The sequence below is a fragment of the Ammospiza caudacuta genome, chromosome 13 (assembly GCF_027887145.1).
Source record: "Ammospiza caudacuta isolate bAmmCau1 chromosome 13, bAmmCau1.pri, whole genome shotgun sequence".
Taxonomy (NCBI): Eukaryota; Metazoa; Chordata; class Aves; order Passeriformes; family Passerellidae; genus Ammospiza; species Ammospiza caudacuta.
Genome location: NC_080605.1, coordinates 22,335,438 through 22,407,526, shown reverse-complemented (window position 1 = coordinate 22,407,526; position 72,089 = coordinate 22,335,438). Strand labels below are relative to the sequence as shown.

The 72,089-nt window shown below is 48.5% G+C and overlaps 1 pseudogene; it reads right to left on the bottom strand.

Moving 5' to 3' along the window:
* Positions 1–44,364: 44,364 nt before the first annotated feature.
* On the bottom strand, positions 44,365–71,693 carry LOC131563706 (ras GTPase-activating-like protein IQGAP1; annotated as a pseudogene).
* Positions 71,694–72,089: the final 396 nt, after the last annotated feature.

The following is a 72,089-nucleotide window of genomic DNA, read 5'->3' as shown; positions in this document are numbered from 1 at the left end:
CCAATGAGCACCACCAAAGCACCATCTGAGCAACCAATCAACACCCACTCATAACAATCTCAGCAACCAATCAGGACCCACTCATAACAATCTCAGCAACCAATCTGCACCATCTCAGGACCTTCGCACCACCCACTCAGCACCATCTCAGCAACCAATCTACACCTACTCAGCACCATCTCACCACCAATCAGACACATCTCAGCACCATCTCAGCAACCAATCTGCACCATTGCAGCAACCAATCAGCACCCACTTAGCACCATCTCAGCAACCTATCAGCACCCCCAAAGAATCATCTGAGCAACCAATCAGCACCCACTCATAACAATCTCAGCAACCAATCAGGACCCACTCATAACAATTTCCATAACCAATCAGGACCCACTCAGCACCATCACAGCAACCAATCAGCAACCACTCAGGACCATTGCAGCAACCAATCTGCACCTACTCAGCACCATCTCACCAACAATCAGCACCATCTCAGCACCATCTCAGCACCATCTCAGCAACCAATCAGCACACCCTCAGCACCATCGGAGCAACAAATCAGCACCCACTCATAACAATCTCAGCAACCAATCAGGACCCACTCAGCATCATCGCAGCAACCAATCAGCACCCACTCAGGACCATCGCTGCAACCAATCAGCACCATTTCAGCACCCACTCAGGGCCATCTTAGCAACCAATCTGCACCATCTCAGGACCTTCACACCACCCACTCAGCACCATCTCAGCACCATGTCGGCAACCAATCAGCATCCGCTCAGCACCGACTCAGCACCATCTCAGCACCCATTCAGCACCATTTCAGCAACCAATAAGCACCATCTGAGCAACGACTCACGACCATCTCTGCAACCAATCAAAACCCAATCAGTACCATCGCAGCATCTACTCAGCACCATCTCAGGACCATCTCAGCACCCACTCAGCATCATCCCAGAAACCAATCAGCACCAATTCAGCACCCACTCAAACAATCTCAACGACCAATCAGCACCATCTCAGCACCATCTCAGCAACCAATCTGAACCCACTCAGCACCATCGCAGCAACCAATCCGCCCCCAATCAGGACCATCTCAGCAACCAATCAGCACCCACTAAGGACCATTTCAGCAACCAATCCGCACCATCTCAGCACCCATTCAGCACCATCTCAGCAAACAATCAACACAGACTCAGGACCATCTCAGCACTCACTCAGCACAATCTCAGCGCTGACTCAGGACCACCTCAGAAACCTAGAACTGTACCTAGAACTATACCTAGAACGTACCTGGGATATACTGGATCCACAGTGTGCCCCAAGAGGTGCCATCACAGGCGCAGACAATATTCTGCCATCGACGGGGTTTTCAGGCGCAAGCTTCCAGCCTCCCTTTCGCCACCCCGCACATCTGGTTCTACTATTAGCGGCAATACCCAGCCCCTGCACCCATGTCACGGGCCTACAGTGATCTCGGCGCAAGAACGCTACAGTCTCAGGTACCAGCCCTAAGGTTGCTGCGATGTGTTAAGCCGCAATTCCAGTCGCACAATGACAAGACCAGGCCCAGTGATCTCAGCCCTTTTAGCTCTTCCCCACAAGCTTTATTTTACTGCCAGCTCTCTTCTTGCAGCTCCAGCTCTGTATTTTTCCAGCTTCAAATGCCAGCATCTGGCTCTTGGCTCCAGCTTGGAAACAATTCAGCTCCCGCACCAGCCTCCGAAAGCCCACCCCACCATCCATATGCTAGCCCTGCAGTGATTTTAGCCCCCAGCGAGCAGTCCCCAGTCACTTTGCCACCCCCTGCGTAAGTTCTCCTGGATGCCCACAGCCCCGTTCACAGGTCTAGTGCCTTTGCCATTTCCATTGACGTTGCCAGCCCCGCAGTCCACTTCCCAGCCCCACAGTGCGCCCCAAGAGGTGCCATCACAGGCGCAGACAATATTCTGCCATCGACGGGGTTTTCAGGCGCAAGCTTCCAGCCTCCCTTTCGCCACCCCGCACATCCGGTTCTACTATTAGCGGCAATACCCAGCCCCTGCACCCATGTCACGGGCCTACAGTGATCTCGGCGCAAGAACGCTACAGTCTCAGGTACCAGCCCTAAGGTTGCTGCGATGTGTTAAGCCGCAATTCCAGTCGCACAATGACAAGACCAGGCCCAGTGATCTCAGCCCTTTTAGCTCTTCCCCACAAGCTTTATTTTACTGCCAGCTCTCTTCTTGCAGCTCCAGCTCTGTGTTTTTCCAGCTTCAAATGCCAGCATCTGGCTCTTGGCTCCAGCTTGGAAACAATTCAGCTCCCGCACCAGCCTCTGAAAGCCCACCCCACCATCCATATGCTAGCCCTGCAGTGATTTTAGCCCCCACCGAGCAGTCCCCAGTCACTTTGCCACCCCCTGCGTAAGTTCTCCTGGATGCCCACAGCCCCGTTCACAGGTCTAGTGCCTTTGCCATTTCCATTGACGTTGCCAGCCCCGCAGTCCACTTCCCAGCCCCACAGTGCGCCCCAAGAGGTGCCATCACAGGCGCAGACAATATTCTGCCATCGACGGGGTTTTCAGGCGCAAGCTTCCAGCCTCCCTTTCGCCACCCCGCACATTCGGTTCTACTATTAGCGGCAATACCCAGCCCCTGCACCCATGTCACGGGCCTACAGTGATCTCGGCGCAAGAACGCTACAGTTTCAGGTACCAGCCCTAAGGTTGCTGCGATGTGTTAAGCCGCAATTCCAGTCGCACAATGACAAGACCAGGCCCAGTGATCTCAGCCCTTTTAGCTCTTTCCCCACAAGCTTTATTTTACTGCCAGCTCTCTTCTTGCAGCTCCAGCTCTGTATTTTTCCAGCTTCAAATGCCAGCATCTGGCTCTTGGCTCCAGCTTGGAAACAATTCAGCTCCCGCACCAGCCTCCGAAAGCCCACCCCACCATCCATATGCTAGCCCTGCAGTGATTTTAGCCCCCACCGAGCAGTCCCCAGTCACTTTGCCACCCCCTGCGTAAGTTCTCCTGGATGCCCACAGCCCCGTTCACAGGTCTAGTGCCTTTGCCATTTCCATTGACGTTGCCAGCCCCGCAGTCCACTTCCCAGCCCCACAGTGCGCCCCAAGAGGTGCCATCACAGGCGCAGACAATATTCTGCCATCGACGGGGTTTTCAGGCGCAAGCTTCCAGCCTCCCTTTCGCCACCCCGCACATCCGGTTCTACTATTAGCGGCAATACCCAGCCCCTGCACCCATGTCACGGGCCTACAGTGATCTCGGCGCAAGAACGCTACAGTTTCAGGTACCAGCCCTAAGGTTGCTGCGATGTGTTAAGCCGCAATTCCAGTCGCACAATGACAAGACCAGGCCCAGTGATCTCAGCCCTTTTAGCTCTTCCCCACAAGCTTTATTTTACTGCCAGCTCTCTTCTTGCAGCTCCAGCTCTGTGTTTTTCCAGCTTCAAATGCCAGCATCTGGCTCTTGGCTCCAGCTTGGAAACAATTCAGCTCCCGCACCAGCCTCCGAAAGCCCACCCCACCATCCATATGCTAGCCCTGCAGTGATTTTAGCCCCCACCGAGCAGTCCCCAGTCACTTTGCCACCCCCTGCGTAAGTTCTCCTGGATGCCCACAGCCCCGTTCACAGGTCTAGTGCCTTTGCCATTTCCATTGACGCTGCCAGCCCCGCAGTCCACTTCCCAGCCCCACAGTGCGCCCCAAGAGGTGCCATCACAGGCGCAGACAATATTCTGCCATCGACGGGGTTTTCAGGCGCAAGCTTCCAGCCTCCCTTTCGCCACCCCGCACATCCGGTTCTACTATTAGCGGCAATACCCAGCCCCTGCACCCATGTCACGGGCCTACAGTGATCTCGGCGCAAGAACGCTACAGTCTCAGGTACCAGCCCTAAGGTTGCTGCGATGTGTTAAGCCGCAATTCCAGTCGCACAATGACAAGACCAGGCCCAGTGATCTCAGCCCTTTTAGCTCTTCCCCACAAGCTTTATTTTACTGCCAGCTCTCTTCTTGCAGCTCCAGCTCTGTGTTTTTCCAGCTTCAAATGCCAGCATCTGGCTCTTGGCTCCAGCTTGGAAACAATTCAGCTCCCGCACCAGCCTCCGAAAGCCCACCCCACCATCCATATGCTAGCCCTGCAGTGATTTTAGCCCCCACCGAGCAGTCCCCAGTCACTTTGCCACCCCCTGCGTAAGTTCTCCTGGATGCCCACAGCCCCGTTCACAGGTCTAGTGCCTTTGCCATTTCCATTGACGTTGCCAGCCCCGCAGTCCACTTCCCAGCCCCACAGTGCGCCCCAAGAGGTGCCATCACAGGCGCAGACAATATTCTGCCATCGACGGGGTTTTCAGGCTCAAGCTTCCAGCCTCCCTTTCGCCACCCCGCACATCCGGTTCTACTATTAGCGGCAATACCCAGCCCCTGCACCCATGTCACGGGCCTACAGTGATCTCGGCGCAAGAACGCTACAGTCTCAGGTACCAGCCCTAAGGTTGCTGCGATGTGTTAAGCCGCAATTCCAGTCGCACAATGACAAGACCAGGCCCAGTGATCTCAGCCCTTTTAGCTCTTCCCCACAAGCTTTATTTTACTGCCAGCTCTCTTCTTGCAGCTCCAGCTCTGTGTTTTTCCAGCTTCAAATGCCAGCATCTGGCTCTTGGCTCCAGCTTGGAAACAATTCAGCTCCCGCACCAGCCTCCGAAAGCCCACCCCACCATCCATATGCTAGCCCTGCAGTGATTTTAGCCCCCACCGAGCAGTCCCCAGTCACTTTGCCACCCCCTGCGTAAGTTCTCCTGGATGCCCACAGCCCCGTTCACAGGTCTAGTGCCTTTGCCATTTCCATTGACGTTGCCAGCCCCGCAGTCCACTTCCCAGCCCCACAGTGCACCCCAAGAGGTGCCATCACAGGCGCAGACAATATTCTGCCATCGACGGGGTTTTCAGGCGCAAGCTTCCAGCCTCCCTTTCGCCACCCCGCACATTCGGTTCTACTATTAGCGGCAATACCCAGCCCCTGCACCCATGTCACGGGCCTACAGTGATCTCGGCGCAAGAACGCTACAGTTTCAGGTACCAGCCCTAAGGTTGCTGCGATGTGTTAAGCCGCAATTCCAGTCGCACAATGACAAGACCAGGCCCAGTGATCTCAGCCCTTTTAGCTCTTCCCCACAAGCTTTATTTTACTGCCAGCTCTCTTCTTGCAGCTCCAGCTCTGTGTTTTTCCAGCTTCAAATGCCAGCATCTGGCTCTTGGCTCCAGCTTGGAAACAATTCAGCTCCCGCACCAGCCTCCGAAAGCCCACCCCACCATCCATATGCTAGCCCTGCAGTGATTTTAGCCCCCACCGAGCAGTCCCCAGTCACTTTGCCACCCCCTGCGTAAGTTCTCCTGGATGCCCACAGCCCCGTTCACAGGTCTAGTGCCTTTGCCATTTCCATTGACGTTGCCAGCCCCGCAGTCCACTTCCCAGCCCCACAGTGCGCCCCAAGAGGTGCCATCACAGGCGCAGACAATATTCTGCCATCGACGGGGTTTTCAGGCGCAAGCTTCCAGCCTCCCTTTCGCCACCCCGCACATCCGGTTCTACTATTAGCGGCAATACCCAGCCCCTGCACCCATGTCACGGGCCTACAGTGATCTCGGCGCAAGAACGCTACAGTTTCAGTTACCAGCCCTAAGGTTGCTGCGATGTGTTAAGCCGCAATTCCAGTCGCACAATGACAAGACCAGGCCCAGTGATCTCAGCCCTTTTAGCTCTTCCCCACAAGCTTTATTTTACTGCCAGCTCTCTTCTTGCAGCTCCAGCTCTGTGTTTTTCCAGCTTCAAATGCCAGCATCTGGCTCTTGGCTCCAGCTTGGAAACAATTCAGCTCCCGCACCAGCCTCCGAAAGCCCACCCCACCATCCATATGCTAGCCCTGCAGTGATTTTAGCCCCCACCGAGCAGTCCCCAGTCACTTTGCCACCCCCTGCGTAAGTTCTCCTGGATGCCCACAGCCCCGTTCACAGGTCTAGTGCCTTTGCCATTTCCATTGACGCTGCCAGCCCCGCAGTCCACTTCCCAGCCCCACAGTGCGCCCCAAGAGGTGCCATCACAGGCGCAGACAATATTCTGCCATCGACGGGGTTTTCAGGCGCAAGCTTCCAGCCTCCCTTTCGCCACCCCGCACATCCGGTTCTACTATTAGCGGCAATACCCAGCCCCTGCACCCATGTCACGGGCCTACAGTGATCTCGGCGCAAGAACGCTACAGTCTCAGGTACCAGCCCTAAGGTTGCTGCGATGTGTTAAGCCGCAATTCCAGTCGCACAATGACAAGACCAGGCCCAGTGATCTCAGCCCTTTTAGCTCTTCCCCACAAGCTTTATTTTACTGCCAGCTCTCTTCTTGCAGCTCCAGCTCTGTGTTTTTCCAGCTTCAAATGCCAGCATCTGGCTCTTGGCTCCAGCTTGGAAACAATTCAGCTCCCGCACCAGCCTCCGAAAGCCCACCCCACCATCCATATGCTAGCCCTGCAGTGATTTTAGCCCCCACCGAGCAGTCCCCAGTCACTTTGCCACCCCCTGCGTAAGTTCTCCTGGATGCCCACAGCCCCGTTCACAGGTCTAGTGCCTTTGCCATTTCCATTGACGCTGCCAGCCCCGCAGTCCACTTCCCAGCCCCACAGTGCGCCCCAAGAGGTGCCATCACAGGCGCAGACAATATTCTGCCATCGACGGGGTTTTCAGGCGCAAGCTTCCAGCCTCCCTTTCGCCACCCCGCACATCCGGTTCTACTATTAGCGGCAATACCCAGCCCCTGCACCCATGTCACGGGCCTACAGTGATCTCGGCGCAAGAACGCTACAGTCTCAGGTACCAGCCCTAAGGTTGCTGCGATGTGTTAAGCCGCAATTCCAGTCGCACAATGACAAGACCAGGCCCAGTGATCTCAGCCCTTTTAGCTCTTCCCCACAAGCTTTATTTTACTGCCAGCTCTCTTCTTCCAGCTGTGTCCCATTCTGCGATTAGTCCTCAGATCCACAGTGAGTATCTCTTGTAGCAGTGACTCTTTCTGCAGCACTGCAGTCCCCACCCCGGCCCCAGTGATTTCAGCTCCAGTCCCACAAGCTTTATTTAACTGCCAGCTCTTCTTTTGCACTTTCTGCTCTAAATCTTCACAGTAGTGCCACACAATACTACTTGTGCTTCTCAGGACAGGATCTTTCTTTTAGCTCTCATTCTTGAGCTCTGATCACAGCCCTTACAGCAATTTCAATTCCAACCATGCAGTTCACCTCCCCGCTCCGCAATCCCTATCCCAGCCCCACGGGGGTTTTACACCAAACCCTACCATATTTCTGTCTCCTCCAGGTCTGCTGCCTCAGCTCCAACTCCTCAGCTTCCTACTGGCTGCAGCTAAAAGCTGCTCATGCTTCTCACTGCACCTTGGGGCTGTTGATAAGGCCACAAATCAGTTACTGCCATCATTACAATTTCAGTATCTCTAGAAGCTGTCCCATCCACCCACCCAGCCCTAAGTGGCAACCCTAAGTGGCATCCCAACTCTGGGGACACTGGAGGCCTGAAGCTCAACATCCACCCTCCCCCTCACCCTGGCTCTCAGCCCAGCACCTGCACAAAGGCCTCCTCACCTCCCCTCAGGCAGCTCCAGGGGCTGGCAATAGCCACTGGACTCCTGCCCCCCCCCATCCCAAAAGGCACTCTTGGGCTGGTTCTTGGGCCCTAGAACCCTCTGAGCCCCCACACCCTCAGCCCCTTGTTGGTACCACAGGGCAGGGGCTGGGATCCCCCAGGCATAACCTGCAGGCCCTGTGCTGCAGCTCCATGCCTTCCTCCCATGGCATTTATCTAGCCTCAGCATTTCCACCACTCCACGTTGTTTTGGGCCTGGCTCATGCCAAAATCATTATTCCACACCCTGGGGTTTTATGTCCCCACTGCTCTCACAACTGGTGCTTCAGCCCCAGTCCCACAACCCTTACCGAATTAACATGAGATATCTAGTAAAGAAAACAAATCAAACCAAAAAGATGTATTAAAACGGGCAATAATAAAATAACACAATTAAGAAAAAAAACATAACAAGTAAAAACAAAATAAAGTAATAAAAATACAAAAAGCAAGCTTTATTCTTTGTATTCTGAACATTTCTTTAAATCCAGAAAACGCAAAACGGCTACTTTCCAGCCCCCAGTGACAGCAGGCAGTGCCCCCCCCCCGCACCGCGCCACTCCAGGCCCCACACTAGCCGCCGTCTACCCGAGCCACGCAGGGCGCGGCAGAAAGAACTGGACACGGCCGGCCCCAGATACGGCCGCAGGCGTCGCGTCCGTGCTCACCAGCGCTCCCCGGATCAGCTGCCGCGGGGGTCCCGTCCTGGCGCAGCGCCGCTCCTCGGACCGCGCATCCGCAGCTCCCGTCGCTCCCAGCTTCACCGCCGAACTGACGCCATCGCGCTCCAACGCCCGCTATTTATGCCCCACGGGCGGACAGCCAGCCAATCACAACCCGAGGCGGCGCCTGCCGGCTCCACCAATCCCAGCCCGCAAATTCCCGCCGCGCTCGGCTCCGTGACTCCCCGCGGTCCCCTCAAGCGCTGCTCCCGCCGCCGCCATTGCTGTGGCCGCGTCCGCCCGCTGCCCGCCGCCTGCCCGCTTCCCTGGACCAGAACCTGATCCCGACCAGGACCTGAACTGGAAGCTCCCGGCCGCCCTTCCCGTCCGCAACAGCGCCTGCCGAGGCAGCGGCAGCGGGGACGCTGCTCCGCCGGCTCCCAAAGCGGCGGTGGCGGGAGCGGCGCCTCAGACGTACGGGCGAGCGGGGCCAGTCTGAGGCGGCGAGCCGCGACTGAGCGGGCTGAGATCGGCGAGACCGCTTCCGGTTTGAAAGGGCGGCTGTGATTGGACAGGGCGGACGGAGAAAGGCGGGCCGTGATTGGCAGGCTTAGGAGCCGTCAGGCTGAGGCCCGTGGGAGCGTGGGGCGGAGCTCGGGCTGCCCGAAGGGCTCGCAGGCGGCGGCGGCGGCGGCGGCGGCGGCGGCGGCGGCGGCGGCGGCGGCGGCGGCGGCGGCGGCGGCGGCGGCGGCGGCGGCGGCGGCGGCGGCGGCGCTCGCCAAACCCCCGTCCCCTTCTCCGGCCTTCTCTCGTGCCCAGGTCCCGGCGAAAAGACCCCCGCAGAGCCCCTACCGGAGCGCCCCATCGGCACTCGGGGCAGGAGGCGGAGAGGAGTGTAGCCCGGGAGGGGTTCCGGGTCGTCTTTGCGGCAGCAGGGCGGACTAGGGAGCGGCGGCGATTTGGTGAGGAGAGGGCTCGGGAGCGGGGAGGGCGTGCAGCGCCCGCTGCGGGCTCTGGGTGCCTCTTCTACCGCAGTGCTTCCGCTTCTGCGGGGACTTGGCCTGCCCCGACTGGCCGAGATCAGCACCCTGGCCAAAGTTAAGTGCCCGCGTCCCCCTGCCCGCCCTCCGCCTGCTGCGGGCCCGCTGCTCACCCTCGTCGTCGGATGTTATAGATGATAAAACAATATTGGCTTTCACATTCATAGATTAGCTTTTTGCATTACAAGTATTTTGATATGGTAAAACTTATACTTACTTTTAACTGCTTTGTATAGTGTAATATGCCAGTTTATGTATGCACTGTATATTTCATATGAATAGTAGCCTGATAAATATATCGTAGGCTTTAGCAAAATGTTGAAATAGAAACTAAAGTACTTCTATGTAACTAACTCAGAAAATGGTGTAAAGCAATTATTCTGTTTCTTATAACTGCAGACTGCCCCTACCAAGTGATAATAGTGACAAAAAGAGCTTAAGCATCCAGGAAGCATTTATCGACTCTTATCGGTATTATCAGGGAGTGCGAAGCAACAGGATAAAACTACAGGAAGAAATAAAATGTGTAGACCTCATTTACAGAACGTTCTGCAGACAAGTCAGAGGTTAAAACCAAACAAGAGAGTTCCTGGAACATCAAAAAGTCAAAGGAATGTTTGAATAATGTGTAAGTTAATGAATATGCATGTAACCTCAGCAATGTAACAGTATATAGTGAACATGTTTTTAAGCTACCTCTGTGCTCTTTGGCTGTGTGCTAAAAGCATCCCAGTGCTGGATTATTTTGTCCTTTTATCCTTTAATAAACTTTTAAAAATTTTAAAGAATGAACTCTGTTTATCACATCAGTGAAGCTTAAGCTGATCTGCATCCAGGTGTTTTGGGACCTGCTGGGGCAGGCCATCGAGGTAAGTGTGGGGCTACTGCAGTGGAGGCCAAGTATTTCAACACAATAGCATAATCAGCAACGTTAATTAATTTTGTGTTCCTCATGCAAGCCTCAGCCTTAAGAACTCTACCAGCCTCTAATAGGATTAATAATACGCATAGTAAGTGTTACTAGTATTAATATTTAGGTAAGGATTGTTAGTGTTAACACTGGTACTAAGTATGTTAGCTGGTATTTACTGTGAAGCTCTGCTCTCCCACAGTATGACAAGGTCCTGAAGCTGTTCTCAGGTGCACAGTTAGGTGAGCACTGCTGTCCTTACCACGGTCCCCCGATGGAGCCATGCTCCAGAGACGGGCAGCAATGAATCTGCAGGTGCCTTCCCAAGGTGACAGAGCTCGCCCTCCTTCCCATCTGCAGTCAGGGGATGTGAAGGCAACCATTGCTGTCCTCGGCTTCATCATCTGCAGTGCAGCCAAGCACAGCATAGACAATGAGTCTCTGTCAAGTGAGCTGCAGCAGCTGGGACTGCCCAAAGGCAGGGGAAGCCCTCAGGGTGGCACCATCAGCCAGACCTGCTGGGATGTTGCTTACAGTTCCCAGCCCTGCCTTCTTCACACCCAGATGGAGGGCAGGCTGCCTGCTGTGCTGTCCTCCATCACCTCCCTTCTGTACCATCCGTCCCTGGGGGCTCCTCAGGTGCTTTGGTGAGGTTTGGCAGCTGCAGGTCTGGTGTGAGCAGAGGGATTCTTCTCTTGTCTCCCCTCATAAGCAAAGCATGCCAGCCAGCTGTGCTGTTTTACATGTCACTGACCCACAAAATTGCAGGAGACTGAGGACTCGTAACAGGTGCAGGACAGGTTCAAAAGGAACTTGGGACAAAACCTCTGTCTTTGTCAGTCCAAAGGGACAGCAGAGCTCACATCTGCTCACAATAATCCTCTGGAGAGCGGAGCAATGTTTGTATGGAAAGATGACTGGGGGTAAAATCAGTGGAAACCGAGTTACATTTGTATCCTAACAGGATACAAATGTAGGATACAAATATCCTACATTTGTCCCCTATAATGGGACAGAAATTTTAGGGTAAAATACAGGAAAACAGTAGTCTTTTGCATCTGCATATCAGCTGTTGAAATTTTGGGTTCAATTTCTTGAATCACAAATGTCATAGGATTCCTCCCAGATGGCAGCTGCCATGAAGTATGGCTCTTCTTGGTCTTGAGTTTCAGGGGCTGTTTCCAAAGTGACCTACAGACATTGGAATGAAATCATTATTTACTGTGTAAAGGAATCGCTCTCCAAAGCATCAGCCAGGGTCTAAATGTGCCATTCTGCCTTTTAAAAGTACCAACATCACAGGATTTTTCTCAGATTAAAGCTTCCATGGAGTCGGATCTCTCAAGCCTGGCCCTTGAGAATTGTGGGCCTCCTGTGAACTGGTCTTGCCAGAAGGGCTTGCTGAGTTTTCCACTGTGTGGAAAAGAGATCCCATTTGGAGCCTGAAGCCTCGTGTTTCCTGTAGGATTTCCACTCCTAGAATTGCACACTTTGAAGGATTTCTTATAGCTGAAGTTTTCTGGGAGCTAGGACTCTGGCTGGATTTGGGTCTCTGGACTCTCAGGTGAAGTGACCTTGAGACACTAGGGCATGCAGATTTCCTTGCTGTTGAAGAGCTATTGTTCGCACCCAGGAGCCATGGTCTGAATGGGGGTGTCACCTCTTAAATTTGCAAATGTAACAGGATTTCTTCTAAATGAATGGTGCTAAGAACATAAGGTCTGGCTGGCTTTCGACTTAGAGGCGCCTCCTCTAAATTGGTCTTCAGATGCTAGGTTGGAAAGTGTTCCTACATATGCCAAATAGCCCTTGCTATGCAGTTAATAAGCTTCAAAGTACCATGGAGTAGCTGCCCCTGCAAAGATTTTGGCAGAGCCTGGTTGTGGTGCCCCATTCCACTCCACCCCCCTTAGCAGGTCCTTATGGTTGTATGGGGAATCATTGTGGAGCATGCCAACCCAGCTCCATCCTGGGAACAGCACCTGTATTTTACCCTAAAATTTCTGTCCCATTATAGCTCCTGTTAGGATACAAATGTAACTCGGTTCCCACTGATTTTACCCCCGGTCATCTTTCCATACAAACATTGCTCCGCTCTCCAGAGGATTATTGTGAGCAGATGTGAGCTCTGCTGTCCCTTTGGACTGACAAAGACAGAGGTTTTGTCCCAAGTTCCTTTTGAACCTGTCCTGCACCTGTTACGAGTCCTCAGTCTCCTGCAATTTTGTGGGTCAGTGACATGTAAAACAGCACAGCTGGCTGGCATGCTTTGTTTATGAGGGGAGACAAGAGAAGAATCCCTCTGCTCACACCAGACCTGCAGCTGCCAAACCTCACCAAAGCACCTGAGGAGCCCCCAGGGACGGATGGTACAGAAGGGAGGTGATGGAGGACAGCACAGCAGGCAGCCTGCCCTCCATCTGGGTGTGAAGAAGGCAGGGCTGGGAACTGTAAGCAACATCCCAGCAGGTCTGGCTGATGGTGCCACCCTGAGGGCTTCCCCTGCCTTTGGGCAGTCCCAGCTGCTGCAGCTCACTTGACAGAGACTCATTGTCTATGCTGTGCTTGGCTGCACTGCAGATGATGAAGCCGAGGACAGCAATGGTTGCCTTCACATCCCCTGACTGCAGATGGGAAGGAGGGCGAGCTCTGTCACCTTGGGAAGGCACCTGCAGATTCATTGCTGCCCGTCTCTGGAGCATGGCTCCATCGGGCGATCGTGGTAAGGACAGCAGTGCTCACCTAACTGTGCACCTGAGAACAGCTTCAGGACCTTGTCATACTGTGGGAGAGCAGAGCTTCACAGTAAATACCAGCTAACATACTTAGTACCAGTGTTAACACTAACAATCCTTACCTAAATATTAATACTAGTAACACTTACTATGCGTATTATTAATCCTATTAGAGGCTGGTAGAGTTCTTAAGGCTGAGGCTTGCATGAGGAACACAAAATTAATTAACGTTGCTGATTATGCTATTGTGTTGAAATACTTGGCCTCCACTGCAGTAGCCCCACACTTACCTCGATGGCCTGCCCCAGCAGGTCCCAAAACACCTGGATGCAGATCAGCTTAAGCTTCACTGATGTGATAAACAGAGTTCATTCTTTAAAATTTTTAAAAGTTTATTAAAGGATAAAAGGACAAAATAATCCAGCACTGGGATGCTTTTAGCACACAGCCAAAGAGCACAGAGGTAGCTTAAAAACATGTTCACTATATACTGTTACATTGCTGAGGTTACATGCATATTCATTAACTTACACATTATTCAAACATTCCTTTGACTTTTTGATGTTCCAGGAACTCTCTTGTTTGGTTTTAACCTCTGACTTGTCTGCAGAACGTTCTGTAAATGAGGTCTACACATTTTATTTCTTCCTGTAGTTTTATCCTGTTGCTTCGCACTCCCTGATAATACCGATAAGAGTCGATAAATGCTTCCTGGATGCTTAAGCTCTTTTTGTCACTATTATCACTTGGTAGGGGCAGTCTGCAGTTATAAGAAACAGAATAATTGCTTTACACCATTTTCTGAGTTAGTTACATAGAAGTACTTTAGTTTCTATTTCAACATTTTGCTAAAGCCTACGATATATTTATCAGGCTACTATTCATATGAAATATACAGTGCATACATAAACTGGCATATTACACTATACAAAGCAGTTAAAAGTAAGTATAAGTTTTACCATATCAAAATACTTGTAATGCAAAAAGCTAATCTATGAATGTGAAAGCCAATATTGTTTTATCATCTATAACATCCGACGACGAGGGTGAGCAGCGGGCCCGCAGCAGGCGGAGGGCGGGCAGGGGGACGCGGGCACTTAACTTTGGCCAGGGTGCTGATCTCGGCCAGTCGGGGCAGGCCAAGTCCCCGCAGAAGCGGAAGCACTGCGGTAGAAGAGGCACCCAGAGCCCGCAGCGGGCGCTGCACGCCCTCCCCGCTCCCGAGCCCTCTCCTCACCAAATCGCCGCCGCTCCCTAGTCCGCCCTGCTGCCGCAAAGACGACCCGGAACCCCTCCCGGGCTACACTCCTCTCCGCCTCCTGCCCCGAGTGCCGATGGGGCGCTCCGGTAGGGGCTCTGCGGGGGTCTTTTCGCCGGGACCTGGGCACGAGAGAAGGCCGGAGAAGGGGACGGGGGTTTGGCGAGCGCCGCCGCCGCCGCCGCCGCCGCCGCCGCCGCCGCCGCCGCCGCCGCCGCCGCCGCCGCCGCCGCCGCCGCCGCCGCCGCCGCCGCCGCCGCCGCCGCCGCCGCCTGCGAGCCCTTCGGGCAGCCCGAGCTCCGCCCCACGCTCCCACGGGCCTCAGCCTGACGGCTCCTAAGCCTGCCAATCACGGCCCGCCTTTCTCCGTCCGCCCTGTCCAATCACAGCCGCCCTTTCAAACCGGAAGCGGTCTCGCCGATCTCAGCCCGCTCAGTCGCGGCTCGCCGCCTCAGACTGGCCCCGCTCGCCCGTACGTCTGAGGCGCCGCTCCCGCCACCGCCGCTTTGGGAGCCGGCGGAGCAGCGTCCCCGCTGCCGCTGCCTCGGCAGGCGCTGTTGCGGACGGGAAGGGCGGCCGGGAGCTTCCAGTTCAGGTCCTGGTCGGGATCAGGTTCTGGTCCAGGGAAGCGGGCAGGCGGCGGGCAGCGGGCGGACGCGGCCACAGCAATGGCGGCGGCGGGAGCAGCGCTTGAGGGGACCGCGGGGAGTCACGGAGCCGAGCGCGGCGGGAATTTGCGGGCTGGGATTGGTGGAGCCGGCAGGCGCCGCCTCGGGTTGTGATTGGCTGGCTGTCCGCCCGTGGGGCATAAATAGCGGGCGTTGGAGCGCGATGGCGTCAGTTCGGCGGTGAAGCTGGGAGCGACGGGAGCTGCGGATGCGCGGTCCGAGGAGCGGCGCTGCGCCAGGACGGGACCCCCGCGGCAGCTGATCCGGGGAGCGCTGGTGAGCACGGACGCGACGCCTGCGGCCGTATCTGGGGCCGGCCGTGTCCAGTTCTTTCTGCCGCGCCCTGCGTGGCTCGGGTAGACGGCGGCTAGTGTGGGGCCTGGAGTGGCGCGGTGCGGGGGGGGGGCACTGCCTGCTGTCACTGGGGGCTGGAAAGTAGCCGTTTTGCGTTTTCTGGATTTAAAGAAATGTTCAGAATACAAAGAATAAAGCTTGCTTTTTGTATTTTTATTACTTTATTTTGTTTTTACTTGTTATGTTTTTTTTCTTAATTGTGTTATTTTATTATTGCCCGTTTTAATACATCTTTTTGGTTTGATTTGTTTTCTTTACTAGATATCTCATGTTAATTCGGTAAGGGTTGTGGGACTGGGGCTGAAGCACCAGTTGTGAGAGCAGTGGGGACATAAAACCCCAGGGTGTGGAATAATGATTTTGGCATGAGCCAGGCCCAAAACAACGTGGAGTGGTGGAAATGCTGAGGCTAGATAAATGCCATGGGAGGAAGGCATGGAGCTGCAGCACAGGGCCTGCAGGTTATGCCTGGGGGATCCCAGCCCCTGCCCTGTGGTACCAACAAGGGGCTGAGGGTGTGGGGGCTCAGAGGGTTCTAGGGCCCAAGAACCAGCCCAAGAGTGCCTTTTGGGATGGGGGGGGCAGGAGTCCAGTGGCTATTGCCAGCCCCTGGAGCTGCCTGAGGGGAGGTGAGGAGGCCTTTGTGCAGGTGCTGGGCTGAGAGCCAGGGTGAGGGGGAGGGTGGATGTTGAGCTTCAGGCCTCCAGTGTCCCCAGAGTTGGGATGCCACTTAGGGTTGCCACTTAGGGCTGGGTGGGTGGATGGGACAGCTTCTAGAGATACTGAAATTGTAATGATGGCAGTAACTGATTTGTGGCCTTATCAACAGCCCCAAGGTGCAGTGAGAAGCATGAGCAGCTTTTAGCTGCAGCCAGTAGGAAGCTGAGGAGTTGGAGCTGAGGCAGCAGACCTGGAGGAGACAGAAATATGGTAGGGTTTGGTGTAAAACCCCCGTGGGGCTGGGATAGGGATTGCGGAGCGGGGAGGTGAACTGCATGGTTGGAATTGAAATTGCTGTAAGGGCTGTGATCAGAGCTCAAGAATGAGAGCTAAAAGAAAGATCCTGTCCTGAGAAGCACAAGTAGTATTGTGTGGCACTACTGTGAAGATTTAGAGCAGAAAGTGCAAAAGAAGAGCTGGCAGTTAAATAAAGCTTGTGGGACTGGAGCTGAAATCACTGGGGCCGGGGTGGGGACTGCAGTGCTGCAGAAAGAGTCACTGCTACAAGAGATACTCACTGTGGATCTGAGGACTAATCGCAGAATGGGACACAGCTGGAAGAAGAGAGCTGGCAGTAAAATAAAGCTTGTGGGGAAGAGCTAAAAGGGCTGAGATCACTGGGCCTGGTCTTGTCATTGTGCGACTGGAATTGCGGCTTAACACATCGCAGCAACCTTAGGGCTGGTACCTGAGACTGTAGCGTTCTTGCGCCGAGATCACTGTAGGCCCGTGACATGGGTGCAGGGGCTGGGTATTGCCGCTAATAGTAGAACCGGATGTGCGGGGTGGCGAAAGGGAGGCTGGAAGCTTGCGCCTGAAAACCCCGTCGATGGCAGAATATTGTCTGCGCCTGTGATGGCACCTCTTGGGGCGCACTGTGGGGCTGGGAAGTGGACTGCGGGGCTGGCAGCGTCAATGGAAATGGCAAAGGCACTAGACCTGTGAACGGGGCTGTGGGCATCCAGGAGAACTTACGCAGGGGGTGGCAAAGTGACTGGGGACTGCTCGCTGGGGGCTAAAATCACTGCAGGGCTAGCATATGGATGGTGGGGTGGGCTTTCGGAGGCTGGTGCGGGAGCTGAATTGTTTCCAAGCTGGAGCCAAGAGCCAGATGCTGGCATTTGAAGCTGGAAAAACACAGAGCTGGAGCTGCAAGAAGAGAGCTGGCAGTAAAATAAAGCTTGTGGGGAAGAGCTAAAAGGGCTGAGATCACTGGGCCTGGTCTTGTCATTGTGCGACTGGAATTGCGGCTTAACACATCGCAGCAACCTTAGGGCTGGTACCTGAGACTGTAGCGTTCTTGCGCCGAGATCACTGTAGGCCCGTGACATGGGTGCAGGGGCTGGGTATTGCCGCTAATAGTAGAACCGGATGTGCGGGGTGGCGAAAGGGAGGCTGGAAGCTTGCGCCTGAAAACCCCGTCGATGGCAGAATATTGTCTGCGCCTGTGATGGCACCTCTTGGGGCGCACTGTGGGGCTGGGAAGTGGACTGCGGGGCTGGCAGCGTCAATGGAAATGGCAAAGGCACTAGACCTGTGAACGGGGCTGTGGGCATCCAGGAGAACTTACGCAGGGGGTGGCAAAGTGACTGGGGACTGCTCGGTGGGGGCTAAAATCACTGCAGGGCTAGCATATGGATGGTGGGGTGGGCTTTCGGAGGCTGGTGCGGGAACTGAATTGTTTCCAAGCTGGAGCCAAGAGCCAGATGCTGGCATTTGAAGCTGGAAAAACACAGAGCTGGAGCTGCAAGAAGAGAGCTGGCAGTAAAATAAAGCTTGTGGGGAAGAGCTAAAAGGGCTGAGATCACTGGGCCTGGTCTTGTCATTGTGCGACTGGAATTGCGGCTTAACACATCGCAGCAACCTTAGGGCTGGTACCTGAGACTGTAGCGTTCTTGCGCCGAGATCACTGTAGGCCCGTGACATGGGTGCAGGGGCTGGGTATTGCCGCTAATAGTAGAACCGGATGTGCGGGGTGGCGAAAGGGAGGCTGGAAGCTTGCGCCTGAAAACCCCGTCGATGGCAGAATATTGTCTGCGCCTGTGATGGCACCTCTTGGGGCGCACTGTGGGGCTGGGAAGTGGACTGCGGGGCTGGCAACGTCAATGGAAATGGCAAAGGCACTAGACCTGTGAACGGGGCTGTGGGCATCCAGGAGAACTTACGCAGGGGGTGGCAAAGTGACTGGGGACTGCTCGGTGGGGGCTAAAATCACTGCAGGGCTAGCATATGGATGGTGGGGTGGGCTTTCGGAGGCTGGTGCGGGAGCTGAATTGTTTCCAAGCTGGAGCCAAGAGCCAGATGCTGGCATTTGAAGCTGGAAAAACACAGAGCTGGAGCTGCAAGAAGAGAGCTGGCAGTAAAATAAAGCTTGTGGGGAAGAGCTAAAAGGGCTGAGATCACTGGGCCTGGTCTTGTCATTGTGCGACTGGAATTGCGGCTTAACACATCGCAGCAACCTTAGGGCTGGTACCTGAAACTGTAGCGTTCTTGCGCCGAGATCACTGTAGGCCCGTGACATGGGTGCAGGGGCTGGGTATTGCCGCTAATAGTAGAACCGGATGTGCGGGGTGGCGAAAGGGAGGCTGGAAGCTTGCGCCTGAAAACCCCGTCGATGGCAGAATATTGTCTGCGCCTGTGATGGCACCTCTTGGGGCGCACTGTGGGGCTGGGAAGTGGACTGCGGGGCTGGCAACGTCAATGGAAATGGCAAAGGCACTAGACCTGTGAACGGGGCTGTGGGCATCCAGGAGAACTTACGCAGGGGGTGGCAAAGTGACTGGGGACTGCTCGGTGGGGGCTAAAATCACTGCAGGGCTAGCATATGGATGGTGGGGTGGGCTTTCGGAGGCTGGTGCGGGAGCTGAATTGTTTCCAAGCTGGAGCCAAGAGCCAGATGCTGGCATTTGAAGCTGGAAAAACACAGAGCTGGAGCTGCAAGAAGAGAGCTGGCAGTAAAATAAAGCTTGTGGGGAAGAGCTAAAAGGGCTGAGATCACTGGGCCTGGTCTTGTCATTGTGCGACTGGAATTGCGGCTTAACACATCGCAGCAACCTTAGGGCTGGTACCTGAAACTGTAGCGTTCTTGCGCCGAGATCACTGTAGGCCCGTGACATGGGTGCAGGGGCTGGGTATTGCCGCTAATAGTAGAACAGGATGTGCGGGGTGGCAAAAGAGGGCTGCAAGGTTGCGCCTGAAAACCCCGTCGATAGCAGAATATTGCCTGCATCTGTGATGGCACCTCTTGGGGCGCACTGTGGATCCAGTACGTTCCAGGTACGTTCTAGGTATAGTTCTAGGTACAGTTCTAGGTTTCTGAGGTGGTCCTGAGTCAATGCTGAGATTGTGCTGAGTGAGTGCTGAGATGGTCCTGAGTCGGTGTTGATTGTTTGCTGCGATGGTGCTGAATGGGTGCTGAGATGGTGCGGATTGGTTGCTGAGATGGTCCTTAGTGGGTGCTGATTGGTTGCTGAAATGGTCCTGATTGGGGGCTGATTGGTTGCTGAGATGCTCCTGAGTCGATGCTGATTGGTTTCTGAGATGGTCCTGAGTCGTGGCGGATTGGTTGCTGAGTGGGTGCTGATTGGTTGCTGAGATGGTGCTGAGTGGATGTTGCCATGGTCCTCATTGGGTGCTGATTGGTTGCTGAGATTGTTATGAGTGTGTCCTAATTGGTTGCTGAGATTGTTATGAGTGGGTCCTGATTGGGTTCAGATTGGTTGCTGAGATGGTGCTGAGATGGTGCTGATTGGTTGTTGAGATTGTTTGAGTGGGTGCTGAATTGGTGCTGATTGGTTTTTGGGATGATGCTGAGTGGGTGCTGAGATGGTCCTGGGATGGTGCTGAGTGGATGCTGCGATGGTCCTGATTGGGTGCTGATTGGTTGCAGAGATGGTCCTGAGTCGGTGCTTAGATGGTGCTTATTGGTTTCTGAAATGGTGCTGAATGGGTGCTGAGATGGTGCTGAGTCGGTGCTGATTGGTGGTGAGATGGTGCTCAGCGGATGCTGATTGGTTGCCGACATGGTGCTGAGATGATGCTGAGTGGGTGGTGTGAAGGTCCTGAGATGGTGCAGATTTGTTGCTAAGATGGCCCTGAGTGGGTGCTGAGGTGGTGCTGATTGGTTGCAGCGATGGTCCTGAGTGGGGCCTGATTGGTTGCTGCGATGGTGTTGAGTGGGTCATGATTGGTTGTTGAGTTTGTTATGAGTGGGTCCTGATTGGTTGCTGAGATTGTTATGAGTGGGTGCTGATTTGTTGCTCAGATGGTCTGAGGGGGTGCTGATTGGTTGCTGAGATGGTGCTGATTGGGTGCTGAGATGGTGCTGTGATGGTGCTGAGTGGATGCTGCGATGGTCCTGATTGGGTGCTGATTGGTTGCTCAGATGGTGCTTTGGGGGTGCTGATTGGTTGCTGAAATGGTCCTGAGTAGGTGATAATTGGTTGCTAAGATGGTGCTGGGTGGGTGCTGATTGGTTGCTGAGATGGTCCTGTGTGGGTGCTGTTTGCTGGTGAGATGGTGCTGAGCGGGTGCTGCTCGGTTGCTGAGATGGTGCTGAGTGGGTGCTGATTGGTTGCTGAGATTGTTAAGAGTGGGTGCTGAGATGGTGCTGAGATATTGCTGATTGGTGGTGAGATGGTGCTGAGTAGGTGCAGATTGGTTGCTGCGATGGTCCTGAGTGGGTGCTGATTGGTTGCTGAGATGGTGCTGAGTGGGTCCTGATTGGTTGTTGAGTTTGTTATGAGTGGGTCCTGATTGGTTGTTGAGATTGTTATGAGTGGGTGCTGATTTGTTGCTCAGATGGTGCTGATTGGGTGCTGAGATGGTGCTGTGATGGTGCTGAGTGGATGCTGCGATGGTCCTGATTGGGTGCTGATTGGTTGCTCAGATGGTGCTTTGGGGGTGCTGATTGGTTGCTGAAATGGTCCTGAGTAGGTGCTGTTTGCTGGTGAGATGGTGCTGAGCGGGTGCTGCTCGGTTGCTGAGATGGTGCTGAGTGGGTGCAAATTGGTTGCTGAAATGGCCCTGAGTGGGTGCTGAGATGGTGCTGAGTCGGTGCTGATTGGTGGTGAGATGGTGCTGAGTGGGTGCTGATTGGTTGCCGAGATGGTGCTGAGATGGTGCTGAGTGGGTGGTGCGAAGGTCCTGAGATGGTGCTGATTGGTTGATAAAATGGCCCTGAGTGGGTGCTGAGATGGTGCTGAGTGGGTGCTGATTTGTTGCTGATATGGCGTTGAGTGGGTGCTGATTCGTTGCTGAGATTTTTATGAGTGGGTCCTGATTGATTGCTGAGATTGTTTTGAGTGGGTGCTGATTGGTTGCTTAGATGGTGCTTCGATGGTCCTGATTGATTGCTGAGATTGTTATGAGTGGGTCCTGATTGGTTGCTGAGATGGTGCTGAGTCGATGCTGATTGGTTTCTGAGATGATCTGAGCAGGTGCTGATTGGTTGCTGAGATGGTGCTGAGTGGGTGCTGATTGGTTGCTGAGATGGTGCTGAGTGGATGTTGCCATGGTCCTCATTGGGTGCTGATTGGTTGCTGAGATTGTTATGAGTGTGTCCTAATTGGTTGCTGAGATTGTTATGAGTGGGTCCTGATTGGGTTCAGATTGGTTGCTGAGATGGTGCTGAGATGGTGCTGATTGGTTGTTGAGATTGTTTGAGTGGGTGCTGAATTGGTGCTGATTGGTTTTTGGGATGATGCTGAGTGGGTGCTGAAATGGTCCTGGGATGGTGCTGAGTGGATGCTGCGATGGTCCTGATTGGGTGCTGATTGGTTGCAGAGATGGTCCTGAGTCGGTGCTTAGATGGTGCTTATTGGTTTCTGAAATGGTGCTGAATGGGTGCTGAGATGGTGCTGAGTCGGTGCTGATTGGTGGTGAGATGGTGCTCAGCGGATGCTGATTGGTTGCCGACATGGTGCTGAGATGGTGCTGAGTGGGTGGTGTGAAGGTCCTGAGATGGTGCAGATTTGTTGCTAAGATGGCCCTGAGTTGGTGCTGAGGTGGTGCTGATTGGTTGCAGCGATGGTCCTGAGTGGGTGCTGATTGGTTGCTGCGATGGTGCTGAGTGGGGCCTGATTGGTTTTTGAGTTTATTATGAGTGGGTCCTGATTGGTTGCTGAGATTGTTATGAGTGGGTGCTGATTTGTTGCTCAGATGGTCTGAGGGTGTGCTGATTGGTTGCTGAGATGGTGCTAAATGGGTGCTGATTGGTTGCTGAGATGGTGCTGATTGGGTGCTGAGATGGTGCTGTGATGGTGCTGAGTGGATGCTGCGATGGTCCTGATTGGGTGCTGATTGGTTGCTCAGATGGTGCTTTGGGGGTGCTGATTGGTTGCTGAAATGGTCCTGAGTAGGTGATAATTGGTTGCTAAGATGGTGCTGGGTGGGTGCTGATTGGTTGCTGAGATGGTCCTGTGTGGGTGCTGTTTGCTGGTGAGATGGTGCTGAGCGGGTGCTGCTCGGTTGCTGAGATGGTGCTGAGTGGGTGCTGATTGGTTGCTGAGATTGTTAAGAGTGGGTGCTGAGATGGTGCTGAGATATTGCTGATTGGTGGTGAGATGGTGCTGAGTAGGTGCAGATTGGTTGCTGCGATGGTCCTGAGTGGGTGCTGATTGGTTGCTGAGATGGTGCTGAGTTGGTCCTGATTGGTTGTTGAGTTTGTTATGAGTGGGTCCTGATTGGTTGCTGAGATTGTTATGAGTGGGTGCTGATTTGTTGCTCAGATGGTGCTGAGGGTGTGCTGATGGGTTGCTGAGATGGTGCTGATTGGGTGCTGAGATGGTGCTGTTATGGTGCTTAGTGGATGCTGCGATGGTCCTGATTGGGTGCTGATTGGTTGCTCAGATGGTGCTTTGGGGGTGCTGATTGGTTGCTGAAATGGTCCTGAGTAGGTGATGATTGGTTGCTAATATGGTGCTGGGTGGGTGCTGAATGGTTGCTGAGATGGTCCTGAGTGGGTGCTGATTGGTTGCTGCGATGGTGCTGAGTGGGTCCTGATTGGTTGTGAAGATTGTTATGAGTGGGTCCTGATTGGTTGCTGAGATTGTTATGAGTGGTTGTTGATTGGTTGCTCAGATGATGCTTTGGGGGTGCTGATTGGTTGCTGAGATGGTGCTGAGATGTGTCTGATTGGTGCTGAGTAGGTGCAGATTGGTTGCTAAGATGGCCCTGAGTGGGTGCTGAGATGGTGCTGAATTGGTGCTGATTGGTTACTGAGATGGTCCTGAGATGGTGCTGAGTGGATGCTGCCATGGTCCTGATTGGGTGCTGATTGGTTGCTGATATTGTTATGAGTGGGTCCTGATTGGTTGCTCAGATGGTGCTGAGTGGGTGCTGACATGGAGCTGAGATAGTGCTGAGATGTTGCTGATTGGTGGTGAGGTGGTGCTGAGTGGGTGCTGATTGGTTGCTGAGATGATGCTGAGTGGGTGGTGCGAATGTCCTGAGATTGTGCAGATTTGTTGCTAAGATGGCCCTGAGTGGGTGCTGAGATGGTGCTGAATGGGTGCTGATTGGTTACTGAGATGGTCCTGAGTGGGTGCTGAGATGGTGCTGAGTGGATGCTGCGATGGTCCTGATTGGGTTTTGATTGGTTGCAGAGATGGTCCTGAGTCGTTGCTCAGATGGTGCTTATTGGTTTCTGAAATGGTGCTGAATGGGTGCTGAGATGGTGCTGAGTCGGTGCTGAGATGGTTCTGAGCGGATGCTGATTGGTTGCCGACATGGTGCTGAGATGGTGCTGAGTGGGTGGTGTGAAGGTCCTGAGATGGTGCAGATTGGTTGCTAAGATGGCCCTGAGTGGGTGCTGAAATGGTGCTGATTGGTTGCAGCGATGGTCCTGAGTGGGTGCTGATTGGTTGCTGCGATGATGCTGAGTGGGTCCTGATTGGTTGTTGAGTTTGTTATGAGTGGGTCCTGATTGGTTGCTGAGATTGTTATGAGTGGGTGCTGATTTGTTGCTCCGATGGTGCTGAGGGTGTGCTGATTGGTTGCTGAGATGGTGCTAAGTGGGTGCTGATTGGTTGCTGCAATGGTGCAGATTGGTTGCTGAGATGGTGCTGAGATGTGTCTGATTGGTGGTGAGATGGTGCTGAGTAGGTGTAGATTGGTTGCTGAGATGGTGCTGAGTGGGTGGTGCGAAGGTCCTGAGATGGTGCAGATTGGTTGCTGAGATTGTTATGAGTGGGTCCTGATTGGTTGCTGAGATTGTTATGAGTGGGTGTTGATTGGTTGCTCAGATGGTGCTTTGGTGGTGCTCATTGGTTGGTGAGATGGTCCTGATTATGTGCTGATTGGTTGCTGAGATGGTGCTGGGTGGGTGCTGATTGGTTGCTGAGATAGTGCTGAATGGTTGCTAAGATGGTGCTGAGTGCCTGCTGAGATAGTGCTAGATGGATGCTGGGATGGTCCTGAGTGGGTGCTGCTTGGTTGCTGAAATGGTCCTGAGTGGGTGCTGAGTGGATGCTGCCATGGTCCTGATTGGGTGCTGATTTGTTGCTGATATTGTTATGAGTGGGTCCTGATTGGTTGCTGAGAATGTTATGAGTGGATGCAGATTGGTTGCTGAGATGGTTCTGAGTGGGTGCTGATTGGTTGCTGAGATGGCCCTGATTGGTTGCTGATTGGTTGCTGTGATGGTGCTGAGTGGGTCCTGATTGGTTGTGGAGATTGTTATGAGTGGGTGCTGATTGGTTGCTCAGATGATTCTTTGGGGGTGCTGATTGGTTGCTGAGATGGTGCTAAGTGGGTGCTGATTGGTTGCTGCGATGGTCCTGATTGGTTGCTGAGATGGTGCTGAGATGTGTCTGATTGGTGGTGAGATGGTGCTGAGTAGGTGTAGATTGGTTGCTGAGATGGTGCCGAGTGGGTGCTGATTGGTTGCTAAGATGGCCCTGATTGGTTGCTGAGATGGTGCTGAATGGGTGCTGATTGGTTGCTGAGATGTTCCTGATTGGGTGCTGATTGGTTGCTGAGATGGTGCTGAGATGGTTCTGAGTGGGTGGTGCAAAGATCCTGAGATGGTGCTGATTGGTTGCTGAGATGGTGCTGAATGGGTGCAAAGATGGTGCTGAGTCAGTGCTGAGATGGTGTCGATTGGTTGCTGAGATGGTGCTGAGTGGGTGCTGATATAGTTCTGAGTGGGGGCTGATTGGTTGCTGAGATGGTGTTGACTGGTTGCTGCAATGGTCCTGAGTGGGTGCGGATTGGTTCCTAAGATTGTCTTTATTTGGTGCTGAGTGGGTGCTTATTGGTGTCTGAGATGGTCACCATCTCAGCAACCAATCAGCACCAACTCAGGACAATCTCAGAAACCAATTAGCACCCGCTCAGCACCATCTCACCACCAATCAGCACCGACTCAGCACCATCTCAGCACCCACTCAGGGCCATCTCAGCAACCAATCAGCACCCATTCAGCACCATCTCAGCAACCAATCAGGGCCATCTTAGCAACCAATCAGCACCCACTCAGCACCATCTCAGCAACCAATCTGCATCCACTCATAACATTCTCAGCAACCAATCAGGACCCACTCATAACAATATCAGCAACCAATCAGCACCCAATCAGGACCATCAGAGCATCCACTCAGCACCATCTCAGCACCCACTCAGGACCATCTCAGCAACCAATCAGCACCCATTCAGAACCATCTCAGCACCCACTCAGGGCCATCTTAGCAACCAATCTGCACAATCTCAGGACATTCGCACCACCCACTCAGCACCACCTCACCACCAATCAGCAACATCTCAGCACTATCTCAGCACCATGTCAGCACCCACTCAGCACCATCTGAGCAAACAATCAGGACCCACTCATAGCAATATCAGCAACCAATCAGCACCCAATCAGGACCATGGCAGCATCCACTCAGCACCATCTCAGCACCCACTCAGGACCATCTCAGTAACCAATCAGCACCAATTCAGCACCATCTCAGCACCCACTCAGGGCCATCTTAGCAACCAATCTGCACCATCTCAGGACCTTCGCACCACCCACTCCGAACCATCTCAGCACCCACTCAGGGCCATCCCAGCAACCAATCAGCAACCACTCAGCATCGTCCCAGCAACCAAACAGCGCCAACTCAGCACCATCTCAGGACCATTTCAGCAACCAAGCAGCACCCCCTCAGGACCATCCCAGCATCCATCTAGCACTATCTCAGCAGGCACTCAGCACCATCTTAGCAACCATTCAGCACTATCTCAGCAACCACTCAGCACCCACCCAGCACCATCTCAGCAACCAATCAGCACATAATCAGGACCATCTCACCAACCAATGAGCACCACCAAAGCACCATCTGAGCAACCAATCAACACCCACTCATAACAATCTCAGCAACCAATCAGGACCCACTCATAACAATCTCAGCAACCAATCTGCACCATCTCAGGACCTTCGCACCACCCACTCAGCACCATCTCAGCAACCAATCTACACCTACTCAGCACCATCTCACCACCAATCAGACACATCTCAGCACCATCTCAGCAACCAATCTGCACCATTGCAGCAACCAATCAGCACCCACTTAGCACCATCTCAGCAACCTATCAGCACCCCCAAAGAATCATCTGAGCAACCAATCAGCACCCACTCATAACAATCTCAGCAACCAATCAGGACCCACTCATAACAATTTCCATAACCAATCAGGACCCACTCAGCACCATCACAGCAACCAATCAGCAACCACTCAGGACCATTGCAGCAACCAATCTGCACCTACTCAGCACCATCTCACCAACAATCAGCACCATCTCAGCACCATCTCAGCACCATCTCAGCAACCAATCAGCACACCCTCAGCACCATCGGAGCAACAAATCAGCACCCACTCATAACAATCTCAGCAACCAATCAGGACCCACTCAGCATCATCGCAGCAACCAATCAGCACCCACTCAGGACCATCGCTGCAACCAATCAGCACCATTTCAGCACCCACTCAGGGCCATCTTAGCAACCAATCTGCACCATCTCAGGACCTTCACACCACCCACTCAGCACCATCTCAGCACCATGTCGGCAACCAATCAGCATCCGCTCAGCACCGACTCAGCACCATCTCAGCACCCATTCAGCACCATTTCAGCAACCAATAAGCACCATCTGAGCAACGACTCACGACCATCTCTGCAACCAATCAAAACCCAATCAGTACCATCGCAGCATCTACTCAGCACCATCTCAGGACCATCTCAGCACCCACTCAGCATCATCCCAGAAACCAATCAGCACCAATTCAGCACCCACTCAAACAATCTCAACGACCAATCAGCACCATCTCAGCACCATCTCAGCAACCAATCTGAACCCACTCAGCACCATCGCAGCAACCAATCCGCCCCCAATCAGGACCATCTCAGCAACCAATCAGCACCCACTAAGGACCATTTCAGCAACCAATCCGCACCATCTCAGCACCCATTCAGCACCATCTCAGCAAACAATCAACACAGACTCAGGACCATCTCAGCACTCACTCAGCACAATCTCAGCGCTGACTCAGGACCACCTCAGAAACCTAGAACTGTACCTAGAACTATACCTAGAACGTACCTGGGATATACTGGATCCACAGTGTGCCCCAAGAGGTGCCATCACAGGCGCAGACAATATTCTGCCATCGACGGGGTTTTCAGGCGCAAGCTTCCAGCCTCCCTTTCGCCACCCCGCACATCCGGTTCTACTATTAGCGGCAATACCCAGCCCCTGCACCCATGTCACGGGCCTACAGTGATCTCGGCGCAAGAACGCTACAGTTTCAGGTACCAGCCCTAAGGTTGCTGCGATGTGTTAAGCCGCAATTCCAGTCGCACAATGACAAGACCAGGCCCAGTGATCTCAGCCCTTTTAGCTCTTCCCCACAAGCTTTATTTTACTGCCAGCTCTCTTCTTGCAGCTCCAGCTCTGTGTTTTTCCAGCTTCAAATGCCAGCATCTGGCTCTTGGCTCCAGCTTGGAAACAATTCAGCTCCCGCACCAGCCTCCGAAAGCCCACCCCACCATCCATATGCTAGCCCTGCAGTGATTTTAGCCCCCACCGAGCAGTCCCCAGTCACTTTGCCACCCCCTGCGTAAGTTCTCCTGGATGCCCACAGCCCCGTTCACAGGTCTAGTGCCTTTGCCATTTCCATTGACGCTGCCAGCCCCGCAGTCCACTTCCCAGCCCCACAGTGCGCCCCAAGAGGTGCCATCACAGGCGCAGACAATATTCTGCCATCGACGGGGTTTTCAGGCGCAAGCTTCCAGCCTCCCTTTCGCCACCCCGCACATCCGGTTCTACTATTAGCGGCAATACCCAGCCCCTGCACCCATGTCACGGGCCTACAGTGATCTCGGCGCAAGAACGCTACAGTCTCAGGTACCAGCCCTAAGGTTGCTGCGATGTGTTAAGCCGCAATTCCAGTCGCACAATGACAAGACCAGGCACAGTGATCTCAGCCCTTTTAGCTCTTTCCCCACAAGCTTTATTTTACTGCCAGCTCTCTTCTTGCAGCTCCAGCTCTGTATTTTTCCAGCTTCAAATGCCAGCATCTGGCTCTTGGCTCCAGCTTGGAAACAATTCAGCTCCCGCACCAGCCTCCGAAAGCCCACCCCACCATCCATATGCTAGCCCTGCAGTGATTTTAGCCCCCACCGAGCAGTCCCCAGTCACTTTGCCACCCCCTGCGTAAGTTCTCCTGGATGCCCACAGCCCCGTTCACAGGTCTAGTGCCTTTGCCATTTCCATTGACGTTGCCAGCCCCGCAGTCCACTTCCCAGCCCCACAGTGCGCCCCAAGAGGTGCCATCACAGGCGCAGACAATATTCTGCCATCGACGGGGTTTTCAGGCGCAAGCTTCCAGCCTCCCTTTCGCCACCCCGCACATCCGGTTCTACTATTAGCGGCAATACCCAGCCCCTGCACCCATGTCACGGGCCTACAGTGATCTCGGCGCAAGAACGCTACAGTTTCAGGTACCAGCCCTAAGGTTGCTGCGATGTGTTAAGCCGCAATTCCAGTCGCACAATGACAAGACCAGGCCCAGTGATCTCAGCCCTTTTAGCTCTTCCCCACAAGCTTTATTTTACTGCCAGCTCTCTTCTTGCAGCTCCAGCTCTGTATTTTTCCAGCTTCAAATGCCAGCATCTGGCTCTTGGCTCCAGCTTGGAAACAATTCAGCTCCCGCACCAGCCTCCGAAAGCCCACCCCACCATCCATATGCTAGCCCTGCAGTGATTTTAGCCCCCAGCGAGCAGTCCCCAGTCACTTTGCCACCCCCTGCGTAAGTTCTCCTGGATGCCCACAGCCCCGTTCACAGGTCTAGTGCCTTTGCCATTTCCATTGACGCTGCCAGCCCCGCAGTCCACTTCCCAGCCCCACAGTGCGCCCCAAGAGGTGCCATCACAGGCGCAGACAATATTCTGCCATCGACGGGGTTTTCAGGCGCAAGCTTCCAGCCTCCCTTTCGCCACCCCGCACATCCGGTTCTACTATTAGCGGCAATACCCAGCCCCTGCACCCATGTCACGGGCCTACAGTGATCTCGGCGCAAGAACGCTACAGTTTCAGGTACCAGCCCTAAGGTTGCTGCGATGTGTTAAGCCGCAATTCCAGTCGCACAATGACAAGACCAGGCCCAGTGATCTCAGCCCTTTTAGCTCTTCCCCACAAGCTTTATTTTACTGCCAGCTCTCTTCTTGCAGCTCCAGCTCTGTGTTTTTCCAGCTTCAAATGCCAGCATCTGGCTCTTGGCTCCAGCTTGGAAACAATTCAGCTCCCGCACCAGCCTCCGAAAGCCCACCCCACCATCCATATGCTAGCCCTGCAGTGATTTTAGCCCCCACCGAGCAGTCCCCAGTCACTTTGCCACCCCCTGCGTAAGTTCTCCTGGATGCCCACAGCCCCGTTCACAGGTCTAGTGCCTTTGCCATTTCCATTGACGCTGCCAGCCCCGCAGTCCACTTCCCAGCCCCACAGTGCGCCCCAAGAGGTGCCATCACAGGCGCAGACAATATTCTGCCATCGACGGGGTTTTCAGGCGCAAGCTTCCAGCCTCCCTTTCGCCACCCCGCACATCCGGTTCTACTATTAGCGGCAATACCCAGCGCCTGCACCCATGTCACGGGCCTACAGTGATCTCGGCGCAAGAACGCTACAGTTTCAGGTACCAGCCCTAAGGTTGCTGCGATGTGTTAAGCCGCAATTCCAGTCGCACAATGACAAGACCAGGCCCAGTGATCTCAGCCCTTTTAGCTCTTCCCCACAAGCTTTATTTTACTGCCAGCTCTCTTCTTGCAGCTCCAGCTCTGTGTTTTTCCAGCTTCAAATGCCAGCATCTGGCTCTTGGCTCCAGCTTGGAAACAATTCAGCTCCCGCACCAGCCTCCGAAAGCCCACCCCACCATCCATATGCTAGCCCTGCAGTGATTTTAGCCCCCACCGAGCAGTCCCCAGTCACTTTGCCACCCCCTGCGTAAGTTCTCCTGGATGCCCACAGCCCCGTTCACAGGTCTAGTGCCTTTGCCATTTCCATTGACGCTGCCAGCCCCGCAGTCCACTTCCCAGCCCCACAGTGCGCCCCAAGAGGTGCCATCACAGGCGCAGACAATATTCTGCCATCGACGGGGTTTTCAGGCGCAAGCTTCCAGCCTCCCTTTCGCCACCCCGCACATCCGGTTCTACTATTAGCGGCAATACCCAGCCCCTGCACCCATGTCACGGGCCTACAGTGATCTCGGCGCAAGAACGCTACAGTTTCAGGTACCAGCCCTAAGGTTGCTGCGATGTGTTAAGCCGCAATTCCAGTCGCACAATGACAAGACCAGGCCCAGTGATCTCAGCCCTTTTAGCTCTTCCCCACAAGCTTTATTTTACTGCCAGCTCTCTTCTTGCAGCTCCAGCTCTGTGTTTTTCCAGCTTCAAATGCCAGCATCTGGCTCTTGGCTCCAGCTTGGAAACAATTCAGCTCCCGCACCAGCCTCCGAAAGCCCACCCCACCATCCATATGCTAGCCCTGCAGTGATTTTAGCCCCCACCGAGCAGTCCCCAGTCACTTTGCCACCCCCTGCGTAAGTTCTCCTGGATGCCCACAGCCCCGTTCACAGGTCTAGTGCCTTTGCCATTTCCATTGACGTTGCCAGCCCCGCAGTCCACTTCCCAGCCCCACAGTGCACCCCAAGAGGTGCCATCACAGGCGCAGACAATATTCTGCCATCGACGGGGTTTTCAGGCGCAAGCTTCCAGCCTCCCTTTCGCCACCCCGCACATCCGGTTCTACTATTAGCGGCAATACCCAGCCCCTGCACCCATGTCACGGGCCTACAGTGATCTCGGCGCAAGAACGCTACAGTTTCAGGTACCAGCCCTAAGGTTGCTGCGATGTGTTAAGCCGCAATTCCAGTCGCACAATGACAAGACCAGGCCCAGTGATCTCAGCCCTTTTAGCTCTTCCCCACAAGCTTTATTTTACTGCCAGCTCTCTTCTTGCAGCTCCAGCTCTGTGTTTTTCCAGCTTCAAATGCCAGCATCTGGCTCTTGGCTCCAGCTTGGAAACAATTCAGCTCCCGCACCAGCCTCCGAAAGCCCACCCCACCATCCATATGCTAGCCCTGCAGTGATTTTAGCCCCCACCGAGCAGTCCCCAGTCACTTTGCCACCCCCTGCGTAAGTTCTCCTGGATGCCCACAGCCCCGTTCACAGGTCTAGTGCCTTTGCCATTTCCATTGACGCTGCCAGCCCCGCAGTCCACTTCCCAGCCCCACAGTGCGCCCCAAGAGGTGCCATCACAGGCGCAGACAATATTCTGCCATCGACGGGGTTTTCAGGCGCAAGCTTCCAGCCTCCCTTTCGCCACCCCGCACATCCGGTTCTACTATTAGCGGCAATACCCAGCCCCTGCACCCATGTCACGGGCCTACAGTGATCTCGGCGCAAGAACGCTACAGTCTCAGGTACCAGCCCTAAGGTTGCTGCGATGTGTTAAGCCGCAATTCCAGTCGCACAATGACAAGACCAGGCCCAGTGATCTCAGCCCTTTTAGCTCTTCCCCACAAGCTTTATTTTACTGCCAGCTCTCTTCTTGCAGCTCCAGCTCTGTGTTTTTCCAGCTTCAAATGCCAGCATCTGGCTCTTGGCTCCAGCTTGGAAACAATTCAGCTCCCGCACCAGCCTCCGAAAGCCCACCCCACCATCCATATGCTAGCCCTGCAGTGATTTTAGCCCCCACCGAGCAGTCCCCAGTCACTTTGCCACCCCCTGCGTAAGTTCTCCTGGATGCCCACAGCCCCGTTCACAGGTCTAGTGCCTTTGCCATTTCCATTGACGTTGCCAGCCCCGCAGTCCACTTCCCAGCCCCACAGTGCACCCCAAGAGGTGCCATCACAGGCGCAGACAATATTCTGCCATCGACGGGGTTTTCAGGCGCAAGCTTCCAGCCTCCCTTTCGCCACCCCGCACATCCGGTTCTACTATTAGCGGCAATACCCAGCCCCTGCACCCATGTCACGGGCCTACAGTGATCTTGGCGCAAGAACGCTACAGTTTCAGGTACCAGCCCTAAGGTTGCTGCGATGTGTTAAGCCGCAATTCCAGTCGCACAATGACAAGACCAGGCCCAGTGATCTCAGCCCTTTTAGCTCTTCCCCACAAGCTTTATTTTACTGCCAGCTCTCTTCTTGCAGCTCCAGCTCTGTGTTTTTCCAGCTTCAAATGCCAGCATCTGGCTCTTGGCTCCAGCTTGGAAACAATTCAGCTCCCGCACCAGCCTCCGAAAGCCCACCCCACCATCCATATGCTAGCCCTGCAGTGATTTTAGCCCCCACCGAGCAGTCCCCAGTCACTTTGCCACCCCCTGCGTAAGTTCTCCTGGATGCCCACAGCCCCGTTCACAGGTCTAGTGCCTTTGCCATTTCCATTGACGTTGCCAGCCCCGCAGTCCACTTCCCAGCCCCACAGTGCGCCCCAAGAGGTGCCATCACAGGCGCAGACAATATTCTGCCATCGACGGGGTTTTCAGGCGCAAGCTTCCAGCCTCCCTTTCGCCACCCCGCACATCCGGTTCTACTATTAGCGGCAATACCCAGCCCCTGCACCCATGTCACGGGCCTACAGTGATCTCGGCGCAAGAACGCTACAGTCTCAGGTACCAGCCCTAAGGTTGCTGCGATGTGTTAAGCCGCAATTCCAGTCGCACAATGACAAGACCAGGCCCAGTGATCTCAGCCCTTTTAGCTCTTCCCCACAAGCTTTATTTTACTGCCAGCTCTCTTCTTGTAGCTCCAGCTCTGTGTTTTTCCAGCTTCAAATGCCAGCATCTGGCTCTTGGCTCCAGCTTGGAAACAATTCAGCTCCCGCACCAGCCTCCGAAAGCCCACCCCACCATCCATATGCTAGCCCTGCAGTGATTTTAGCCCCCACCGAGCAGTCCCCAGTCACTTTGCCACCCCCTGCGTAAGTTCTCCTGGATGCCCACAGCCCCGTTCACAGGTCTAGTGCCTTTGCCATTTCCATTGACGCTGCCAGCCCCGCAGTCCACTTCCCAGCCCCACAGTGCGCCCCAAGAGGTGCCATCACAGGCGCAGACAATATTCTGCCATCGACGGGGTTTTCAGGCGCAAGCTTCCAGCCTCCCTTTCGCCACCCCGCACATCCGGTTCTACTATTAGCGGCAATACCCAGCCCCTGCACCCATGTCACGGGCCTACAGTGATCTCGGCGCAAGAACGCTACAGTCTCAGGTACCAGCCCTAAGGTTGCTGCGATGTGTTAAGCCGCAATTCCAGTCGCACAATGACAAGACCAGGCCCAGTGATCTCAGCCCTTTTAGCTCTTCCCCACAAGCTTTATTTTACTGCCAGCTCTCTTCTTGCAGCTCCAGCTCTGTGTTTTTCCAGCTTCAAATGCCAGCATCTGGCTCTTGGCTCCAGCTTGGAAACAATTCAGCTCCCGCACCAGCCTCCGAAAGCCCACCCCACCATCCATATGCTAGCCCTGCAGTGATTTTAGCCCCCACCGAGCAGTCCCCAGTCACTTTGCCACCCCCTGCGTAAGTTCTCCTGGATGCCCACAGCCCCGTTCACAGGTCTAGTGCCTTTGCCATTTCCATTGACGTTGCCAGCCCCGCAGTCCACTTCCCAGCCCCACAGTGCACCCCAAGAGGTGCCATCACAGGCGCAGACAATATTCTGCCATCGACGGGGTTTTCAGGCGCAAGCTTCCAGCCTCCCTTTCGCCACCCCGCACATCCGGTTCTACTATTAGCGGCAATACCCAGCCCCTGCACCCATGTCACGGGCCTACAGTGATCTTGGCGCAAGAACGCTACAGTTTCAGGTACCAGCCCTAAGGTTGCTGCGATGTGTTAAGCCGCAATTCCAGTCGCACAATGACAAGACCAGGCCCAGTGATCTCAGCCCTTTTAGCTCTTCCCCACAAGCTTTATTTTACTGCCAGCTCTCTTCTTGCAGCTCCAGCTCTGTGTTTTTCCAGCTTCAAATGCCAGCATCTGGCTCTTGGCTCCAGCTTGGAAACAATTCAGCTCCCGCACCAGCCTCCGAAAGCCCACCCCACCATCCATATGCTAGCCCTGCAGTGATTTTAGCCCCCACCGAGCAGTCCCCAGTCACTTTGCCACCCCCTGCGTAAGTTCTCCTGGATGCCCACAGCCCCGTTCACAGGTCTAGTGCCTTTGCCATTTCCATTGACGTTGCCAGCCCCGCAGTCCACTTCCCAGCCCCACAGTGCGCCCCAAGAGGTGCCATCACAGGCGCAGACAATATTCTGCCATCGACGGGGTTTTCAGGCGCAAGCTTCCAGCCTCCCTTTCGCCACCCCGCACATCCGGTTCTACTATTAGCGGCAATACCCAGCCCCTGCACCCATGTCACGGGCCTACAGTGATCTCGGCGCAAGAACGCTACAGTCTCAGGTACCAGCCCTAAGGTTGCTGCGATGTGTTAAGCCGCAATTCCAGTCGCACAATGACAAGACCAGGCCCAGTGATCTCAGCCCTTTTAGCTCTTCCCCACAAGCTTTATTTTACTGCCAGCTCTCTTCTTGTAGCTCCAGCTCTGTGTTTTTCCAGCTTCAAATGCCAGCATCTGGCTCTTGGCTCCAGCTTGGAAACAATTCAGCTCCCGCACCAGCCTCCGAAAGCCCACCCCACCATCCATATGCTAGCCCTGCAGTGATTTTAGCCCCCACCGAGCAGTCCCCAGTCACTTTGCCACCCCCTGCGTAAGTTCTCCTGGATGCCCACAGCCCCGTTCACAGGTCTAGTGCCTTTGCCATTTCCATTGACGTTGCCAGCCCCGCAGTCCACTTCCCAGCCCCACAGTGCACCCCAAGAGGTGCCATCACAGGCGCAGACAATATTCTGCCATCGACGGGGTTTTCAGGCGCAAGCTTCCAGCCTCCCTTTCGCCACCCCGCACATCCGGTTCTACTATTAGCGGCAATACCCAGCCCCTGCACCCATGTCACGGGCCTACAGTGATCTCGGCGCAAGAACGCTACAGTTTCAGGTACCAGCCCTAAGGTTGCTGCGATGTGTTAAGCCGCAATTCCAGTCGCACAATGACAAGACCAGGCCCAGTGATCTCAGCCCTTTTAGCTCTTCCCCACAAGCTTTATTTTACTGCCAGCTCTCTTCTTGCAGCTCCAGCTCTGTGTTTTTCCAGCTTCAAATGCCAGCATCTGGCTCTTGGCTCCAGCTTGGAAACAATTCAGCTCCCGCACCAGCCTCCGAAAGCCCACCCCACCATCCATATGCTAGCCCTGCAGTGATTTTAGCCCCCACCGAGCAGTCCCCAGTCACTTTGCCACCCGCTGCGTAAGTTCTCCTGGATGCCCACAGCCCCGTTCACAGGTCTAGTGCCTTTGCCATTTCCATTGACGTTGCCAGCCCCGCAGTCCACTTCCCAGCCCCACAGTGCGCCCCAAGAGGTGCCATCACAGGCGCAGACAATATTCTGCCATCGACGGGGTTTTCAGGCGCAAGCTTCCAGCCTCCCTTTCGCCACCCCGCACATCCGGTTCTACTATTAGCGGCAATACCCAGCCCCTGCACCCATGTCACGGGCCTACAGTGATCTCGGCGCAAGAACGCTACAGTTTCAGGTACCAGCCCTAAGGTTGCTGCGATGTGTTAAGCCGCAATTCCAGTCGCACAATGACAAGACCAGGCCCAGTGATCTCAGCCCTTTTAGCTCTTCCCCACAAGCTTTATTTTACTGCCAGCTCTCTTCTTGCAGCTCCAGCTCTGTGTTTTTCCAGCTTCAAATGCCAGCATCTGGCTCTTGGCTCCAGCTTGGAAACAATTCAGCTCCCGCACCAGCCTCCGAAAGCCCACCCCACCATCCATATGCTAGCCCTGCAGTGATTTTAGCCCCCACCGAGCAGTCCCCAGTCACTTTGCCACCCCCTGCGTAAGTTCTCCTGGATGCCCACAGCCCCGTTCACAGGTCTAGTGCCTTTGCCATTTCCATTGACGTTGCCAGCCCCGCAGTCCACTTCCCAGCCCCACAGTGCGCCCCAAGAGGTGCCATCACAGGCGCAGACAATATTCTGCCATCGACGGGGTTTTCAGGCGCAAGCTTCCAGCCTCCCTTTCGCCACCCCGCACATTCGGTTCTACTATTAGCGGCAATACCCAGCCCCTGCACCCATGTCACGGGCCTACAGTGATCTTGGCGCAAGAACGCTACAGTTTCAGGTACCAGCCCTAAGGTTGCTGCGATGTGTTAAGCCGCAATTCCAGTCGCACAATGACAAGACCAGGCCCAGTGATCTCAGCCCTTTTAGCTCTTCCCCACAAGCTTTATTTTACTGCCAGCTCTCTTCTTCCAGCTGTGTCCCATTCTGCGATTAGTCCTCAGATCCACAGTGAGTATCTCTTGTAGCAGTGACTCTTTCTGCAGCACTGCAGTCCCCACCCCGGCCCCAGTGATTTCAGCTCCAGTCCCACAAGCTTTATTTAACTGCCAGCTCTTCTTTTGCACTTTCTGCTCTAAATCTTCACAGTAGTGCCACACAATACTACTTGTGCTTCTCAGGACAGGATCTTTCTTTTAGCTCTCATTCTTGAGCTCTGATCACAGCCCTTACAGCAATTTCAATTCCAACCATGCAGTTCACCTCCCCGCTCCGCAATCCCTATCCCAGCCCCACGGGGGTTTTACACCAAACCCTACCATATTTCTGTCTCCTCCAGGTCTGCTGCCTCAGCTCCAACTCCTCAGCTTCCTACTGGCTGCAGCTAAAAGCTGCTCATGCTTCTCACTGCACCTTGGGGCTGTTGATAAGGCCACAAATCAGTTACTGCCATCATTACAATTTCAGTATCTCTAGAAGCTGTCCCATCCACCCACCCAGCCCTAAGTGGCAACCCTAAGTGGCATCCCAACTCTGGGGACACTGGAGGCCTGAAGCTCAACATCCACCCTCCCCCTCACCCTGGCTCTCAGCCCAGCACCTGCACAAAGGCCTCCTCACCTCCCCTCAGGCAGCTCCAGGGGCTGGCAATAGCCACTGGACTCCTGCCCCCCCCCATCCCAAAAGGCACTCTTGGGCTGGTTCTTGGGCCCTAGAACCCTCTGAGCCCCCACACCCTCAGCCCCTTGTTGGTACCACAGGGCAGGGGCTGGGATCCCCCAGGCATAACCTGCAGGCCCTGTGCTGCAGCTCCATGCCTTCCTCCCATGGCATTTATCTAGCCTCAGCATTTCCACCACTCCACGTTGTTTTGGGCCTGGCTCATGCCAAAATCATTATTCCACACCCTGGGGTTTTATGTCCCCACTGCTCTCACAACTGGTGCTTCAGCCCCAGTCCCACAACCCTTACCGAATTAACATGAGATATCTAGTAAAGAAAACAAATCAAACCAAAAAGATGTATTAAAACGGGCAATAATAAAATAACACAATTAAGAAAAAAAACATTACAAGTAAAAACAAAATAAAGCAATAAAAATACAAAAAGCAAGCTTTATTCCTTGTATTCTGAACATTTCTTTAAATCCAGAAACCGCGAAACGGCTACTTTCCAGCCCCCAGTGACAGCAGGCAGTGCCCCCCCCCCCGCACCGCGCCACTCCAGGCCCCACACCAGCCGCCGTCTACCCGAGCCACGCAGGGCGCGGCAGAAAGAACTGGACACGGCCGGCCCCAGATACGGCCGCAGGCGTCGCGTCCGTGCTCACCAGCGCTCCCCGGATCAGCTGCCGCGGGGGTCCCGTCCTGGCGCAGCGCCGCTCCTCGGACCGCGCATCCGCAGCTCCCGTCGCTCCCAGCTTCACCGCCGAACTGACGCCATCGCGCTCCAACGCCCGCTATTTATGCCCCACGGGCGGACAGCCAGCCAATCACAACCCGAGGCGGCGCCTGCCGGCTCCACCAATCCCAGCCCGCAAATTCCCGCCGCGCTCGGCTCCGTGACTCCCCGCGGTCCCCTCAAGCGCTGCTCCCGCCGCCGCCATTGCTGTGGCCGCGTCCGCCCGCTGCCCGCCGCCTGCCCGCTTCCCTGGACCAGAACCTGATCCCGACCAGGACCTGAACTGGAAGCTCCCGGCCGCCCTTCCCGTCCGCAACAGCGCCTGCCGAGGCAGCGGCAGCGGGGACGCTGCTCCGCCGGCTCCCAAAGCGGCGGTGGCGGGAGCGGCGCCTCAGACGTACGGGCGAGCGGGGCCAGTCTGAGGCGGCGAGCCGCGACTGAGCGGGCTGAGATCGGCGAGACCGCTTCCGGTTTGAAAGGGCGGCTGTGATTGGACAGGGCGGACGGAGAAAGGCGGGCCGTGATTGGCAGGCTTAGGAGCCGTCAGGCTGAGGCCCGTGGGAGCGTGGGGCGGAGCTCGGGCTGCCCGAAGGGCTCGCAGGCGGCGGCGGCGGCGGCGGCGGCGGCGGCGGCGGCGGCGGCGGCGGCGGCGGCGGCGGCGGCGGCGGCGGCGGCGGCGGCGGCGGCGGCGGCGGCGGCGGCGGCGCTCGCCAAACCCCCGTCCCCTTCTCCGGCCTTCTCTCGTGCCCAGGTCCCGGCGAAAAGACCCCCGCAGAGCCCCTACCGGAGCGCCCCATCGGCACTCGGGGCAGGAGGCGGAGAGGAGTGTAGCCCGGGAGGGGTTCCGGGTCGTCTTTGCGGCAGCAGGGCGGACTAGGGAGCGGCGGCGATTTGGTGAGGAGAGGGCTCGGGAGCGGGGAGGGCGTGCAGCGCCCGCTGCGGGCTCTGGGTGCCTCTTCTACCGCAGTGCTTCCGCTTCTGCGGGGACTTGGCCTGCCCCGACTGGCCGAGATCAGCACCCTGGCCAAAGTTAAGTGCCCGCGTCCCCCTGCCCGCCCTCCGCCTGCTGCGGGCCCGCTGCTCACCCTCGTCGTCGGATGTTATAGATGATAAAACAATATTGGCTTTCACATTCATAGATTAGCTTTTTGCATTACAAGTATTTTGATATGGTAAAACTTATACTTACTTTTAACTGCTTTGTATAGTGTAATATGCCAGTTTATGTATGCACTGTATATTTCATATGAATAGTAGCCTGATAAATATATCGTAGGCTTTAGCAAAATGTTGAAATAGAAACTAAAGTACTTCTATGTAACTAACTCAGAAAATGGTGTAAAGCAATTATTCTGTTTCTTATAACTGCAGACTGCCCCTACCAAGTGATAATAGTGACAAAAAGAGCTTAAGCATCCAGGAAGCATTTATCGACTCTTATCGGTATTATCAGGGAGTGCGAAGCAACAGGATAAAACTACAGGAAGAAATAAAATGTGTAGACCTCATTTACAGAACGTTCTGCAGACAAGTCAGAGGTTAAAACCAAACAAGAGAGTTCCTGGAACATCAAAAAGTCAAAGGAATGTTTGAATAATGTGTAAGTTAATGAATATGCATGTAACCTCAGCAATGTAACAGTATATAGTGAACATGTTTTTAAGCTACCTCTGTGCTCTTTGGCTGTGTGCTAAAAGCATCCCAGTGCTGGATTATTTTGTCCTTTTATCCTTTAATAAACTTTTAAAAATTTTAAAGAATGAACTCTGTTTATCACATCAGTGAAGCTTAAGCTGATCTGCATCCAGGTGTTTTGGGACCTGCTGGGGCAGGCCATCGAGGTAAGTGTGGGGCTACTGCAGTGGAGGCCAAGTATTTCAACACAATAGCATAATCAGCAACGTTAATTAATTTTGTGTTCCTCATGCAAGCCTCAGCCTTAAGAACTCTACCAGCCTCTAATAGGATTAATAATACGCATAGTAAGTGTTACTAGTATTAATATTTAGGTAAGGATTGTTAGTGTTAACACTGGTACTAAGTATGTTAGCTGGTATTTACTGTGAAGCTCTGCTCTCCCACAGTATGACAAGGTCCTGAAGCTGTCCTCAGGTGCACAGTTAGGTGAGCACTGCTGTCCTTACCACGGTCCCCCGATGGAGCCATGCTCCAGAGACGGGCAGCAATGAATCTGCAGGTGCCTTCCCAAGGTGACAGAGCTCGCCCTCCTTCCCATCTGCAGTCAGGGGATGTGAAGGCAACCATTGCTGTCCTCGGCTTCATCATCTGCAGTGCAGCCAAGCACAGCATAGACAATGAGTCTCTGTCAAGTGAGCTGCAGCAGCTGGGACTGCCCAAAGGCAGGGGAAGCCCTCAGGGTGGCACCATCAGCCAGACCTGCTGGGATGTTGCTTACAGTTCCCAGCCCTGCCTTCTTCACACCCAGATGGAGGGCAGGCTGCCTGCTGTGCTGTCCTCCATCACCTCCCTTCTGTACCATCCGTCCCTGGGGGCTCCTCAGGTGCTTTGGTGAGGTTTGGCAGCTGCAGGTCTGGTGTGAGCAGAGGGATTCTTCTCTTGTCTCCCCTCATAAGCAAAGCATGCCAGCCAGCTGTGCTGCTTTACACGTCACTGACCCACAAAATTGCAGGAGACTGAGGACTCGTAACAGGTGCAGGACAGGTTCAAAAGGAACTTGGGACAAAACCTCTGTCTTTGTCAGTCCAAAGGGACAGCAGAGCTCACATCTGCTCACAATAATCCTCTGGAGAGCGGAGCAATGTTTGTATGGAAAGATGACCGGGGGTAAAATCAGTGGGAACCGAGTTACATTTGTATCCTAACAGGAGCTATAATGGGACAGAAATTTTAGGGTAAAATACAGGTGCTGTTCCCAGGATGGAGCTGGGTTGGCATGCTCCACAATGATTCCCCATACAACCATAAGGACCTGCTAAGGGGGGTGGAGTGGAATGGGGCACCACAACCAGGCTCTGCCAAAATCTTTGCAGGGGCAGCTACTCCATGGTACTTTGAAGCTTATTAACTGCATAGCAAGGGCTATTTGGCATATGTAGGAACACTTTCCAACCTAGCATCTGAAGACCAATTTAGAGGAGGCGCCTCTAAGTCGAAAGCCAGCCAGACCTTATGTTCTTAGCACCATTCATTTAGAAGAAATCCTGTTACATTTGCAAATTTAAGAGGTGACACCCCCATTCAGACCATGGCTCCTGGGTGCGAACAATAGCTCTTCAACAGCAAGGAAATCTGCATGCCCTAGTGTCTCAAGGTCACTTCGCCTGAGAGTCCAGAGACCCAAATCCAGCCAGAGTCCTAGCTCCCAGAAAACTTCAGCTATAAGAAATCCTTCAAAGTGTGCAATTCTAGGAGTGGAAATCCTACAGGAAACACGAGGCTTCAGGCTCCAAATGGGATCTCTTTTCCACACAGTGGAAAACTCAGCAAGCCCTTCTGGCAAGACCAGTTCACAGGAGGCCCACAATTCTCAAGGGCCAGGCTTGAGAGATCCGACTCCATGGAAGCTTTAATCTGAGAAAAATCCTGTGATGTTGGTACTTTTAAAAGGCAGAATGGCACATTTAGACCCTGGCTGATGCTTTGGAGAGCGATTCCTTTACACAGTAAATAATGATTTCATTCCAATGTCTGTAGGTCACTTTGGAAACAGCCCCTGAAACTCAAGACCAAGAAGAGCCATACTTCATGGCAGCTGCTATCTGGGAGGAATCCTATGACATTTGTGATTCAAGAAATTGAACCCAAAATTTCAACAGCTGATATGCAGATGCAAAAGACTACTGTTTTCCTGAGATAAGAAATACTTCAAACCTAACATTCTGAAGGAGTTCAGAATACACACCCGGGACTGCCATGCCCCCCAAAGCGCTACCTCCTGGCAGATTGTCTCTATGGTAAACTCTGTCACACTAGAAATGTTAGGAAGCAGAATCCAAAATACAGCACAAGCACCTGAAGGGAAAAGGTACCTCTGTTCATGAGATAGAATAACTTCCACCCTAATGTTTCAGAGTAAGTTGACATGAGGGCCTGTGGGAGGCCAAGGCCGCCTACACCTCTACTTCCTAGAACCGCTGGTGTCAGAGGAATACTGCGATGTTTGCAGTTTTACAACTGGAAGGAAAACTGGCACTGGGTCGGGGGGCGGCAGTACCGCTCTCTGACCACAAGGCGGCAGCAGTGCCGCCGAGCTCAGGCCGGGGCTGCCGCGTACATTGGGGGCAGGCAGAGAACTGAGGCAAAAGCTGCCAGAGAACCCTTTCTATTCCCTTCAGCCCCTGCAGCTGTTCTTATGCTTTCAGGGCACTTGATTGGTTCATTCCTAGATAAAACTTATGTCTTTACTTTCAAAACTATTACCCATCTCTAGTCAGAGTTTCCTACATTCCTGTATACAAATGAGTGGATAGAGAGAGGGTTTCTTTCCAAATGAATTTAGAGATAAATTCCTTTTCTTTGCCAATACCTATAAAAATTAAAAACTTGACAGGTTTTAGTATTCTACACCCACCCCTCCCTGTGAAATTTCTGGCAGTTTTGGGTCCCTCTGGGGGACGGCATCCAGCATGATCTCTCCTCATTTACCAGCCACCTGCTCCTCCACCACAGTATGGTTCCTTCTCCCAGGGACCTTGGGGTGCCCCAAATGACATGAGAGTCCCGAGTCTTCGCTTTTCCTCACCCCTTAAGAAGGCACAGAATGAGTCAAACTGACCTGAACAGCAGCGTGGCACTTAGTCGAGCCCTTTCCACATGTACATCCCCCCCAGAAAGGGACTGCTCCACCAAGAGAGGAGGGCAGTCCCCAGAAGGGTTGAAGTTCCTCCCCAGCCTTGCTGTCACAGGCGAGAGGCAGAAATAGGGAGTGACAGCAGAGAGGACACAGGAAGAAAAGGAAGAATGGGGTACAGGATGAAATTGACCACACACCCCCCAAAAACCAAAGCAACAACAAAAACTAACAAACAAAAAACCACACCAAAAAAAAACAAACAAAAAACTCTAACAGAAAAAAGCCAAACAAAACACCCCTGGGATGGGTAGCATGACAGAGACAGATTAAAAAGGAGCAGGGACAGCAAATGGAACACAAGGATTCTGTGAGGAACAATGGCACAAGGAGACCACAGAGCCACAGAGAATAGAAAGGAACTCAAGTGAGGCATGGAGGAGGACAGAGAAAAAGACAGAGTGCTACACACACGGCAAGGACAGGGTTACAGAGACAAAGAGGGAAACAAGGACTGAGAGAGGAAGTGACCATGGCACGGGCAGGTGAGCGGGGGGAAGGCGGGCAAGGCGCAGCAGAGGAATGGAGAAAGAGCGGCATGGCCAGCAGGTCAGAGGCTTACCAAGAGAAGGGTACAATGAGGGAGAAGGGCTGGGCTGCAGCTGCAGACACGTACAGGACAAAAGGACAGTGAGAGGGACAAAGAAATACAGTCACATCCAGGACAAAGGAAAAAGGAGAGGAAGAAAGGAGAAATAAAGAGGGCAGGGAGGGAGAGAGACAAAAAGTAGAGGAGAGAGATTGAGTAATATTTACTTAATAAATATTGAGTATTTGTTTCTTGAAAGAAAAACAAGAACAAGAGAGACTGAAGTAGTGAAAGGGAACGGGAGGGGGAAGCACACAGGACAAGAAAGGAACACCAAAGACACACTGGACAGAGAGAAGGGATGGAAAGTTGGATATAAGGCTGAAAAAAAACAGGAACAAACCCCAGGACTTACTGGAGAGTGTGGCTGATGAATGTGTCAATAAACCATGAACAGAACTGGTTACTGTCACAGTTCAGCCTAGAACTCATTAATTATCATCTGTCTCTCGGCAAGGCCATAAACTCCCTGATAAAACACGAGGGAAAAGCTAAATGGTTGATATGCTTCATCTTTCTTGGGCTTGGTAAGCAGTTTTTGTTATTGGGTTGGACCACACATACACCAAACACACTAGAGTATGTTTAAATACAGTATAAACACCAGCAAGTTTACTTATTTCCTTCCAAGAGAACTACAGAAAAGTTATACTCAGTAGCATGGACATTCCAAATACTAGGAGCGTCTTTCATGAGAAAAAAAGACATAAGCTGAAAGAACTTGCCTCGGAGTAGATCAAAAAGTTCATTTAAACTCTGTACAGTAACCTGAATAAGCAGGCCAACTTGAAATTTGCAGGAGATGTGTCTGTTAAAAAAAACTGAAGGAAAAAACTGGGGAAACAGCTGAAGCAAATGAATTTAAAGGTCAATTATATTTTGTAAGAGTCTCTGCATTTTTATTGGATATAACAGAACAACCACCACCACTGTGAAAAAGCACAGACGAAACCCCCATGAAATAATAAAAGATAAAGGAATTTGAGTGTAGCTAGAAAAAAATTAACTTTTTAAAAGCTAATCTATTTGAGACAGGCTCTACCTACAGACTTGTCCAAGGAAGAAAACTAACATTTATTGCATCAGACACAGATATATATATAACATTGCTCTAAACTGAGGAAAAAAAAGTGAATTTTACATTTCAAATGCTTTGCAAGCAACATTAAAAGTTAACGTGTCACAAGAAATTGTTTCAGCTACCCTCCCCTTCCACAAAAATCTTTTCATCTATAAGCCCTAGTAAATACATTCCATGGTCCCTCCATTAGGGGTGCACCTGTAAATTACTACAATGTGATAAACAGAAGCAAATGGAGAAAAATGAGACACTTAAGCTGCTATATGTGGCTGTAGTACATCATCACAAATAGCTCAATAACTTTTTATGCTTACTGATTACCTGACCACAGTAGTTCTAATCTTGGCAACTGGCAACTGCCACCTCTACCAATGCAAGCTTGCAAACAAACGGATAACCTGAATCTTAACCATGTTTTCCATTGGTCATCTTTGCTTGAGAATAACTGGAGTCCAAATACCACCTGCAACCCTTTTTTAGTTCTCAGGAAGAGGCTAATAGACCTCCATATAGTGCCAGCTTTCTCTTTGCACAGGCAAAAATAACTCAAGCCTCATAAAGCACACAGTAGGCAAACTAAGCATTCAGATGGCCTAAGTATACTCGAATATTAGTTGAATTGCCAAACCCATGTAAAAATACATTCTAAAATAACCTCTTTAAAGGGGATCTTCAAAGTTGGAAGACTATAAATAAACAAGAAACCAACTCCCTGCAGACTCAATCAGGGTTGTCAATTCCCAAGAGGTTCTTAGTCCTCCTTCATGATACATTTGACACAATTAGTACACGGTGCGAATATACTGATACATCACCACATTATTAAAAGTTGCATGTGCAGGTTTCTATCCATCTCCCCTTTCACAGACTTACTGGCAGAGGTCAGTTACTTCCCATAAAATTTCTTATTCAGAAGAAAGATCAGAAGATTGACGTTCACTTTTGCTCTGTCGAACAACTTCATGACAGCAACACCTTCATACTGCAGCTGCAAGAGATCCTGCAAAGAGACTATCTTAATGAGTGAAGAATTGTCAAGAGCTGACAGAGAATATATAAGACCCTGTAGTACAGTAGATCTTAAGGAATATCAACAAAAAAGTACACAGCATAACATAGAAAAGCAAGAGACTTATTAAAGAGCCACTTTTACTGTGAAAAAAATAGTCATTCTAAGACATTAAAGGTCTTGATTATTTTAAGCAGTGGGTTTAAAAAAATTACAAAAGAGAACAGAAATAGAAGACCAGCCATCTCCAGCCTTGTCATTTGCACAGTAGCCATAAACATTTAGAACATTTAGGTTTCCTATGTGCCTAATTCTATCATGTACCCATGAAGCATTACAACATTCCACAGTGTCCCTTTCTGAAAGTTTTAGTGGCCACAGATCTCAGGGAAGCGGCTTACAGCGCTTCAATCTACGGCGCAAAAAGAAAAGGCATCTCAGTCAGTATGCATATGATGTCGATTCAACCTCTCAGGTGTTTACGTGGGTGGTATTTCTAGTTATACTTTGCTTTGTCAGCAATGCACCTGCACTGATTTTGTCTCACTGATTAAATTCTTTCCGCAATCCCACTCCTGCAAGTAACACAGTGGGTAGGTGTGGGCATATGGGTGGACGTGTGTGATGTTGTATCCCTTGTGCTGTCCTCTGACAACATCTGCTTTATCTGCAGGGCAGCGCTACAAAGGCATACTGGTATAGTAAACCATGTGACCTTGGGTAGCCCCACAAACCAACAAGTTAATGACCAGCTCTGACAGATTAGGACCGGAACTTACTAGGGGAGCCCTCAAAGCAAACAAAAGGTGTGAGGCAGCTGTCCATCCCAGCAGCCAAGCTGGCATGGACTAACTGCAATGCACAGTGCTACTGCACACAATCTGTTTTGAAAGGCCTGAGGCTTCCACAACTAACAAACCTAAAGACCAAGATGCACAGGGAGTGGGGAAAGAAAGGGACAGAGACACCAGGTGTGAAAATACTGGCATGAGAAAAAGAACAGGGAACCGTGAAGTCGGCATGCCTGTTCTGGTGGCCTAAGTAGAGGCTGACACCTAAGGAGGACACTTAAGAACCGGAAACAAATGGGTAAGTGTAGAGTAGCAGAAAGAATACCAATACACAATGACTGGCTGAAGCCATCACACACAAGCCTAGGTGCCACAGACTCCAAAGCTCTCCGCTGTAGCAGCAAATTGTTGAAAATGCAAGTTTTTGTTTTGTGTGTGTATGTGTATACATAATTAAGAACACAGACCGACAACAGGCTTTCATTAGCAAATAAACAAAAAGCAGTTTGGATCCCCTGTATGTGTTGCATCTGTTTCATCTGCAATAAATGGGTTATTTTTGAGAGCATTATTCAGACCATTTAGGCAAAAAATGTGTCACTGCTATTTTGATGAAGAGACTGGCACGGGAACTTACACGAGACTATTAAACAGGACAGTTCTTACCTGATAATGTAACATAAACGTTTCCATCTGTACACCCATGAATTTTGCTTTAACCTCAAAATCTCCCACTTCTTCTGTTGGACTGATTTCAAAAATCACGTTTTTAAACCTATGAAGTTGAGAAATGACAAATCACAGGGAGGGAATATATGAGATGAAACCTGAAGACAAATTTTTAAAAATTCTCTTCTTAACTCTTTATTCTATTATCCCCATTTGAAATGAGCCCATACAAGCCAAAGAGACTCAATACAACAATGAACAGAAGCCTAACAGATTCTATGTCCGGTAAATCCTATCTTCACAGAAGCATAGCAGGAAACAGGGTCATTTAATTTAGTTTGCAAAATCTAAGCAGTCTACTTTAGTGCCACATATTTATGCCTCATTTAGTGCACCGAGTACAAAGTATGACTCAGAGGTGAAAAAATTCTAGTAACAGCCAGCTCCTCTATATTCCACACAAGACATGCCAGCTTCTCAAGGCTAGCAAACTACAGCTGGAAAAACTCAAGCTAGCATAAAGCTGACTTTTCAGCAATGGAAGCTGTTAGGCATAATAACAATTCACCCAAGGAGGTACCCTCCCATAACTGTGGAGGTGACAGAGAAACGGTTGGGGGAAAGACGATGTCATGTTTAAATCACATTACACTTCTCAATCAAAGAATTGCTTTGCTCCAACCAGAAAAAGAGAACTGAAGAGTGATCACTATGCAAGGTGTCTTGGCCCTAGGGATGCCAGCCTAGGTCATCAAAGCAACTTTTCCAGCTTCAATAACTAAGTCTACCAATAACACTAAAATTCAAATAACAGAATTGCGAGACAATGTCACACAGCCTCAAAGAGATCTCAAAATTTCTGGTCCTCAACTATCAGCACCTAGACTAGTTCTAAGAAAAAGACAGGAATTCAGCATATCTATTTTCCTTTTCCTCCAAAAAGGTTATTTAGCTCTAAAGAGTTTTAAATAATAGATACTCACTGGTTACCTTGCAGGTCCTCAATCTCTAAAAGCACTCCCTTCTCATGAAGTCGAGCTGCTGTGTATTTCAGAGAAATCTTTTTACTGTTTTTGCCTTTCATCTCTCGAGGTTTCTTGGAGACTCTGGGGAAAAAAGACAAACCAAACAAATTAGAAGGTCACAAGTAAAGACACTGCAGTAAATTTTCAATTCTATTTGAAAGAGGGCATAGAATCAGTACAGCTAAAGAACTGTAACTAATGATAGATAATTATGTACTTCTACTAGTCAGTTTACCCACAAAGCACTGGTAGCCCAGATCAGATCCTTAATTTTCTACTATTTACCACTAACATTTAAGCAGAATAATAATAATACCAAAGCAAACAAAAACCAATCAAAAAAACAAAACCAAAAAAATCCTACCCAAAACCTAAGGATATGGTACTTCATAAAAAGCAATACCATCTCTCATTAGGCAAAATGGGGTCTAATGACAACTGACATGGAGAAAAGCTGAGACTACTCAGAAACTTGCTTGTATTTTCATTCTGCAAACAAAAAGGGTTCACATTCTCACATATGACAGGAGAAGACAACAACTTTTTTTCCCCCCCAGAAAATCTAATTTGTCTAGCACTGTAACAGCTGACTTCATTTGGCATAGAAATGGGGACAATTTGTGATCAAGGGTTTCTTTGTAGGTAACTATGTTATTTTCATTCTAATAAGGATAACAGGACAGACTGACTGAGCAGTAAGTGCCTATGTGGACAACAACGTTTGTACCACTGGACTCTCCGCACTATCTTCTCCCAAAGGGAACAAAAAATCTTTCAAGATTATCTTTTTGACACCATTCATGGCAAGGGCCTCACCCTGTATTTTCTTACTGCTGCTGAGACCCTTTTGCTAAGACTATTGCTGTGGGAAAGAGCTTGGACAAGGAGCTTTCAGCAGATAGCATCATGGTTCTTCTTAGCAACACATGCTTTCTTGTAAGAAGCACCTCTAGGGCCGTGGAACCACCTGCTGCAGGTCATGAGGTTCAAGACCATCTAAGGAATCTGAAGGTGTGGAAGTCCATGGACCCTGATGAGACAGGTCCTCGGGGAACCAGTGGAAGAAGTGGCTAAGCCACTATCCACCATGTATGAGAAAATGTGGCATTCCAGTCAAGCTCATATCAACTGGAGAAGGAAAATAAGGAAGATACAATCTGTATCACTTCTGTGACTGGCAAGGTCCTCCTAGAAACTGTGCTAAGATACATGAAAAACAAGGAGGTAATTGGTGACAGCCAATATACCTTCACTCAGGTGCCCGGCCCATTTGGTGATCTGCTACAACAGGGTTAATATACCATTTCTGGATGAGGTTTTCTACTTCTTCTCCATTTCTGACTGACAATCATCTACCTGTATTTGTGGAGAAGCATTCAACAATGTTCCACACAACATCCTTGTGTCTAAACTGAAGAAAAAGGGATTTGATAGATGGACCACTTGATGGATAAGGATCAACTGGATGGTCACACTCAAAGAATTGCAGTCAACAGCTTCCTGTGAGGGTGGTAAGGCCCCGGGACAAGTTGCCTGGGAAGCTGTGGCTACCCCATCCCAGAACTGTTCCAGCCCAGGCTGGATGGGCCTTGGAGCAACCCGGTCTAGTGCAAGGTGTCCCTGCCCATGGCAGGGCGGTGGGAACCAGATTGTCTTTAAAGGTCCCCTCAAAACCAAACCATTTTATGGTTCTACAGTTCCAAGATACTTACTTGCCCTTGCTGGCCAAGTTATCCAAGCAGGTCTTTATGTAACTTTTGTAATAATCTACTTGTTCTCCATAAAAAGTAGCTTTGGAGTTCAAGGCACTGTATGTCTGCTGCAGCTTCACTAGCTCCGCCTTTCTTCTCTGACGGTATCTACGCTGATTTCTGATATCCTACAGCACAAAGAAAGGCAGAGACTTAACAGTGATTTGAGCTCTCCAGGTGCTCAGTCCCAGAGCCACTGAGTACTTGAAACACACAATTTGATTTTGCTTCAATGCAAGGCTTGAGCACTCACTTGCACTTGCCCCAGTTTAAGTGTCACAGCTTTTTCTCTGTTATGACTATTTGTGGAACTAAGTAACTCTACAAAGTTGCACCTTCTGTGGCTTTCTCAAACTTCAGTTCTGTTCTAGTTGCAATGACTAGAGTAGGCACTGAAAGCCCATGAGATAAAAGCAGTAATTCTGCCAGCACTGGAAAGTACCTTACAAATCGAGCGCAAGAACCATAGCAGCACACAGACTTCATTATTTTTCTTTGTCAGTCAGCGTTTAAGTATCACTTGCCTTAATATCTCAACAAGAAAACACTACATTCATTGACTGATACTTTAATTTGTGACACGTATAATCTATAGTACAATTAATTCTTATCAAATCCCTAAAGGTGATTATTTAGTTGGTTTACTTACGTAACATTTCCCAAATAGTTTTTCAGTAAACAATGTGATGTAAAATATATTGTCACTGTAGCAATATACAACAGTACTGGATCTCTTTTGTAAGTTTTTCATAGCAACTCTCCTCATAATTTAGGGATTATTTAACAGGCACATTTAAATCAAAATAACAATTAGGATGTCTTAGAGTTATGAGCAGAACTTCTTTGAGTGACTAAGCTTGTAGAGGCACTACTTGAATTAGTGAAATAGAGCAGAAAAACACATCACACATCAGGACCTCCCTTCCAAGCTATTAAGTTTTTTCTTAAAGTATCTGAGAACCAGGCAACGCAGTCGTTTGAGAGAACAGAAACACTGTATAAAAGTAAAGGACTTTCCACATGCCAAGAGCTGGAAATGCTGCAACAAAAGGCATGATTGTTCTCTATAAATTAGCTACTAAAAACCTTACTCTCCCTCTGAAAACTCATGCCAGTTTCACAAAGCTGGAAACTGGGAAAACTATCATTACTAGGAAACCATCAAATGGTATACCTTTGCAATGTCATTAATTAGTTCCTGGTATTTATTTTTGGCATTCACTGGCCCTAGTTCTGTCAACTTCTTCAGGCCTGCCTTGATTTTTTCTTTTTTTTCTTGGAGATTCAAGTTGCCATCTTCCTTTACAGAGACAGATTTTTTCATCTTATCAGGAGTTTTAGCATCACGAATGGCCCGTTTCTGCATAGCTCTATGATGCTCTGCTTCCTAGAAGAAAACAAAAACCTGCAAGTTCATAAGCAGATCAATTACAACAAGACAAAAAGAAGCAGAGACAGATTGTCTGATCTCTGGCATAACACAGGATAAAGAGTTTTGCTTGGCGATTCCCATACTGATTCGAATGAACAGATTTTGATGAACACATTCTACATATGGGGACCAGGAGAAGCCTATCTATCATCTAAAGTGGTCTTCTACATAAACAGTTTCTAGCAACTGCTGCAGGAGTAAGATTCACACGTACAATTTACTTCCACTGTACACCCTCCTGATTATCTTAACACTCTGCTCCATCATCAGTGGAGACAGTGTCACTGCAATACTTAAATGGAGAATCTCACATATATCTAGATAGATTATGATTTCCAAGTCTAAAACCAGCACAGACAAACAGCATCATACTTGCTCTGAGGTAGCTGAAGTTTCCAAAATTTCAGTCAGCGTCTCCCCTGGCTGGAAGCGGATTACATCAACAATTAAACGTTTTGTGCTGTAAAGAGATCAAGGATAATAGAAGAAAAAAAATTAAATAGAAAGACCTTTAATACTTTTCTGTTCTGCAACAATACCAATGCTACTGATTTATTTAAAGTCAGATTATTACTGGATAAGTACTCAGGTAGGCATAGGCTAAACTAGACCAGAACCCTGACAAGCACTTTACGTTTTGGACAGTGCGTTATTGGAAACTGGTTCCTCGAAAGGTTCCTCTCTGTAATATGCACAATTTGCTTCCCAAAACTTCTTCAAACAGCAAGGAGGCTACCCCATATATTAGAAGGTAGTCCCAGTACTGCCAGGTGGACCACAGAAACTGCATTCAAGGTGAATGATAATGCAGGTAGCAGCCACAGCCCATCTGTGCAACCAGAAAAGCTCTGTAATATTATCCATCCATAAGCATGCTTCAGTGATCTGTAACAGGTATCAAAAAACTCAGAAGGATTATTTTCTTATGTGGATGGGAGACAGGTAGATCTCAAGTGCAGCCTGGCAACAGACAGGGTCATTTCCTTGATTTGAGATGAGATTTAATCACAGTCAGTGTCCACTGTGAAGCACTTCTGTCCTTAAGCCACACAATAAAACCAAATAGCATCTCTGTAGTCCAGCTGGAATTATTTTTGGAATCACACAAAGTGCATCGCATACGCACCTTCCTCATCATCCACAACTTAAATGACTACCAGTGCAGCTGGTAAATCTTTACTTTTGAAATCAATGTGACCTTTGTCTGGTGGGTAGGAAAATACTGATGTATCATTTAAGAAGTCCGGTAAAAGTTATTTTTGGAGACAAAATCTTCTCATGGGAGATGATTTGTCTGCCTACACCTAGTACATGCTGAGCAAAGATTTTTCAAACTGCCATCTGAGCAGGAATGCATAAGAGGAGGTAAGCATGCATTTGAACATCAGGTCACTGCTTTGTACATCTCAGCAATAGGGATTTGCTTAAAACCAGCCAAGAGTCACTGCTAGTTACAGGTTTTCCAGAATAAATATTCTGGCAATAATAAAATTATTATTGCGGAAATAATAATTTTGCGGTGAGATAAAATAACAGCCCATTGCTCTCTTTCCTTTAGGTTATAAGACCTATGCTTCTCAAAAAGGCTGTAAGTCTTCATCAATTAAAAGTCATGCCACAGCATGGAAAAGGACATGACTACAATCTCAGTGTATTTGGAGTAACAGACCCCCCACATTTCCTTAAATTATGCCTCAATGCTCTCATTTTCACATGCTGATTAACTGGTAAAATTCCAGTTGCTCCTTCTTTTAAGTAACAAACCAGGCAGTTATCTCCTACTTACTTCAAAAGAATTGTTCTCGCATCCATCTCTGCATTCTCATCACCAGGAACGTCAAATTTATTAGTGAGTGTGAGAGAAACCTCAGTCTTTGCTAGCATTTCCCTGTTGGGGTCATTAACATTGCCAGAACCTTCCCCTGCCAAGCAGAGAGAGTTTATAGATTAAATCACATTCTTTACCTTCTTAACTGTTAGGACTTCGTAATTGTTCCCATAACAGACACAGAGAAATTAGACTGCTTCCTATACTGTCCAAAGGACACTTCAAAACCCAAACCAACTTTTAAAGACATCATCTTGAATATATCAGACTTTCTTGAATATATCAGACTGTATCTTGAATATCAGACTTTTTCATAATAAATCTGAGAGAACGCACCAGCCAGAAAAGCACCACAAAGTCACCACTTTGAATGCCTTAAAGATTTACATGCATTCCACACTCTATCTCAGTATCTCACTTAGAAGAGTGGCTGAACTGCCAAAAGCAGAAAACAAAAATGTGATGATGCCCATATGTCCATGTCCTCATCAAAATGCATGTTTCAAGGTAAGAGTAAAGAGCTTGTTAGCAACTGAGCCTATCATCATCTCTTGAACTAAGTAAGCTATCCCATCAAAAAGAAATTTTCTTCCTCTAACTGCACATGAACTTTCACCAGAACAATAGTTGGTAGCTTTCCCCCCATTTCTTAAAGGGTTGCAGGAAGATCTGACATATTAGCCACAGTGAAACAATGCACACAGGAGAAATGAAATGGGGAAGGAGGGCGAGTTCTAGCTAAACCCATGGTCTCTGCTTGTTCAGATAATGCCTCTTACAGTTCTTTGCCAGTGCTTGGAAGAAAATGTGCTTGCAATCATTCCTTTAGAAGATTCTAACCTTTCTGATTAAGCAACTTCAAGGTTAGTGTTTGCTGTCAGAGCATCTTCTCCAAAAACTGTGCCTGGTTTGCCTCCCTCCCCTCTGCTAGACTAGAAACTTCAAATAACTGCAACACAGAAACCAATGAGGGAGAAAAACTTGTGCATCCTTCCAGTATGTGTTACATCCTGAAGCAGTAAACTGTCTCAGGTTTCCAGAACAGTTTCACAGATTAGCAGTGTTAGTTCCTTCTTTTCCCAGCCAGAAGGGAATAAAATTCTATTTTCCTTATGGAAAGTAACTCTAAAGGAGGGGAAAAATGTTACCTGTCTGTTGGGGAAGATCACCTGTCCACATGCCAAAGACTCTTAAAGGAACACATGCAATTTAATACATTTATTACTGCACTCTGCAAGGAATACCTACAGGTCTCCAGTAAGGACGGATCCTTGCAAACAAACTGGAACAGGGACACAAGCACAGAGAAATGGCTCCAGTGTAATGGAACAAAGAAAATATGTCAATATCCATCTGTCTTCTGGAAACTTCTAGAGTGGGATAAGGTGAGGTGGGTGGGGAGAAGAGAAAGAACCCCTGGTTTTTTTTAGGGCAGTAAATTATGCAGAGAAAATATACTGCAACAAATCTGCAGCTGCTTTTTAGAGCATGTCCTCCCGAAGGACTTGTGATGATTTCTTACTGTTTCTTTACTGCACTTTAAGTCATTTCAGGTAATATCACATATCACTTTAGCAGAATAAACTAGACCACCTATTAAAGACTCAATTGTAGGAACCTCTCCGAGATCATCCAGCAGCTCGTGAATTGGATCATTGTGCTCAGGAGCAATTGCATCTTGATGGTCTAAGAGCAACTAGATGAATAGAAAAAAAACAATAATGTTTTAACAATATATCCTTTTCTAGACAGTAGAATTTCATTACTTTAGGCTGGTATCTTTTAGAAAAAAATCACTGAACTCCAAAGCAGCAATGTCAATATTCAGAGCTGTGTCAATATCACAATATTGACAAAATCGTGACAATAATGTGAAAATACTCAAATGCTTTCCAAAGAAACTTAGTGAAGCTGTACCTAAACTACTATATTCGATAAACCAACAAGCTCTCACCAACTACAATCATTACGACTTTCGGCCTTGTATTTGGTACCTTTGTGTTTCAGACAGAAGCAGCATTTTCTTCACAAACACTGCTTATAAGGAGCAACTGTGACTAATGCATACTTACAGTGTGTGTATTGATGATTTCACCGATAGAAATATAAATTACTGGTTTAGTGAGAGTCACCAAGTCTGAATATTCATCAATATTAAATTTATCCTGCAATTCGGGAACCTCACAGGCCGCCTGAAAAAAAACGTCTTCAGAACAAAGAAGGAGAGAACACTCAGTATGACTCTGAGATATGTCAAGAGTATTACCTCCCTGTGACAAGTTCAAGCATAGACTCTCCCCTTTAAACTATGGTACACTATGGCATACTACAGTTTGCAGCTTTAGTTTAGCACATCAGAAGCAAACTAGTAAATTCAATCAATTGATACTGGCCATGTTGACATTTGGTCATTTTCAAAATTGACAGAACTGCCTTCAGTGATCTCATTCTCCTGCCTCCACTGCATTATCATCCTTTGCCCCCAACTACCTCTGGTTACCCTTTTTCCAAAAGACAGGAGATATGACAATTCTTAAACAAAACCTTACTTCAACTACATGAATAGCTAAATGCCAACCTGCTTTATTCCTCATCACCACTAGATTTTCATATGCAACCAGGGTTCACACAGGACAGAAGAATGTATGTCCTGTCCAAAGTACTGTAATAAGCACGTGCAAAAGCAACCTTTATTTTGGACACTTGAAACTCTTGACTTTGCAATCTCATGAAAATAGAATCCATTGTTCATAAATCCCAGGTATATATTTTATCTCCCATTGTCACTGATGCTTGTGGCAGTCTGGACTGAAATCTTTTACTTTAAATAAACTGTATATTTGACAGAGACAGAATTTTTCATATTCTAAATTTACTGTTTTCCCTTTTTACTTGCAATGTTACCCTTCTACAAACTTCCCAACTTAATTAGCTACGTTCTTCTACCTGAATTTCTGGTATGACTGCAACAGGTATTCATTAATGATGCTTAGATGAGCATTGTCTCCCATGAACATCTTATTGGATGCAGCATGCTGTAACATCTTTGCAATGGAACCGAGGTTTCTGCGTTGATCTGTCGTCAGCTGACCTCCAGCTGAAAGGTCGATGATGTCGAATGCATCTGGTGCAACAATAGCTGGATTCATGTAGCGATAATAGAGTAAGTTGCCCACAATCTGGGAAAGAAAGAAGAAATGTATCAATAAACAAAAGTACAGGACCCAACCAAATTTTATTGAAACTACTCTGTGTTTAGATAAATTATTTTCTTGTAAGCTTCTTTCCAACACAAAGGTTCTGCTGTACAGAAGCACACACCATCCCAAAAGATCTACAGTGTTAAAAAAAACCAATATCATAAAGATGCAATAGGAAAGTCAACACAGAGGAAAGCCTGAGCACCATCAGTCACAGGACAATACAGCAGCAGATATTCCTATGCGTAAAGATTTAGAACTGCAACTTACAAAAATGTACGGATAGGAGATACTACAAGTTACCAATGAACTACTGATATGAGCATGAGAGAGTCTGTCAGGAGAATTAAATGCAACTGAATTAGCCTAACAGAGGACAGAATGACCACAATATAGAGGAATCTGATAATGAAGTTTCAGTGTAGAACAAGAGCCGATTTTTAAAGAAGCATAAAGCACTGGCTGCCATCTCTGACAAAGAAAAAATAGGGAAGAAGAATGGCACACAAGAAGGTAAATTGAGGAAATGATTTTCCATTTCTTGTCCAAAGCGCCCTTCTCTCTTTCAGAGTAAAAGCCTTCTTCTATAACCCAGCAAGATATTCTGGCACAAATCCCTAGTTAGTGAGAAGCCATTTAATCCAGAAGTAAGAAAATCAGAAGTACAGAAAACAAATGGCATTGGATGCTTTGAAAATCCAATTTACCTAGTCAAATGTGAGCAAAGAACTACAAATAAAGATTATCACATTATCCATATGCTCACAATATTCTTCTACCCTGTGCTGGGTATTTTGCCAAAAGTAATTCTAGCAAGGAAAGGTATTAACTCACCGTGCTGATTTAAAGCAAAAGCTCTCTCACCACATGCTCATTTGCAGAAGGCCAGGTCACTGAACCTTGGCTTCACCTGCTTTTCATGTGACTAAAATGCATGGAAGAGATTGGGGTCTGAACAAACAGGTGAAAACACAGAGAAAAAACCTAGCCATTGGTAAGTCCCAGAAATTAATAACTGGTTTCAGTCAGGCCATGTTTGGACAAGTGTTTTATGCAAGCCTCTGCTGTACTCTCACAAATTATGCTGTGGGATGTTAACAGTCTGCTGACCATTAACAGTCTGCTTACTGCCAGTAAAAAGAAAAAAACAACCATGAAAGAAATTGAATTAATGACATTTGAACTTGTGGGGCAAAAAGAACAGTATATTATATGAGAATCTTCAGTTGCTAAAAAAAATCTACAGGTAGGTATTGCACGCAACTGCAGTTTTGACTTTCATGTGGACAGTTACATTATTTCCATGAGGATTAACAAAACCTGCAGTTTTCCACCTAAATTTACAGATGGAAGAAATTAATTCACCTGCATAGAAAGAACCGATGTCTCAGAATGGGAAAGCACAGAACTAGAAGAGAGAAGAAAACAGCATTCAGATTGGTAATTATTTTGTAATGAAGCAGAGGCAGAAAAGCTTAAAGAGACGTTGTCAAGTATTCTAATAACCAAACTATATATTGTATATTAAAAAGTAAAGCATTCATGGGAATAAAGTCAGAATTTCCCAGAAGCCACAAAATCAACGAAATTTCAACAAAAACCCCGATGCTGTAGTCATCTAAGAGCAACTAATATTAGGATCCTTTTAGTTCTCCAAACCAACTGAAATGCAAAATACAAAACTGACCAGGCATCATGGGAAGCAATTCTACATAGTGCCGTCAAAATATCCCAGTGTGTTCCAGATGGGGCATTAAGAATTTGGCACACAGACTTTTTAACTTGTCTCTTTAAGGAAGGAGCAGCAGGCAGTGATCACACTAGTTAACCCAAGGTTTATTTTCTAGGAGCAACAGTAAACCCCAGGTCAAGAAACCTAAAGGTCCAAATGCCCAAGATACTAAAAACAAAACAGAAGCATCAGGATACTTCCTTCTAAACAATGTATTACATCTCAAGCGATGTGTATGAAGATGACGTCAATAGCCTGATGTGAAATATTTTCTATCTGTAGAGGTAAATGAATAGGTTTACATGCGCTCCTCTCCAAACATACACCTAACAAGAGAGAAGAATGAGATGAGCTCGCCACAGCCAATTCGGCTGGCAATTCCTTACAAAGGTGTATAGATCCTCACCTTCAGAAGCTCATCCTCACCAGCATCAGGAAACTTCTCATGCAGGGAGTCTTTTAGGACCTTGGCAATGAAACGCATTCCATACCTGAGAGAAAGAAAAGGTCAAATAAGACTGCTGCAAGCATGAAGACACCAGCAACTTCACAGGGATAACAGTGGTGCATCAGACTCACGGGATTTTGTCCACTGAACTAATAATGGCAGAAAGGAACTTGTCTGTCACTGTCCTCATGTTTCTGATTGAGGCATCCAGGCGCGTCCTCACCTCTTCATGACTTAGGGCTTGCTCAGGAGTAACATCATATGGCAGTTTGCTATTTGAAAAAGTCAGACATATAAAGGAGAGTATTCCTCAGGCTAGTACACTTCAAGAACTGATAGCCTGAAACATATTCACTGCCAAAACCAGAAACTTATATTCACTTCGCTGCAAAAAATTATGCACTGCTTTTAATTAACCTGTTTGGCACCGTCAGAACTGAAATTCTTTTGCTTTTACTTCCTTTACTTTCCCTTGTGCTGGCCACTGAGAGAAAGACCCAGCTAACTCAAAATTGAATCTTTTTTACAGCATGCACACCAGGCAAAAAAAGCACCACTCATTATACATAGTGGTACTTCAGACTGCGAATTGGTGAAAATGAAAGCTACACATTTGAGTATTAAGATGATGAAAACTTGGACACAAGCAGAGCAGCATCCATAAAATCAATATAACATGCTGCTGAAGGAATGGTTATCCTTTTTTCAATCAGCTGAAACTACTGCATAGTATTCCAGTGAACACAAACAAATGATAATTCATAAAGGTGTATCCTAAATCTCATGTATAGAGAAGAAGCGGAATACACATCATCACTTCCATTTTTACCATATCCAGAATTTTGCATAAAGTGTGCAAATGTATACAACTGTTTTAGATATAGAGGAAGTCATTCATCTGTATGGCTTTTGCTTTTTTTTTTTTAATACATTAAAAAATCCCAATAACACAACAAAATCCTCAAGTCCTAGCAAATCACAACCACCGAAGAAAAAGAAACCAGAATGACACAAAATCACATAGCTGAATATAAATTTGTCATCAATGGCTGATATTAATTAGAAAGATATTAGGACCAAGGAGAATTAAACGCAATGTGATGGTTCCTGCCAGCAAGAGCGGCTTTGTGTGCTTGAGAACAGTACGTGTTTGCACAGGCCAAGCATGACATGAACAGGGACTGACATGGAAACAATTTCCAAATACATTTTCTTACAATACACTATTTTACGTTAGAGGGCATCTCATAGCTAACTATCAAGTTAACATAGGAAAATACCAAAGAGTACTTCTTTTTCCATAATTTAATGACATTCCTGTTCAATACTCTCAGCACCATAACCAGAGTAAGAACTTTAGAACTCTCAGATGAAAGCTGTCTTGACAAGACAGTTGGCAGATGCATGCAGTGGAGCCAAGGAGGCAAGTTTTGAATGACTAACTGAGCAATGCAAAGCAGCTAAGCAATGTTTAGAAAAATACAGTATTAACAGGTCCCATACCTGGCCTCTCCAGTTTGAGATTCCATCTGGTTAACCCAAGACTTGTAAATATCCACAGGATCAGTTTTGATATTAAGTGACTTGTCATCGATGATTTCCTTCACAACTGGTGCAAGGATCTGCCTCAGGGCATTTTGACCACGGGCACCGCGATTGAAACTTACCACCATTTTAATAACAGTAGGATTCCCAGTCACAATTTCATGTATCTGGTCTACTTTTGATCTGAAGAAGAAAGAATCCATATGAAATTTTAGGTATGCATAACTCTGTCACTGCCTACGCTTCCCTGGACTACTGTTCCAAGCATAACTTTGGGGGTGGGGTGGTGGGGGGAGACACACATGTTTTTTAGAAATTGTTATTTGTTTCAAGGCACCTTCATGCTTAAAAAGCATTCCCAAAAATGCTTGAGGGTAGTTCCTTAAAAAGTTCATTGCATATTCTTCCTCACAGCAAGTTGTGCCACTCTGCATTGTTAAGTCATGTAACTCAAACTCACACTTTGAGTTACAGTCATGTAAGTCATGTTACACTGAGCACCTAAGGCCTAAGCAATCCAACAAAACATGTCTGAGGACAGCCAGAGTTTCTAACACTGACAGGAAATAGAAGTGCCAAACAACAGAGATTTCAGACTCCTCATTAGTTTTTGCAAATCCAGACAGCTTAGATTTAGCTCTCTTCCTGGCTCCTAAAGCCTGAGTTTGCACTTTGTTGGACATATTTATAATCAGACACTGGAGAATTGAGATTAGACTGAATTTTAGAATGACTTTGCATCAGATCAGAAGTAGCTGCCATGTTGTGAAATCTTGATTGAAGTGAAAAGCCTTCATCTTCTATTGACATACTTGATTCTTCTTTGATAGACTACATTAATAGATATGAAATGGGAAAAGGACAGTGAAGGGACAGATTAGCATTATCTGCATATAAGCACTAGACTTCACATGAAAAGGTGCCTCATTTTCAGGAACTGCCAAAACTGATTCAACAGCAAGAATGTGCCGTATGCTACCACATACTTGATCTCTTCCTGCAGTGCTGTTTGGAAAAGTCGCAACAACAGGTATTCCTCTCTTTGATTGGATGCATAGTTATACAGCGTGAAGATGACAGAATCCATGAATTTTGTGGATTTGTTTTGAGGCATCTGAAAAATCAGCTTGGCCAAGTAGGTTGGGTTAGTCTACAACAACAAGAAAAATTACTTAGTGTACATGTCCCCACTGGTGTTGCTAAAAAACTAAGGTGGCTCAAAACAGTTGCTGGCTGGACTTGATTTGAAAGGTCTTTTTCAACCTTACTTACTTCTATGACAACTACAGCGCACAAGCAAAGACTCTGCTAAGACATATCACCTTCTATGACAAAAGGTTACCAAGCAGTGTAAGAAGTTGCTTACCTGAAGTAGGTAGAACAAATGCTGATAGGCTTCCAACTTTTCTCTCTTTTCTTTGCTCAATGCTTTCAAACCTCCCCTTTGCTTGTTCAGCATCATCATGTCAGAGAGCTGTTCCTTGTTCTTCTTGGTAAGTTTTTTGCTATGAGAAACAACATCCTGGAAAGAAAGAAAAGGTACAGATTTCACTCTGAGAAGTTTCAAACAAGAAATACTGGAAAACAGTTGCATCTGAGAGCTAGTTCTCTTGGATGTGGAAATGCAGGGTCAAGAAATGCCTGGGGCTATAAAAGTGAAGCATTGTTTGCTGTGGCAGCAGTTTCTCCAACTAGAAGTATATGTTCTGCTTCGTTCCTGACTTTGTGAATTGGTCTGAAACCCTAGATGGGCTAGTCACTCTTGGCAGCAATTACGATCAGAGCTGGTAGCATTCTGGAGAAACTTGTAAATGTTTTCCTTTTTTAAACTGGGCTTACAGTTTACAAATACTGTTCTATATTCACCTAACTCACTACCTCCACATACTCTGACAGCAATAGCACTTTTCACTGCAATCATCAGCCCAACCACTGCAGATTCCTTCTAAGACAAATTTCACTACACCAATTGAGATTTTGTGCTCAGAGAAGCCTAGTGTAATGAATTCAGGACCACATGAAAGTTGACCAATACTTCAGCTTGAAGAAAAGACAATGCTGTATCAGCAAGAGCCCCTTTTTTTTTCTTTTTTGGAAATGAATCACACCAGCCAAGCTTAGATAGAGGGCACTTCCTTTAACCAACAAGCAACCAAGCCTCACAAGCATGTCTCCTGCCTCCAAAATTACAAAATCACCCCCTTGGCTGACAAAATTACAAAATCACCCCCTTGGCTGAAAGCTTGTGGCATGTGACTTGTTTAACCCCAAAGGAGCAACAAAACAGTCTCAAAGCCATTCAATACAAAACCTGTTGCATTTATTAGCTCAAGATAGTCCTGCTGCCTTTTTTAGCTTCAGGACTTGTTTCTTCTCCTCCTACAGTTTTCTTTCTAGGGATACATACTAAATCAGTGGAATTAACTAAGAACATACTGGGAGTAAAAACTAAGTCAGGGGAAATGTTTTCCACTAGGTCTGAGCAACCAACATCTAAGGCCAGGAGCTCTCCATGCCAACTACCACTGGGCTCAATTCTACGTGTAGCTGGTCTCCCAACACACATTTCTTACCTGCAATGTAATTTTGTTTTTCACTAGCAAACCAATTTTGATGTCCATGAGATTGAGGTCATTTTCCAGTTGCTGATTGGATCGGATCAACGTTACAACTTCTTCACGGAGTTTCATTAGCTCAAGCTCCTCCTGAAAATCTTGGTCACTCTGATCAAGCAAGTGGACAAATTTCCGAACCACAGCCATAGGTGGATTTTCAGCATTAACTAAAAACAGGAAAGAAAATAGACAATGCTAGGGGATGGCAAACAGAAGTAAATATATGCCTTATCTATGTTTAAACAGCACATCAAGGAGCACCCAGAGTCAAATTAGTACCATCTTGTCTAACCGGTTAGCTTCATACATTTTAATTCTCCTGTTTTGAGAAAATTGTAAGAGAACTAAATCAAGAACAAAGTATTAGCATAGGATAGTACACACTGTCAGAGCTAACTGCAAAGCTACAGTTCTATTTTTCAGCAGGGAAAAAAAAAATAGACAGCTAGAATCAACTTCTCCTTCAGCCTCAAGAACTACCTACACCCTGCACTTCCCTATCAACTTCATCCCGACTGCTCCTCAAAACTGTCTTGATGTTATGACCACACAGCCAATATCATAATGGTTGACAAGAAGCTTGATGTGACCCAGCAATGTGCACTTGCAGCACAGAAAGCCAACTGCATCCTGGGCTGCATCAAAAGCAGTGTGGTCAGGAGGTCAAGGCAGGTGATTCTCCTCCTCTACTCTACTCTAATGAGACCCCACCTGAAGTACTGTGTTCAGCTCTGGGGCCCCCAATATAGTAAGAAGGATATGGAGCTGCAGGGCCGAGTCCAGAGGAGGGCTACAAAGATTTATCATGGGCTAAAGCATCTCTCCAATGGAGACAGGCAGAGAGAATTGGGGAATCTCTTCTATGAATCTATGATCCCTCACAAACAGAGATTCAAGCCACAGCAGCTTTATTCTCTTGGAAATACTTACTGAGGGTTTTGTAGTCTTCTCGGGCTTTGTTTGCTCGAATAAAGGCTTGAATTTTTACGACATCATTTATCTAGGATTTAAGAAACAAAAAAGCACTTGACATCATTCTGGAAAGAGTACCAAAGTCAGGTACAGAATATATTTAACAAGATAGCCTCTTACGTGGTTTCTGAAATACTGCAGACGATCTCTGTAACGTCTTCTGGCTTGATACGTCCTGGTCATTGATTGAATCTATTGAAGGGTAACCAAAACACTCAGATCCAAAACTTATCTATGAAGTTCACTACCCCAAAGGCTTACCAAAACAGCAAGCAGAAAACCTGCACTACCTTTACTACTTGGTCCTTTTGTGCACGTAGGTAACCCAAACGGGTTTGATATGCCTTCCTTTGCTTGTAGCCACGCCATTGAGACTGAAAACAAAACAAAACAGGCACATTCACTTTACTTTTCTAATTGAACAGAAGTAATTGCAAATCTGAGCTTCTTTGGGTTCCTCAGCTTCCAATTGCCCTTTTGGCTAAATGAAACATGAAGGAGATGTGCTTGTCTTATCAAGAGACACTGTGTCAAGCATTAACTGTTCTCCAAATGTAATCATGAGAGACTTGAAATTACACCATGAAGAGCCTGGGCCTTCTGAAGCACAATTAGGGGTCAAGGATACAGTGAAACAGTCAAGTTGATAGAAACTGTTCTACATAAGGATCATGTGTTAGCTGCTGCTGCTGAGAACAATGGTGTAACAGTTTAAGCTTTCCCAGCAGACCCACTGCCATTCACACTTGGGAAGAGAAGTCAGGCAAGGGGTTGGACTACACTTAAAGGGAGAGTGTGTTATTTTAATGAGCTGGGAGTGGGTGTGGAGGTTCTGTTAAATATACAGCAGAGTATCCGCTACTTAGGCAGAAACAATTGGATATATACTGCTGAAAAAATAAAATGGTAATAGAGTGCAAAGCAACTGTTGCATTTGCACATAATTCAGTTACAACATCACAGAATAATTTTTTTGTGGCTGTCCTGTAAATGCACCTGATTTCATGCTGAATTATCCAGCTATCCTCCAAATCCCTGGACAAGAAAAGCAAGAAAAGCAAGAATACTGAAGACCATGTTGTTTCTTCTTAATTCATGATGAATCACAGCAGCAATGCATCTCATGGTACTATCACCATCAACACATAGAACACACTTCATATTTCCTCACTCCCGAAACGTATAAAAAAATAACTGTTAAAGCTTCCTCAAGTAACTTTTTCTCTCTCCAATTCTATGTGATTACTGGATCAATTATATATGACACCTAAAAGCAAATAATACACCAAAACTCACTGGAGAAGGAAATGTTTTTAGATAAGTTACAATATGAGGCAAAGACAATTGTGTGCTGTAATTACTTGAATTGAACAAAAACTGTTAATAAGCTTGTGTACAGAAAACAACTGCAGAGTACAAGTTCCAAACAGAATTAAAGGGTATCACTACCTGAATGCAAGTGATTGCTGGGACTTGCTTCTTCAAAAAATTCATTCTTGAGTTGAATTCCTGGCGAACAAGATACCCTCGACAGCAAGCCTGAAGTTTCATAATCAGGTTCTCATTTGCAAGCCACAACTGTTCTCGGTTGTATGCTGCAGTGACTCCAGATATGGTGCTCTGATTTAATGTTATGATAGGAAGAGAAGCCAGAAAAAGAAAATGGAAATACAAAAAAAAAGGATGTTACATCAGCTTTCCATACTGTGCTTACAAGAAACTCCAAAGCTGTGTTTCAAAAAACAGTGACATCACAGTCCCGTACTCTCTTAATGAGAGGATAAATTTTCATGAAATAGGACAAGGAGTTGTCACAATAGGACACACACAATCTGATGATGCCTAGCAAATCAAATGAATTACTAAGCGAGTTAACATGACTATGGCATTGAAGCATTCTATCTCAGAGCTGCATTAAGGGTGGGAATGGTGAGAACGTCAACTTTTGAGAGAAGGAGTATGTGTTAATCTATTACTCTACCTGTATCTCTTCCCGTGACAGCTGAGTGTCATTTTGCACAAATTCTGCTGGTTCATCCCATCCTCCCTCTTTGGTCCGCAGGTTATGATAATAATGATAGCCTCCTCTCACCCAGTGTTTCACCCACTCGCTGCCATTGCCCCCTAAGAGCAGAAACTGCAATTAGAAGTCTGAAACACACTGACAAGTGTCTTACCTTTCACACATACAAATTTTACAACCAGGAAATTTCCTTTACAGATTATTCTTTCTCCAAACAAGGAAAGGAATGTTTCTGAATCCCTAATGACCTCATATGAGAGCTACCTAAACACAACGCATTGTATAAGTGGAGAACATTATAATACTCATTTTTTTTAAAAAAAAAAAAAAAACACCTTATTTCACAGAGCATCCACAGCTGCTATCTACAACACAGGATTTTTTCCCAGGGGCTTTTTTACCTCTAGTTCCAATTCCAATAAACAATAATCTTGCGTTTATTTCACTGATAGTTAGCCACTTAAGGTGTACCTGCCGCCTTTTTCTTAACTTCTGACAATTCTTGCTGGTACGTCTCAGCACATTCTGGAGTGACTCCGTACAGCCCAACATCAGGTGAACGCAAGGCACTCAGGGTCTGGCTAACGTCACCACGATCTACTGCTTCATTAATGGCTAGAATTCCTAAGGAGACTTGGATAAAACCAGAAAGCAAGTTAGCGCAGGGTCTCAGTAGCTCACAGCAAGCACAGAAGGGCAGAACAGAGCAAGGCAACATGAACACACCCTCATAGCTGGGCTGTATGTAAGATATACAAATTTTAAGTGTACATAAACATGAAACATAAATAAAAAACCAACTCGAGGACTTGCAGTATAGAGGCCTCTTCAGTACAGAGTATCCAGCCATGCGTGAAACTGCACCTGACAGCATGTAATGGTGTGCCCAAAGTCCCAGTATGGTGCTGATTTATCACCAGAACTTTTCAACATACACAGTTACAGCTCTCCTCTGATGTCTGTTTCAGTTAACACAGTTTCTTCTGGCAGAGCCAGCCACAACTCAACAACCAGAGCAATAATTACTTAATTGTTTCTGCAGACAGAAACAAAATTGTTATAATGACTGGAAAGCAACAACGGGTGGACCAGTCCACCTGCCAACTGCGTTAAGGAGCAAAGGTGAGTATCACTGACAGGCAGTACTCTTTGTATCCAAAAACCATGTGAGTGTTTGTCTGGTAATATCTAAGAGAACCAAGACAAGACAACAGTACCTCACACAAATAAAAGGTAATGCTCACCAGAAAGCATCATTTCAATAGTGCATGTGAACACTCTCACTTCTAACCAATCACCCACAGACACACACAATTAGTCGCAAATGACAAACAATTTGAAAAAGATTGGTCCAACAAGGTAACGTAGTCTAATGGTCACATGCAAAACTGGAAAAAAATGCATATCCCCCCACAACAGAAGAAATTTAGTATTTGAAGAATCTGACATTCACTCCTCAAAAAACCACACCTGCACCAGAAGCCTGTAGGCTCTTCTGGTTTCCTTTGCCACATGTATATGACATTTCTAGCCCCCAACTTTTCCTTAAATAAGTGGTATTTGGCTGGTAGTGGGGATTAATTGCAATACTGTGCGATAATACTTACATCTCTGGGACTCCTCAGTGTCCTTGTTAGCCTTATGAATCCCATCCTGAATTTCATCTAGCCAAAGTACAGCTGTTTCATCCTGTGTGTCCTGAAGAGAATACAACAAGAAAAATATACAATATCAGGAGAAAAGTATCACTATTTTTGCCAAGTAAGATAACCTATATTCAGAAACAGCCAATAGAGTAGTTTTCCATAATAGAGGGAAAAATAAGTATTTCAGTCTTCCTAACTAACTCCAGCACAAGGATATAATGTGGATTTGTGACTGGCAGAGACTACTATGGCATTACCAAACTCAACACTTTCCCTGGACAAAAGAAATTCGCAGTAAACAGAACAAACAAGAAATTCTATCAATAAGAATCACTCTAATAAGATGAGCAAACACAAGGCCAGGGACTTAGTGCCAGCTAGTCCTAAAGCCATACTAGCTAAGAGTATATGATTTTCCAGGAAGTTAGTCCTTCAACAGAAGGACTACCGAGAGCTGCTGATGCACATATGTGTGCAGAAACTAATAAACCTTTGGGAAAGGTCACATCAGGCTGCTCATTTCCCTGCCCACAAAACTTCACAAACCTGTACAAACTAACAAAGCAAAAAGCATCGTATGTGTTGTGGATGGGTGTACACACACAGCAGTCAAAGCCATGTTTTAAACCTTTATTTTAACAGATGGCCTGTCAAGGAACAGTGATCACACAGTATCGTGTATTTTGGCTGGGAAATCTAGCCAAATGAGCTAATGTTACACACAGAAATTTGAGAGGAGGAAAGGGACAAGTGTTTTGCAAGTCCCAAAATATACATAGAGAACAATGACCCAGCAGTTGCCAAGCATAAGCTTCTCTCCACCCACTGGTCCTTCCTGTAGGTAACTACCAAAAGAAATGCTAAGATGCAACTACCATCCCTCTGACAACTTTTCTCATACAAACAGAACATAGGAAACCTTTAGTTCTGGAAGGGAATAATAATCACAGTGCACAAAAGAACCACTATTTACAACATTCAAGGGCTTTAAGGTCAGACTTAAAATGAACATTTCCTCATGTGCTTTCCATATTTTAACCATTGTTTTGGCAGATCTGAAACTAACTGGCTAAATGATACTTCATTCAAGAGCTTAACATGACCTTCATAGGCAGATTTCACCTGAAAGCCAGACAGTCCCACAAGAGTACCAGCAACAGCAAAATTCCTGTCCAGGATGTGGGGGAGAATCATCACTGTAACTCTACTGTACTATGTATCCACAGAAGTCAAAACCATGTTGTGGCTTCTCTACAGTTTTACTGCTGCAAGGCTTTCTGCAAGATACACACACTGTAACATACTATGGAGTCTACTGTTTTTTCCCCTCTCACCTCTCTCATCAGCATGATATAGCACTCCCCAATCAAGTAAGCAACTGAACAACATCTTCAGGTGAACATTAATCCTTCTCAGCCCCGAGGTATAGAAATCATTAGTTCGTAACAGTTGACTTCAGATTGTGGTTATTTTCCCCACATAGTTACTGTATAATATGATCTTTCTATTTCTGGAATTATTCCCATGCTGCTGGGAGAAGCCCTTTATTTATCTTATGTCTAAATAAGGTAATTTCATACCAACCCAGAAGTTACCAGCACAGTCTGGCACAAGTTTAAGTACAGGATAAAAAGATTTCATTGTTTCATTCTGACTCAGCGAGAGGAAATGCTTCAGTGCAAAATGGATCCTGAGGAACATTAACCCTGTCAAGACCCTTGGGAAAGGTGCTCAATGATTTCCATCAGAATAGCATACAGTTTTCTATTGTCATCATACTGGTTTACCTTTAGTCAAAAACAAAATGTTCAACACAATCTAGACCTTAGCCTCTGTAAAAAATTGTGCATTGCTACTTGAACAATGAGCTCCACAGCAGAAAAAAGAAAACAAAACACTCTCAAGTCACGGAAAGCAGACATCTGCTACTTCTCTGTAAATAGATATGGGGAAAAAAAACAGTGTCCCCTCCCTACTACCCAAAAATCACTTGCATACACACACCTGCACTTGTCATCCTTTCTTATACCTTGATGAAAGGTGTAAGATGAAACTTGCTCTTCCTCTTTTCATCTTCACCTTTCAATTAGTGAAAACTGCAACTATGTACAAGTAGGTAGAAGTCCCTGGCTAATGACAACTTCAGCTCAAAAAAGCCATAAGCAATGGAAGTGTCATCAGGTGAACAACAGCATATATATTTTGCTGGTAGCATGTATGCATGTTGTTTCACATCTTTTTTCTAATTTATCACTTTACAGATTTTTCCACTTCCAGAAACTTTCTTTTTTGTCATATATATAACTATACTTCAGAATACATTTAACACAGAACATGAGAATAAAGTACTTAAGCTTGCAGAAAACTTGCAAGCAGAAGTTCAGTACTCCTGGAATGAACATGGTCTCCTCACAAAACCAGATAATGAATATCATTTTTTCCACAAAAAAGATACATACCTCACTTGGGACCTGAGTTTAGCTATAGCAAGCCACCATGTGCTCTTAATATCCTTACACCCATCTCCACAGTTCACAGATTGACACTGCTAGCTGAAATCTCCTTCTGATTGGTGAAGATCAGTTGAAGGTATGCAGAATGGCCACTTCTCCATTGCCAGTTTTGATTCCGGACTTTCAAGACCAGTAACATTACAGAACACTAATGCAAAGGTCTTTCAAAAGGTGCATTTAACTGCACTCACCTGCGCTTTCTCTCTCTTGGCTCAAAGGAGTGTATCTTGGTAATGCTGTGCTACCTTTGGGGCTACACCCTCCAATTTTGCTGCAGGAGTCTGTAAGGCTTGAAGAGTCTTCTTGGTGTCCCCTTCATCCAGAGCTTCATTAATAAGACCAATTGCCAAAATCCCTAGGGAGGAAGGCAAAGGGGGAGGAGAAAGACAAAGTTCCATTCTTGGTTAACAATAATCACAAGCATTGCTTCAGAACAAAAGTGCAGTTAGTCCTTCCTAAATCAAGTAACAGCTCAGAACCACATTATTTTTTCAACAGAAAACATTATTTACTAGCAAAGAAACCAAAGCTATTTCTCCTCTCCAAAGTAGTTGTAATTCTTGAGCGCTGCAATCAAAAAAATAAAGTTTCAAAGGAAAAAATAAAAAAGCACCTCAGGGAGACCACATGCAGAGACAAAACTGAATCCTCAGACACCCAGCTAAGAGCTTCTAGAAAGCCCAAATGGCCAGAGTTCACAATATTCCAAGGTTATGGCTTGGAAAGAAATCTTCACATGAAACTAAGGCCCTGCATGGAATACCATTTAAAAATACAGTAACCTTGTATTTTAGAAAACTCTTTTATTAAGGACATATGTAGTATCAGCTGTATTATCAGAAAAGTGGATGCTATTCAAGTACAGTAAAATTTACTGTTCAGCAAAATAAAGACCTTACAGTTAGCTAAATGCAAACAGAATCTACATCTACAGCAACTGATCCTGAAAATCATGAAATAACTCAGGTTGAGATGAATCCCAGAGTTCATCTGATTCAATTCTCTACTTAAAGAGGGATCCAGCCATGGTTTGGTTCAGTGCAGAACAAAGAACTCTGTTAGATAAAAGAAAGGAGATCAGTGTGGGAATCTCCAACTCTGCTTGTATTCAAAGATTGTGACTCTTCAACACAAGACTCACAAAACAGAAGTCGATTAAAAAAGTAGAACACCTTGGGGAAGAGATTACATTTGGATAGAGATCAAGGAAAAATATATGCTAAGGACATTGCAAGAACTGCAACATAAAACAATGGGCACAAGACACAGACACAAATCTCTTGGCAAGGAAAATGGCTGCAAGGACGGAGAGAATGCAAAAGGACATGACCGAGCTGAGACGATGGTGAGCTGATGAGGCTCAGAGAACCCTAAAGGAAGAAGATGATAACTGAATGATTAATTCCAAGGACAGCAAAGATGGATGCCTAGGAATCCTACTATCAGAATGCTGTACCTAACCTCATTTTATTGCAAGTCCTAATCCACCATAATGGATCCAGGTGGGGCACAGCTGTCCGTACAGCTCAGAACAAGACCTGACAAGACACCTGACTGGATGCATCCAAAGAGAGAAGAGAGTCTGATGCCTGTCTGAGCTCCCGAGTCAAAAGTTCTGTGGCCTGGGTGCCAGACCAGGGAATGCAGAGATCACAGATGCTAACAATGATGCCAGGGGTACTGACAGGGCCCTCAAAGGCCTAAGCTAAAAGACAGGAGATACACAAACAACACACAATGCACAACAGACAAGTGACACGATACACACGGGGACTGCTCTGCCCTGCACACCTCAGCACTGTGATCAAAAGTGAGACTTGGCTTTCATGGGCCCTAACGAGCCGTTTAATGAACACTCCCCCCTCCAAACTGAACTCAAAAACCCCTCCCAGTAATTCCCAAACAAGCACCATGCCTTCATCCCCACTGTGGGTCACAGCCCTCTACTTATCTCTCAGACATCTGGGGATGCCAGTCTGTGTCAGGTGCAAACAAAGGCCACCTCGTCAGCTGGGAAGGTCCTGCTGGCACCGGGGCTGGGGTCTCTCAGACAGCTGTATTAAACAAAACCAAACATCAGTGCCTGATCTTGGCAC